Source organism: Hemicordylus capensis, chromosome 1, assembly GCF_027244095.1.
Source record: "Hemicordylus capensis ecotype Gifberg chromosome 1, rHemCap1.1.pri, whole genome shotgun sequence".
In the NCBI taxonomy this organism is placed as follows: Eukaryota; Metazoa; Chordata; class Lepidosauria; order Squamata; family Cordylidae; genus Hemicordylus; species Hemicordylus capensis.
The window spans coordinates 433,347,527-433,407,738 of NC_069657.1; the positions used below are offsets into that span (position 1 = coordinate 433,347,527).

Genomic DNA, 60,212 nt, shown 5'->3' on the forward strand with positions numbered 1-60,212 from the left:
CAAGGGCATGGGATGATCTTGTATAAGAGAAGGGCAAGGGTTGCTGACACTCCAGGACTGGCCAAGTGTCATGAGAGCTCAGAGGAAGACAGCCACTATAGGCTAAGACTACTTTGGCACAGTGGGGAAGTAAGTTGCCTAGGGAGAAAGAGGTTGCCAGTTCGAATCCCTGCTGGAATGTTTCCCAGACTATGGGAAACACCTGTATCAGGCAGCAGTGATATAGGAAGATGCTGAAAGGCATCCTCTCACGCTGTGCGGAGACGGCAATGGTAAACTCCTCCTGTATTCTACCAAAGAAAAACCACAGGGCTCTGTGGATGCCAGGGCACTTTCCAGATTAGACCCTGCAATGGGGTCACGTCGTCTCTCGGAAGTGTGCTTCCACACTTCCTGCGTTGTGACACCACAGTCTCTACGCAGACAGCAGGGTGCCGTTCACATTGCCAATGCCTTGTCTCAAATTTAATCGCTGTGATACAGAGCTAGGACGTCGTATTATATCCAGCAGAAGAAAGTTGCTGTTTTTTCAGGTTGTTAGTTTCCGCGAGAGTGCTATCCCTGCTGTTTACATTTTGGATGAGAGTTGCCTGGGTGGAGGCATTTTGCTGCTGTTGTGCAGCTAGCCTGGAAAGCGCCCAGGGGTCAACACCAACTTAACAGCACAACTTTACTTTACTTTATATTGTGGGACAAGTTCAACAAGAAATATAGGCAGTAAGCAGAGAGGGACTCCGACTCCAATGAGGATCACTACTAGCAAATTCTAGTGCTACCTACTGGCTGGACATATTAGAGCAACATTTCCACACATCGGAAGTCTCCAGCATCGGTCTTCAATTGAAAATAACCCTGGAGTCAGATTTTAGTGGCTTGATATTGTGGAAAGTATTGCAAAAAAATATTGGAGAAAATATCGCTTCAGTCAGAGTTGGCAACTTTAAGACGAAACGCTGGTCTATCCAATCCCGAACAAAACCCCGACAGCTACAGCTACCTTTGCGGTTTGAGCGTGTACTGCAACCGATGCAAAAAATTTATATACATCTACTGCATCTGGGGTCAGGGGCAGAAAGCTTGACTTAAGGAGAGGTTTACTGAGCACATTCTAGGAGCGGAAAACACTCACTGCTGCGCCTGATGTGGATGGACGACTGATGTTGGTTTCTAGCAGCCAGGAGGGAGCCCAGAAGACGCCTACTACTTTTAACAGCCAGCAAGACTTTGTTCAATATGTTGAAGCAGCAACGTGTACTTCTTTTCAATAGCTGCAATTCCTGCCTTAAAATCACGCCGTTAATGTCCAGTAGACGCAACATGCTTATCTCTGATCCCGAGGGGAGGGGGGGACTACCTAATTTATGATTTTCTTTTATTGTTGCCTATACATCCATATTTGTTTTGTGAAAATTACTCAGCACACTATTTATAATGTAATAATTTTAAAAATAGCACAGGGCACCGAAGAGATTGGGAAGGGCTGGGTAGAGCAGTCCGCCCCCCGCATTCTGTATTATGCTCCTGCCCCGCATATGGCGGCACTCAAATGGAAACCGGAAATGATCGTCAGACTTCTCTTTGTACTCTACCTCTATGTCTTTCGCTCCATGGACCGAAGGTTTACGTTATCCTTCGCTCTAATTGGCTCTGCTTCCGGGAGGCCAGCCAATCCCGAAGAGGACAGGACAGCTATGAGGCTGCGCGGGGCGATTTGAATTTTTCGGTGCTTTCGACTGTGATGATGGCGGACGCGATCGCCTCCGCTGCTGCGTTGGGTGCGCTCCCGGCAGAGACAGCCATGGAGCTCCACGCGCGCGCTCAGTGAGTAAGGGGCAGGCCATCCAAGATGCTTTCACCTTCCGCGGATTTCTGGGGGCGGGGGCGGGTTTATTTTCTGGCCGGCTCTTAAAGAGCTCTTAAACCAGCCTAGAAGCGCTTTCTTGTTTTTGAGCATCCTTAGAGGCTAGGGCGAAAGGCTCTCTTCATGTGCTCAGAGGCTACAACAGTGAGGGAGTGTGGGGGCGTGGCGCTCTTAATCCTGGACTTCAAGGCTGAAGTCCGGGGCCTCCTTACACACCCCACCCACCTCCCATCCGTCCTGGGTGGTGTGGTCGCTGCTGGCCCACATTGAGCTGGGCAGCCCAGTGTGATTGTGACCTGTGCCAGCTTTAGAGACAGAGCGGGGAGAGTGGGGAAAGAAATATGTGGGATGGGAATATGTTGAGTGTTGAAATGTTTCTGCTACTGCATAGTTGCATACATATACCTATTTTAGGTATAGGTATATTAATCTCATTAGCCAGATTCCCTCATGAGATGATATTTGTAAACATTTCCCCTTTGCTATGTTCTAAACACTACAACCAGCCTTAATATTTTGTTCTTTGAATTGCTTTCGTTATTGCTATTGTTATAGCTATTGGATTATTTCTAGCCAGAAAGTAACATTACCTTTACCTCCTGAAAAGGGAGGGAATTGATATGTTAATCAATTCCTGCATTTCAGCACCTACATACTGATTTTATCCTTCATCTTAAGGACATGTAACCCAGCTTTCTTAAGTGTAAAGTTTGCCATCGAGTCTGTGTCGACTCCTGGCAACCACAGAGCCCTGTGATTGTCTTTGGTAGAATACAGGAGGGATTTACCATTGCCATCTCCCACGCAGTATGAGATGATGCCTTTCAGCATCTTTGTATATCGCTGCTGCCCTATACAGGTGTTTCCCATAGTCTGGGAAACATACCAGTGGGGATTCGAACCGGCAACCTCTGGCTTGCTAGTCAAGTCACTTCCCCTCTGGGACTGGCTCCACCAGTTTTAATTTGTGCAAACATTTGGACTCAAGAAATGGCTGGATTTGAGACAAGGATATAGTTTCAAAATCAAAAGAATTGATTTGAAATAAGGGGGATTCAGGAAGAGAATGGTGTGATTAGATCAATTTAAAAAATGTTACTAAGCAATTTAACTACAATGAAGCATTTCTAACTTAAAGAACAATAAAGTATGTTTCTAAGTAAACCAACTACAATGAGGCGTTTTAGCTTTAAGGTCTAATTGTGTAAGTTTCTCAGGGGGGCAAGAGAAAGATGCTAAGAGAGGGGGAAGAGGAAAGTTTGAAAAAGAAGTTATAGACTGGGGTCCTGAGAGCTGGACAACTGCTATACTGTGCCTACCTCTAGGCAACAGGGCTTTGAGCAGCTGTCCTTCGGGGACAGCGCAGTGAAGAGCAGGAGGGTTGCAAGGATTAGTATACGGAGGGATGCCCATGAGAATGGCTTCTCTGTGGGTCCAGCTTCCTTTAGGTGCGAGGCAAGCTGCATGGATTGGCACGAGGACCAATCCAGATAGTGATTTCAGGCTCTTTGTAGGTTGCAAGAGGGCATATGGAATGCTCAGTGGGATCCCAGGTATAGCATAAAAGGGAGCATGAAGGTGGCTGGATGGAATCCCGAGGGGCACAAGAGAATGCTTGTTGCAATGGAGTCCCCAGTGGCAAGCCCAAAGAAGCACACTGGGTCGTGGAACTGGGGATACTTATATCTCGAAATGTGCCTGGGAGTACATTCCTATTGTCGTGCTTTGCTGTCTAGAATTGTCCTGGTGGACTTGCGCGGAATGCATTGTTACTGATGATGGTTCTTCCTGAGTGTGACAATGTGGGGATGGCCTTTTGTGTGCAGGGCTGTTGTGATGAAAATCAGAGCATGCAAGTGCACGAAAGAATATCCTTCCTGGGACAGGCTCTCCAATAATCCTATCAATCCTATCCTATCCAATAATCCTATCAATAGTTTCAGTGGGTGCACCTCTGACTCATCTCCTCTGTAATAGGGAGATGGTTATTTCACCACTGTATCTGCCTTTCTGGCTCCTTAACGGGTGTTATCTCCGACTCCTGTGAAAGGAGGGGAGTGAGGTGGTTCACTCCAAGTACATGGTATCCTTTAAAGTTAACTCTGGAGCACTTTTCCCTTTAAGGTGTGCACACGTGCACGCACTCACAAGTTTGGTGTCCGCTCAGTTAATTTTAGATCCTGCTCAGGTTGAATTAGGAAGGCCCCATTCTGAACACACATGTGCACAAACTGTCTTGATACTGCCACTCAGAACAAAACTTATTCTGCACACCGATGAAAAAGATTAGAGGGACCACTGCTCTCGAGTCTACTTATCTGGGGAGAGGGGGTGCATCTTATCCCCGTTCCAATTTGTTTGTTTGCAGCCAGATTCAGGGGCAACTATCCCACTACCAACTTAGTGCCTTGTCCCCATGTGTACCATAAACTGGGAGTTCACATTGTGGTGCAGCTCCTGGGCATATCCAAAGTGCAGTCTCCAAGCCTGGATATGCAAGCCAACAGGGAGGCTCCTGGGAGCTGAGTAGATTAAGCGTAGCTGGTAACAGTATCCTCAAGATTATGCATCTCCTTCTGGCAGAAGTCTGTTCTCTTTTTTGCTTCTTGTTTTCAGCCACCTAAGGGACTACGTCTGTTCCCTATCAGAAAGCTTTTGAATGCTTTGGGGGAACTGCTTGTTTAGGTGTTGGCTGTTCTTCTTACTGTTTATCCGTTGCACCTCTGCTTCTTATGATTGTGTTATAAAAGTGAAATTTCCCAGTTGTCTTGTACTCCCATTGGGACCAGAAAGTCCAATATGTAAGGGTTTTTAAAAGTGAGCTGTCTTGGCAGCCTGTGCATAGAAAGCCAGGGTATACGTCTTAGAAAAAGAATAGATGTGGAAGTTGGTTTGTTTGTTCATTCATCACATTTATATACCCCCCCCCAAAAAAACTTTCATCTCTGGGCGGTTAACATAAAACAATTAAAACACATATAAAAAGTTAAAACAATTCAACAATTTAAAATAAATCACAAAATTAAAACCAACAAATTTTTAAAGGCTGAGAAAGCTTGGTTAAAAAGATGGGCTTTTAGATGTTTTTTTAAAATTGCCAGAGATGGGGAGGATCGTATCTTAGTGGGGAGTGCAGTCCACAATCTTGGGGCAGCAACCGAGAATGAAGTTGTTGTTCCCTGTCATAGAAAACAGGTTCTAGATCTAAGCTGTGGAAGGTATGGAGCTCTGCTCCTGTCTATTTCTGTTTGTTTGTTTGTTTGTTTGTTTGTTTGAAAAGTTTATGTCCTGCCCGTCCAGCACACTGCTGCTTGGGGTGGCTTACAATAAAAGCATAAAATCCACGATATAAGAATAAAACTAATTGACACCAGTGTTCTCTCTAATTTTTTTCCATGTGTGCAGAATTAGTTTTGTTCTGGGCGGCAGTATCTCAGGGCAGTGTGCGTGCACATGCATTCAGAGCAAGGCCTTCCTCATTCAGCCTGAGCGGGATCAAAAATTAACTGAGACATCAAAAAGCTTGTGAGTGAGCACACCTTGCTGATTGACACTGAAGACCTACTTACAGCCAGTTTTTAGAAGCTTCTTCAAAAAGGAGGGTTTTAGTTATTTTAAAAATAGTCAAGGAGGGAGACTGATGAAGCCCTTTTGGGAGGGCATTTCAAAGGCGGGCTAATACTGGAAAAGCCCTATCCTTGGTCCTTGCCACCCAGATCTGAGTCCAGGGCTCAATTTGATGATCTGAGATTCATATGGGTGAACAACATCTGACAGATACCTCTGCTCTAAGCTGTGTGGTGCTTTAAAGTTCAAGACCAGCACTTTGAATCTATCCTGAAAGCAAACTGGCAAACCCTTCTCCTTCCCCCATTTGAGGGGCCTGTTCACTCATCTCTCCACACCGTTAAAGGGAACACATTTCCCAGCAATCGCACTTCTTCATGATGGAATGAGTTATTTTCTATAGATGGAGATGGGGGAAGCCAAGCCAATGGAGGTGCTAGCCTTTTATGGGGTTGGTGAATAAAATACTGCTGTGGGTTTTGGTGGAAGGCAGTTAGGGAAGCACCTGGCTGATCTCCCAGTCCTCAGTTTTGGGGGGCAGGTTTCATCAGTTCTGACTAGCACCAAGGGTGCCAGCATATTGGAGTCTCTCCCCCCTCCCGTCCCTGCTTCCACATCTTTAGAGGTAGTTTGATGTGCAGAAAACTAGCAGGCGAATGTTTCCTGATACAGCAACCTTAGTCTAGATCAAAACATACAAAAAGAGGCAATCTTTCTCCCAGCTTCGATCTTTTGTGCCATGAACTGATGAGGATCAAACTCCCACAAAGAACAGCAGATCTCATCCTTAAGCTTGGTAAAAATCATTCTAGAATCATCATCATCCACATGGTACTTTTCATCACCAACACAAAGGAAACCAATTCAGTCATGATTTTGTTTTGCAAGAATGTAAGGAATCACTTTTAAATATGCTTTTCAGCCTTGGTTGTGGATATGTTAATATCTGAAGGAATGAACATAATAAGTGTGCTTAGCCACCTAATGGTCCAGAGGCGAAGCAACCGGCCTAGAGAGCAGGAGGCTGTTGGTTCGAATCCCCGCTAGTGTGTTTCCCAGAATATGGGAAACTCCTATATCGGGCCGCAGTGATATATAGGAAGATGCTGAAAGGCATCATCTAATACTGTGCAACGGAGAAGGCAATGGTAAACCCCTCCTGTATCTTACCAAAGAAAACCACAGGGCTCTGTGGTCGCCAGGAGTCGACACCGACTTGATGGCATAACCTTTCCTTTTTATCTCAGAAGTAAGCCCCATGAAATCAATGGGACTTGCTTCTGGATAAGCTCAGCTGGGAGAGCATATTTTAGGAAATAACATGTAGCTAAAGCGTATTACGTGATGAGTATATGCCATCCGTACAAAGTCACTGTAGATCTCTGTTATATGCCATCAATAATTTTGATAGACAGTACACTTATATTTTGTAGACAAGTACAACTTTTTGTAGACAAGCTAATATTGTTAAAACACATTGATCAGGGCTGCTCAACTTCAGGGCTGCTCAACTTTGGCCCTCCTGCAGATGTGGGCCTACAATTCCTATAATCCCACTGTGGCTGGGGATTATGGGAACTGTAGTCCAAAAACAGATGGGGCGGGGCCTAAGTTGAGCAGGCCAGTTTTAGAGAAAGGGTACCCTTATCGTATTATTTGAAAAGCCAAGAGTTTAGATAGAAAGACACTGTTATCCTCCAACTACAACAGCAATAAATAGAGTATTTTAGGAAGGATGGTCATTCCCATTACTTTCAGTATTCATTATCATGCTATTGAACAGATCATTTAAAATCATTGGTATTTATTACACGACATTCCAAAATGTAAGGAACCGCCAGTGTTTGTCTGCAAATGAAGCCCTAACTTTAGAGATATGTTAGTACACATTAACATGGAAAATAAGGAAAAAGTGTAACTGCTTTAGATAGTAATAATGATAAAATAACTTGCGAAACTCAGAGAATATATTAACAGTTTCAACAATATAAAAGATTCTAAAAATGTATAGAAAAAAGATACATTGTTAATTGTTTACATGTTTTGTTTGGGATTGACTACATGTTCTGTAGGATTCTTTATAGCCTCTATTTGTGGTGTTTTTATGATTATATGCCATTTATTGTCTATACAGAGAAGGTTTAGGCTGAGGGTCCATATTCAGTCTAATACTACATTTATATTTCTGATTAAAGTCATTGTGAATAGATGAAGGAACAGAATATATATATGGTATAACTTTATTTGGTTTCCTCCACAGAATGTTTGAAGCTCACATCCAGAACTACAGCGGAGATGATCCACTTGATCCTTGGAACAGGTTTGTCTTTATTTCCACGACATACTCTAGTCCAGATTCTAAATTTACTGTGGATGTGCAACTGACTATCCTCCTGTTCTTAGGTACTTTCAGTGGGTAGAAGGGATTTCAGAAGCTGAAAGAAGACAGCACTACCTAGCACACTTGCTGGAGCGGCTCGTGAAAATGTTTTTGGGTGACAAGAGGTACCAGCATGACTCAAGATTCATCAACTGCTGCGTGACATTTGTATGTATACGGGGGGAAAGTACACATTTACACACTTTTAATGTGACATAGGTAAAGCTTGTGTAAGTTTTATTTTGTCATGTAATATTTGGGGGAGGATACATCACCAGGGCTTAGGAAATCTGCTAGTCTGTGATGAGTGAAAAATGATGCCTGACACAAGTGAAAAAAGTCCCAATGAGTAATATGCTAACATAGCTTGAGGAACCATCTGATGAGTAAAATATTTTGTCTGGCTGATAAACTGAGCCAACATTTCTTCACCCCTGTACATTGCTCAGTGGTAGAGCTCCTGCTCTGCATGCAGAAGGTCCCGGGTTCAATTCCTGCCATCTCTAGGTAGGGCTGGAAGAGACGCCTGCCTGAAGCATTGGAGAAGTTGCTGCCAGTCAGTGTGGACCGGTGTTTCCCAAGACCATCTTGGGTTGACAGATGTTTCTGGACTACAGCTCCCATTATCCGCAGCCACAATGCCTTTGTCCTTTTTCATTTAGCCTTTGGCCATTGTGGCTGGGGATGATGGAAGTTGTAGTCCAGCAACAACTGGGGACTCAAGATTAGGAACCCCTGATGTAGGCAAAACTGAGTTAGATGAACCAGTGCTCTGACTTGGTAAGAGATGCTTCATATTGGGGTGTCCACGGAACTGGTTTGGCTGGTTCAGTTTGAATTTGAGCTGCCCTGGTTCTGTGTCCGTCTGAACCAGGTGAGGGGAATCTGCTTGCCCATGGCTGGTGGCTCACTCCACTCTTTACTGAGCTGCCTGGCTCGCCGGTGGCTTGGTTTTCATGACCTCTGTGCACGTATGGAGGCCTTTTGCATCGTCATGCAACTTGCATGGTGACGCAAATGGCCTCTGCAAGTGCAGAGGTCACGAAAATGGCCTCCACATGTGCACAGAGGCCAGAACCGAGCTGCCACCGAGCTGGGTGGCTTGGTTAAGGAGTGGGACCTGCACCTTGAGGGTGAGCGGTGGCGCCAGCAGCCGCACTGGTCAAGGGTAAGCAGTCCAAACCAGTTCACCTGAACAGGGCCATCGAACTGGCCCTGGTTCAAGGCGAACCGGTTCAGGACGAATTGTTCGTGTACCCCTACTTCATATATTTTTATGAACAGAGTCTGACAAGAGAGGAGAGCTAGTCTTGTTGTAGCAAGCATGAATTGTCCCCTTAGCTAAGCAGGGTCTGCCCTGTTTGCATATGAAAGGGAGACTAGAAGTGTGAGCACTGAAAGATATTCCCCTCAGGGAATGGAGCCACTCTTGGAAGAGCAGAAGGTTCCAAGTTCCCTCCCTGGCTTCTCCAAGATAGGGCTGAGAGAGATTCCTGCCTGCAACCTTGGAGAAGCTGTTGCCAGTCTGTGAAGACAATACTGAGCTAGATAGACCAAACGGTCTGACTCAGTATATGGCAACTTCCTATGTTCCTAAGGTTAATGTTTAGTAGTAGCCCTTAACGGAACTGTTATATTAATCTTGTTAGCCAAGGATTTTCCCTGTTTTGTATTTGAAAGAAACACAAATGAGCTTTCAGGGTGTCGTGGGGGCAGATGATATCTGATATCTCTCAAACTTCTTAACTCGTATGGGAATAAGTCAGTGATATGTTGTTAGCCCTTCAGCCTGTGCTCAATCCCAAATATGGCCCATGCGTTTTTCCTCTTAATCGTTGCTGGCCTGAGGTGTGCCTTCCCTTGAAAGAATTTTTTTTTTTTTACATTCATGGAAGACATTTATGCAAACTGATGGTGTTCTTGCTTTCTTCTTCCTCTGATGTTATCACTGTTGAGCTGACTTCTTGCTCCTCTTCTCATTTGTGCATTTTATTCTTATTTGCTATGTCTATATACCGCCTTTCTGCTAAAGCACTTGTGTGATTTACACTTTTAAATAATGGCTTTCAATCAGACACGTGATACAAGAGGAAGAAGAAGAATGTGGCGGGGAGAGGAAAATAAGCACATTCAGGTCCCTAATATGTTGCTACATGATAACTGAGTTGCTGCAGAACATAGGAAGCTGCCTTCTACTTCATCAGGCCACCGGTCCATCAAGCTCAGTATCGTCTACTGACTGGCAGCAGCTCCTCCACGGGTTCTGGCAGGGATCTCTGGAGATGCCAGGGACTGAACTTGAGAATTTCTACGTGCAAAACAGATGCTCTGCCACTGAGCTACGGCCCCATAGGAGACAGTTCTGGGAGTCGGGAAACCAAAGTGCAGTTGGCCCCAGCCAAGCTTATGGTGGGGAGCCTTATTGCCACGTCCTCAGATGCAGCCGAATGCTGATGGAAGCTGTTCTGGGGTGGGAGGAGCCAAATGGCAGCCTGTCCCAGTAGACCGTTTCAGGGGCCCTTCCTCTTCACTAGAGAGGAGAGCTGGTCTTGTGGCAAGCATGACTTGTCCCCTTAGCTAAGCAGGGTCTGCTCTGGTTGCATATGAATGGGAGACTTGATGTGTGAGCACCGCAAGATATTCCCCTTAAGGGATGGAGCTGCTCTGGGAAGAGCAGAAGGTTCCAAGTTCATCTCCAAGATAGGGCTGAGAGAGCTTCCTGCCTACAACCATGGAGAAGCTGCTGTCAGTCTGTGTAGACAATACTGAGCTAGATGGACCTGTGGTTTGACTCAGTATATGGCAGCTTCCTTTGTTCCACCTCTCCTTGGGCTCTATTAATGTGCCTGTGTCCACATTTTTTTCTAGGCCAACTTCATTGATAACCCGAGTCAGTTCTTTGACTACATGTACAGCCAAGAAATTGGCACCCAGTCATCTGTCCTGTATGTTGCTTGGGCTCAGCATCTTGTCATACAAGGAAACATCCCTCATGCAAATGCTGTTGTTCAGAAAGGTATTCACAATGGGGCACAGCCTGTTGACAAACTACATCAGCAATACAGGTATGTTTAATTAGGAGCATTGACTGAACACTAATTTTTCTAAAGTACAACTGTAGAGCCAATGGTTATGTTACTTACAGAAGCTGGGGTGGGGGGAAGTAAACTGTATTTCTGTTTGTTTATTTGTTTATTTATTTATTTGATTTATATACCGCCCTTCCGAAATGGCTCAGGGCGGTTTACAATTAAAACAAAACTTTAAAAACAATTAAAACAGAGATACAAATATAAATACCAATTTAAAGCAACTTAAAAAACAATTAAACTATCAAAACAATTAAAACCCTGAAAACCAGGTATTAAAACAATTTAAAAAGATTAAAAACCCTGAAAGGCCATGCCAAACAGACAGGTTTGAAGGGCTCTCTTGAAGGACAGTAAAGAATCAAGATTACGAATTTCCGCTGGGAGTGCATTCCAGGAGCAGCAGAGAACGCCCGCCTCTGAGTCGTCACCAAACGAACCGGTGACAACTGGAGACGGACCTCCCCAGATGACCTTAACGTGCGGTGGGGATCATGTAAAAGAAGGCGCTCTCTAAGATATCTTGGACCCAAGCCGTTCAGGGCTTTAAAGGTAATAACCAGCACTTTGTATTTTGCCCGGAAACATATTGGCAGCCAGTGTAACTGTTTTAAAACAGGCATCATATGGACTCTCCGGGTTGCCCCAGAGACCAATCTGGCTGCCGCATTCTGAACTAACTGAAGTTTCCGGACTACGTACAAAGGCAGCCCCACGTAGAGCGCATTGCAATAGTCAAGCCGGGAGGTTACCAGCTGATGCACCACTGTTTTGAGGTCATCCTCTTCAAGGAATGGGTGCAGCTGTCGAATCAGCCAGAGCTGATAGAAAGCACTCCTGGCCATGGCCTCCACCTGAGATACCAGGGTGAGGCCTGGGTCCAGGAGTACTCCCAAGCTACGCTCCTGCTTCTTCTGGGGGAGTGTAACCCCATCCAGCACAGGAAGATCTAACTCACCCCTCAGATTCTGAGCCCCCACAATGAGCACCTCCGTCTTGCTTGGATTCAGCTTCAATTTGTTCTCCCTCATCCAGCCCATTACTGCCTGTAGGCAGGCATTTAGAGAATGAGTGCCATTTCCTGGAGATGAAAAGGAGAAGTAGATTTGGGTGTCATCAGCATACTGATAACACCCAGCACCAAACCTCCTGATGACCTCACCCAGCGGTTTCATGTAGATGTTAAAAAGCATTGGTGACAGAATGGAGCCCTGAGGGACTCCATATAACAGCTCCCGTTTTGAGAAGCAACTGCCACCAAGCTCCACCATCTGGAATCTGCCCGAGAGATAGGAACGGAACCACTGCAAAGCAGTGCCTCCTATCCCCAATTCCCCCAGGCGATCCAGAAGGATACCATGGTCAATGGTATTGAACACTGCCGAGAGATCCAGAAGAACCAGCAGAGTCACACTCCCTCTGTCGATTCCCTGGTAAAGGTCATCCATCAGGCCGACCAAGGCTGTCTTAACTCCATAGCCCGTTCTAAAGCCAGTTTGAAATGGGTCTAGATAATCAGTTTCTTCCAAGACTGCCTGGAGCTGGTCAGCCACCACCCTCTCAATCAACTTGCCCAACTAAGGGAGATTGGAGATTGGCCTGTAGCTGTCCATCGCTAAGGGGTCCAGGGAAGGCTTCTTTAAGAGTGGTCTAACCATTGCATCCTTCAGGCAGGGGGGCACCCTACCCTCCCTCAGCGATGCATTTATGATATTAATTAGGCCATCTCCAACAATCTCCCTGCTAGACAGAAGCAGCCAAGTCAGGCAAGGATCCAGAGAACAGGTGGTAGGCCGCACCGCCCCAAGCAGCCTGTCCACATCCTCGGGAGTCACAGATTGAAACTGATCCAATCTAATACTGCAAGAAGGATTGCTGGACACCACCTCCATAGACCTTGCAGAAATAGTGGAGTCCAAGTCAGCCCGAATACAGGAGATGTTATTTGCAAAGAACCCATTAAAGGCATCACAGCAGAGCAACCCCGGGGACTGATTGGAAGTAGAAGGAGCAGAAAGCAAATTCCTCACAACCCGGGATAGCTCCGCTGAGCGTGAACCTGCAGCTGCAATGCGCGCAGACCAGAATATATTTTTCGCTGCGCGCACTGCCACCGTATAAGCCTTCAAATGGGTCACGTGCTGAATCCTGTCAGATTCAAACAGAGTTCTCCTCCACTTGCGCTCTAGTCGCCTACCCAACTGCTTCAGCCCCCGCAGTTCCTCAGTATACCAAGGGGCCCTTTTTGCAGCAGGTCGGAAGGGACGCTTAGGAGCAATCGTGTCTACTGCCCTGTTGAGTTCCCTGTTCCAGGTTCCCACCAGGGCATCGACAGAATCACTGGCCACACCAACATCAAAATCCTCCAAGGCCTTTTGAAATCCCACTAGGTCCAGCAGCCTTTTCGGATGGACCATCCTAATAGGTCCACCACCCCTGCAGGGGTGGATTGCGGCTGTGAGACCAACCTTAACCAGGTAGTGGTCCGTCCATGACAATGGGGAAACCACTGGATGCTGCGCCATTAGCTGTGGTAGCGAGCATGAATTGTCCCCCTTGCTAAGCAGGGTCTGGCTTGGTTTGCATTGGGATGGGAGACTACGGGTGAGCTCAGTAAGAGAACCCCTTAGGGAACGGGGCTGTAGTTTGCAGAAGAGAAGGTCCCAGGCTCACTCCCTGGCATCTCCAAGTAGGGCTGGGAGATACTCCTTCATGGAACCTTGGAGAGCCACTGTCAGTCAGTGTAGACCAGGGGTTCCCAACCTGGGTTCCTCCAGAGGAACCCAGGTTGGGAGCCCCTGGTGAAGACAATGCTGAGCTAGATGGACCAATGATTGACTTGGTATAAGGCAGCTTCCTTTGTTCCAAGCTCCCCACTTCATAAAGTTGCTTGCAAAATGGTGGCCCAGTGAAGAAGCGTTTGAAGGGAGGGATCAGGTTGTCCAGATCAGGCACGGCTGAGAGCTCATGCCTGTTGGAAGGCCCGCTAGCCAACCCCTGAACAACCTGGGACCTGCTCCAGGGTCGGTGGTGGTACAAGTTGATCAACAGACTTGCACCACTGCTACCTTTCATCAGTACCCCACACTGACGAATGGCAGCATCTCCCAGACCCCCATGAGTTGTCATGGGGCCTCTAGAAGATAGGGACATAGGAAGCTGCCATATACTGAGTCAGACCATTGGTCTGTCTAGCTCAGTATCGTCTTCACAGACTGGTAGCGGCTTCTCCAAGGTTGCAGGCAGGAATCTCTCTCAGCCCTATCTTGGAGAAGCCAGGGAGGGAACCTGAAACCTTCTGCTCTTCCCAGAGCGGCTTCATCCCCTGAGGGGAATATCTTGCAGTGCTCACACATCAAGTCTCCCATTCCTATGCAACCAGGGCAGACCCTGCTTAGCTAAGGGGACAAGTCATGCTTGCTACCACAAGACCAGCTCTCCTCCTATTGGTCCTATTGGTTGATGGGGAGGACATGTGGACAAGGAGCTGCTACATGAGTCTTTCAGCCAAGAGATCTGTGGGGCAGCCCCTCTTTTACTTGATCTCCCCAGATCCCATTGTACAGTTGGGGGAGGGGAGGGGATGCAATGGCTCCTTTCCCTCCTACCCTACCACCAGGCATGAAAGTAAACAAGTTGGCTTTTAAGAAGACTCAATTTGGAGACGTTTACAAGGTTGGTCCTGAACTGGTTAACTTCTTGTCCTTGCATTCATGGTCTCATTTCTTATATGCTTTACTGAAACAAAAGGGGGGGGGATAAGTGTTGAATTATTTTTCTGTCAAAAATGTATTACATTCCTTGCAAGTTTTTAATAATGTTTTAAAAACTATGATTTTGACCGGCTCTTATCTGCTGCTCTTTTGATCGTGTTTAATTTTTGAGCTGTTAGTGTTTATATTGCTTTTATTGTGTTTTTTTAAATTTAGAATTTAAACCATCTTTTTATTCATTTATTTTAAGGATTTGTACCCTGACTTATGTTCAGTGTCTGTAACTGCCTCTTTCCCCCCAACCTAGATTGTTACAAAGTTCCTTATGTCATAGTCAAACTTCAAATCAAGGTGGGTCTAATTCTACCTCTAAACTTTTAACATCATTTTAAAATGTTTTAAAATTTAAATTGTTGTAATGTTTTAACTTTTACTATATCATTTATTTTGTTTTAACTACTGTTTTAAGTTTTCTGTTGTCATTTATTTTAAATAATGTTTTAACAGTTTTTGTTTGTTTTTGTAAACCACCCAGAGACATGAATTTTGGGCGGTATAGAAATATATTAAATAAATATTAGAATTTTTTTAACTTGCAATATATCTAAATATTAAAGAAACAAATGCAAGTTATTTCCTTGGAATTCATATAAATGAGCTGGAGTGGGAGGGTGGCGAAAAAGGAAACTTTGGACAACTATTTGAAGGTTTGATTCTGCTGTTGCAATACCAGTTCTCTCTGGGGAAAACACAGGTGTGGTGTGATGGCATTATTGCACTTTTCTTGAAGGTGGGAGGTGGTATTAGCTTGCTAGATGATGATTTTTTGTGTTCAGCATTTTCTACATTTCTCCCCCCCCGCCTCCCACTGCTTTCCATAAATAGTAAATTTTAGAAATAAGATTGTAATCTAAATTTGAGTGCTTTGTGAGTGTGTGTATGTTTGAACTGCTATCGAACACAAAGCATCTAAGCCTGAGTGCTGGAAACCAGCTTTTCAGTGATCATCTTTTGGTGGAGCTGGGTTTCAATGTGTCACTCACAACTCCTCTGTAATAATCAGAACACATTGTAAATGATCTAATGGTATGTCTTTCTGTAGCCAGGGCCTTGCAGCCGCATAATTCCCAGCTGTCCAATCAGGTGGTCTCCAAAAATGACACAGCCTGTGCTCATCAAAATCAGGTATCTGAAAAATAGTAGCTAGCATAAGATATGGTTTCAGTTTTTCCTTCCATTTTTTCTTCACTGAATGTGCAGACGCCATGTGCATGCTGGCATTGTATGGGGGTACTTGGGCCGAGCACCACCCCAGCAGGAAGCTGCATGGGGCGGCAGAGAGTGAGATAGCACCTGCGTTCCTCTTTCTTAAAGCTCCCCCATGCTGCTTCCAAAAGGTGCTCGAACCGTGCTTTGAACTGCAGTTCGGGCACATCTCTAAAGCTGCTGCCGATCTAAGCCACCTGATTCACCTGAAAAGCAGCTGCACAACGTTCATGTATATTGCCTATTCCCTCCTCTTCTAATCCACCTATGTCTCCAATTTGTGGTTCCCCATGTCAATCAGCTCTCTGCTTGTCTCTGGAGTGGTAGCGTTGTCACCTTTAGCAGCTAGCATAGCACCGAAGAGACTCGCTAGATGCTGTGCCTTCCAGAACCTGATAGTTTTATCCCATTCATTTCAGTTGTACTGTTTGAATGTTTTGCTTTTTTTGAGCTCCTGTTTTCTCATGAGCCAGTCTGCCGTTACCAAGTTTCCCACATAAATGATTTATTTTGCTAATTCCCTAGTCAGATTGCTTTTAGATAGTTAAATCAGTAACTTGGATTCCTAAGCAGCGTGCTGGTCTCTGAATCTGATTCTGTAGATTTGTTGTAAGAAGTCATAGCTTTTATAATTCTGTATTTTTGTGTGTGGAGTTCTGTCATAGATTGTAATAATAATAAACTTCATGGAAGCTAATGGTATTATATATTTTGATTACTTTGTAATAAATGTTAAATGTTTTGCATTGAAACCCTGCTTCCCCCATTTGTATTGCTTCTGTGCCTATGTAAAGGTTGGCCTTTGGTCCAAAAATCCTTTAGTAAGCCACGGGAGTCCAGCCCTATGTGTTGTAACATGGCCCAGCTCGAACTCTTTTGAATCGCAGTGTTCTTCTCTTACAAATACCTTTTCCCAAAATCTGAGTCTCCGTTCAGGTGGTGTGATGCCACAGATGCCCCAAACAGGTATGGCTTCCTTCTAGCCTTGAGATATTTAGTGTCTTTTTGCTGCACACACCCGCCCCGCCCCCGTGCCCCCCGATTTAGTATCTTCATTCTGAATGTATCTTGCTTTCTAGAATCCAACAAATTCTGAACCACAGCCCATGATATGTGGAGGAATGGAAAATATGTAAGTATATATACCATGCTTGCTTCTTGTCAATGCTTCAAGGTGTGTGCATAAATGGTCTGAGGTGTCCCTGGGGAAATACTTTCACCCAACTGTGGCTTCCTTGTGAAAAGAGAGCCAGCATGGTGTAGTGGTTAGAGTGCTGGACTATGACCGGGGAGACCCGAGCTCAAATCCCCATTCAGCCATGATACTTGCTGGGTGACTCTGGGCCAGTCACTTCTCTCTCAGCCTAACCTACTTCGCAGGGTTGTTGTGAAAGAGAAACTCAAGTATGTAGTACACCGCTCTGGGCTCCCTGGAGGAAGAGCAGGATATAAATGTAATAGTAATAATAATAATATAGAGGAGAAACTCTGCTCTGTGTGCCATCCTTTGTCCAAGTGAAAGCAGAGCTTTCTTCAGGAATAGAGTTTTCACTAGGGTAGCAACCGCTTTATAAAATAAACTTCCAAATTGATCTGGTCACTGTCTGTTTTATCCTGCCCTCCTTGCATGTAGCACCATACATGCTCGGCCTGCTTGCCTGTCCCCACTTCTGCCCTTGGACAACACTGTGAGATGAGTTAAGCCTATGGTTCTCAACCTGTGGTCCGCAGACCACTGGTGGTCTGCGGGGGAAATAAACATAACCTAAAGGCACAGTGGGGAAGTAACTGGCCTAGGGAACAAGAGGTTGCTGGTTCAAATCCCCGCTGATATGTTTCCCAGACTATGGGAATGTTGCCCAGACTATGGGAAACACCTATATCGGGCAGCAGCGAATATAGGAAGATTCTGAAAGGCATCATCTCCTACTGCATGGGAGGAGGCAATGGTAAACCCCTCCTACCGAAGAACACCACATGGCTCTGTGGTCTCCAGGAGTCAACACCAACTCGACGGAACTTTACCTTTAATAATAACATCCTGCTCTGGAGGGTTCCCCAACCTTTGTGGGCAGATCTTTGGGGGGCAAATTGCGCTGAAGGAAGGGGGGAGTTGGGGGAAATTGCCCCCATTTTCAGTCTTCCCATTAGGTGTTATATTTTCCCCATGGGTAGGCCTGTTGCAGGTAAATTTACTGTGAGGAGTACAATAAACTTGTGAGTAAGCAGAATACATTCTTTAAAATATATACGTTTTAAATATCTTTTGATATATGAGTTTGACTTCTATCAGCCCTAGGCTGTGTTCAAAATGTTTAAAACAGCTTGCTTATGTAGTGGTCCACAAAGGTTTTTGATGATTATGTAGTGGTCCACATAAAGAAAAAGGTTGGGAACTGCTGAGTTAAGCTGAGAGGTGTTGACAGGCTCCAGACCACTCAAAAACCTTTGGGGCAGAATAGGAATTTGAACCCGGGTCTCCCTGGCCAAAGGCTTGGCCTCCATATACAGCACCACGAGGTGGTAGAATGGACTGGACCACTCTGGGCTGCAAAGAGGGGATGCCACTGCTGAGTGTGTGGAAAAAATTCCTGTAAGCAGAAAGCTAGCAAAGTCAGCAATGGACTGACTAGAATGTTTCTGCTTGGTGTGCTAATTTTCTAGTCGCAGGATTTTGTTGTTCATTAAAAAAAAAAAAAGATTTTTAAATGCTTTTATTAGTATTAAAGGTGGAAACAGAAAAGGTTACATCTCTGAGAGTCCAGCAAAACCATACATGTTTACAAACAAGATCTCGTCCATCTTATCTAACCCATACATAAGAAAGATACAATAATAGTAAGTAAGTGTGTGTGTCTGTGTGTGTGTGTGTGTGTGTGTGTGTGTGTGTGTGTATATATATATATATATATATATATATATATATATATATATATATATAAATATTAAGATAACAAAACTCTCAACATCTAAATCTAGTCGTCTATGAAGAATATCGAACCTCTCAAGAAAAACTCCCCCTGAACCAATTGATCTCCCAACAATTAAATAGTCTAAAGAGAACCGATCCTGCCATGACAAAAGAAGTATGGGTAATATAATTAATTCAAGCACAGAATAAAACATCCGCAGTGTTCTGCAATGAGGGTTCCCATCCCAAGTCCACAAGCTCAAGAAGTGTTAACAAATATTAATGATTAGCTTCTATATTCTTTAGGGGAGCAAGATGGAGGAAAAGCAGATTTTGTTGTTCTTAACCTTGGGGGAGCATTCAAAAATGGCATCTCACAGTTGCAGCCTGAAGTAGTCCAGCCAGTTCTACCACCTCATTCTGTTCGGTAGACCAGGCCTAAGTCCAACACCCTTAGTCACTACAACAAGGATCGGCAACCTTGGCTCTACAATGATGGGATTTGCAGCCCAACAGCCAGAAAGTCAAGGTTGCCACCTCCTGCACGACTTCAACGCCCTATTCACAATGGTACATTCAATGCTGGTACAGACTATGTAATGTGTACACAGGTATAGATCTGTAAACAGGGTACAGTTATTCACATGTTATGCTAGAGCTTCCTCCGACATTTGAATTGCTGTTGCCACTTGGAGACTTTCTGATAATTGCTCTATTATCAACTGTTTGGTTGTTGGTATTTGATTTTGTCAATTGTTTGACTGGACAGAGTGTTGCTACGGTTTTTCTTTAAATGGTGTCTCTTTGTTTTGGTTTTGTTGTGCTGTGTTTTGAGTGCCCTTGGGCAGAGAATGAAGCTGGTTAGCACCATAGATTGTCGTATTTTCTTCCACAGGCCACCTTCTAAATATCTAACAACCATTTCCAAGTCGGAAGTCTTGCCAAAACCTTCTTCCAGCACTCCCCTTGAGCAGAAGGCTATGTATGACAAGAATCTTCTTTATTGTGAAGGCTCTGAATTGTGCTTTGAAGAAGTCCGAGCCAGAATGCATTTGAAAAAGGCAGAACGCCTGAAAAGGAACAAAGAATGGGGTAATTGCTATTTAGATTTCCAGCCAGCTCTACTCCTGAGGCTGAAGCTGGGCTGTGTGGCAGCTTTATTGCCCAAGTAGTAGGAATGTTCTGTGCCATTGGTTCAGCACAGCCAATCAGGGTTAGATTCTTCATTGCGATGACGTGGCTTGTAAAGCCTGACCATGGTTTCTTCTTGTAGCTTCATGTCAGCTTGCAAACTATTATTTGCAAGGAATTAGCAGACCCAAATATCAAACCATGGTTTACATTAACTGTGACTTGCTGTTGATATCTGAATTCATAAACCACAGACAAATGATGGTTATATGGCTGTTGTTCACTGGAAATGGGAGTGAATGTGTGAGGCTGAATACCGAGCAGATGGAAGACAAAAGCAGACAAGCAGCTCTAAACTATGGTGTTTCTACTGTACAATTGGAGACCCAAACCATGGTGTAGGTTCTTAGCTGTGGTTAGCAAAAACCATGGTTTGGTGTGATGTCTGAAGGGAGTCGATGAAAAAGAGTGTGAGTGTAAACAGCCCTCTATTCCTCCTAACCTTTTTACCACTACCATCAAGTAGACTTTTGGTATGGCTGGGTCCACTACAACAGCCCTCCACCTTTTATCAAAAATTACGAAAAAAAAAAAGGGAGGGGGGGACCCTCACTGTGGAAAGGCTTAGAGGCGTGGGGTGGAGACAAATCAACAAGTTTCTAATTTTTTTAATAACAAGGTTTACTTTTTGAAAAAATTCGTTCAATTAAAACATTACTTTTGCAGATTAAAATGCAAATTCAAAACAGTTATTAACAGAGCAGGTCGGGGGGGGGGACTGGAAAAATGCAATCACTACCTGGCTCTACACTGGTCTTTCCCTACTCAGATTTCTCTTGTACTTTCTTACTTCTCAGCTTCAGGCTTGCTGGGCAGACTCTTTGTTCTGATCACAGCACAGGTCTGGGGCTCAGTCCAGCCTAGCTCTTCCTTTTCTTCCAGTGATTTCAGCTCGGCTTCTCTTCTTGCTTGCTTCTCACTCTCTGCTTTCCTGGACTCACTCAAGCAGACTTCCAGATTCTCTTCCATCTTCTGCAACTTCCAGCTCTGACTTGCTCCAACAGACTCTCTTGACTTCTCAGGCCTCCGTCTCTTGGACTCCTTAGTCCTCTCTTTCTCCCCCCCCCAAAAAAACTCTCTCAATATACATATATTTTTTTGCCCCAACAATTTCTTAGCCCAGCCAATCAGAACAAACCAAAATTCCCTCCTTTAAAAAATAAAATCTATTTCCCCCTCCAAAAATCAACTGTCAAACTACACAAAAACAAGTTTGACCTTTTTGATCCTGCAAGCCTTCTCCATGCAGGTAGGGATTTGCAACCACAGAATCCTATTTACAATAATGCAGTTTGGGGGATATAATACAACTCATAATTCATAATACAAGGGCTATTTACAAAAAGTAAATATGGAAATGTTAACAGTACAGGGGCTTATTTACAGGAACCCAAGAGGTGTAGGCCTTGTTTCTCCACAGTGTGTGTGTTGTAGTGTTGGTGTGGTGTGTGTTCATGTTCTTGATCTAGAAGCCAAGCTAAGTGGTCTGTAATGAAGGGGTTCCCAACCTTCGGGTCCCAGATGTTGTTGAACTACAACTCCCATCATCCCAAGTCTGACCATTGTGGCTGGGGACGATGGGAGTTGTAATCCAACAACTTCTGGGGAACCCCTGCTGTAATGCAATATGTAGCTTAGTGGTAAAGCATTTCCTCTGCATGCAGAAGGTCCCAGGTTCAGTCCCTGGCATCTCCAGGTAGGGCCAGGAAAGACTCCTGCCCGAAACCTTGGTGCGCTGCTGCCAGTCAGTGTAGATAGTGCTGAGCTAGATGGACTACTGGTCTGACTCGGGAAGGCAGCTTCTTTTGTTTCTGTGTAAGGCAGGTTCCTATGCCCAAGGCTTATTCCTTGCCAATTTTTCATTAATTCTCAGATATGACAGTTTATGCAAATAACTCGTTCAGTGTATTTGAGTGAATATCCTCAGTCTTTGGAGATTTAACATATTTACAAGTATTTGTTGACATGCATGCCAAATCCATATCCTGGACTGCATCTGGTTTTGGGTTTTTTTAAATTGAGGGTTTTTTTTAAGTGTTGCTGAACTCCCCTTTTACCCGGGGGAGTAAAGGGGCCATGGGGAGGGAAGTACAAGACACATTCATGTATGTTCTTTTGATTTTTACAATATGCTTTTGGATACATTCAGTGGAGGAAGACAGAGAATTTATGAAGAATAAAGAAAATAATATTCTTGAGCTGCAGAAATTACAGCAGAAACTTGATCAGCTTTCCCAGGCCCCATTTTCATCATCTCAGAAAACTACGCTAGAGACCTCTGCTCACCAACCCCTGCTGAGCACCACAGTGGTAAGTTTGTGGCCCCATATAGTTCATGGTATTCAAGTGTGCATGATGAAATGCCAGCACTTCTGGATGTTTACGTTGTAATGGCCCCTGTGCTTTCTAACACTTAATTGAAAAGCAAGCTTTGATCTTGTGTACCCTAGAAATCGTTCCTCCCCCCCGCCCCTATATTACATGGTGCTCATTAAAACCAAGCAAGAATGTTCTCTTAACCAGGTGCTCCCAAACCTAAGTTGCCAGATCTTGTTGTACTTTGCCCATTTGGTTGAGGATGATGGGAGTTGTACTCCAGCAACATCTAGAGACCCAAGGATTGAAATCCCTGCTTTTAACAATGTCCATCTTGCATTTATTTCTGAAAGATCTTCCATTTATTTCTGGAAATGTTATCCTTATGGATGCATAACTGGAGCACCTGTGGGCATGAGAGAGGTATTGGCAAATGTGGAGTAATCTGTAGATATTTTGGTTTCACAAAAATCTGAGTGGGGAAAAACCAAGGGGGCAAACCCTGCCCAAAAAACTGTCCCAATGTAACTCAATGGAGTGGAATGTTTGTGGACTCAGAGGGCAGTTAACAGACAAGCAGGGGGGTGGAGCTAATAACACAGTGCTGCTGGAGGAGGGACAGCTTGAACAAAAGGAGTAGAACATCTATAAGCTTGAAGGATACTGCCTTGAACAGATGCAACCTCTAATGCGCCTGAGGGGGAAACATGCCGAATACTTTCACCATCCTTGAGCACAGGCTTGGGTAGCAAAGGGATAAGAACTACTCTGCTGGATCAGACCCAAGGCCTATCTAGTCCATCATCCTGTTGCACACAGCAGCCCACCAGATGCCTCTGAGAAGCCCATAGGCAAGAACTGAGGCCATGCCCTCTCTCCTGCTGCTGCTCCCCTGCAACGAGTATTTAGAGGTGTAGTGATCAGCCATCCCTCCCTTAAAGAGTTAATCGAAGTGAACCCTGTCCTGACTAACAAGCTGGTGAACTCCAGGGCTCAGCCAATCAGCACACCAGGTGGGTGGGACCTAGAGAGCCCTTGGGAAGTAGGAGAGTTTCTTTGTTAGAAGAAGCTGGGCTGGAGGTGCAGGAGAGTGGCCCTCAGACTAGTAGCCATTAATAGAGTTGTCCTCCATGAACTTATTTAAGCCCTTCTTAAAGCTATTCAGACTGATGGCTGTTACCACATCTTGTGGCATAGAATTCCATGGGTTAATTATGTGTTGTGTGAAAAAGTACTTCCATTGGTCCTTAATTTCTTGGCAACCAGATGACCCTGGTTCTAGTGTTATGCAAGAGGGAGAATTTTCTCTCTCTCTTTCTCTCTCTCTCTCTCCCCACCATACATAATTTTATAGATCTCTCTCAAGTTGCACCTCAGCCATCGTCTTTCTAAACTTAAAAGCCCCAGGTGTTGCAGCTTTACCTCGTAAGGAAGGTGCTCTGATCATCTGGTTTGCCCTCTTCCCCAGTTATATGTTTTTTCTGAGGTATGGTGACCAGAACTGTACACATTATTCCAAATGTGGCTGCACAAGAGATTTGTATAAGGGCATTATGATATTAGCAGTCTTATTTTCAGTCCCCTTCCCAATGCTTCCAAGTATGGAATGGGCCTTTTCCACAGCTGCCACACATTGTGTTGGCCCTTTCAACGAGCAAGCTGTTCACCATGACCCCAATATCCCTCTCCTGGTCAGTTACCGACAGCTCAAACCCCTCTGTATATGTGAAGTTGGGGTTGGTTCTTTTGCCCCAATATGCATCATGTTACATTTCTTAATAGTGAACCACATCTGCCATTTTGTCACCCACTCCCCCAATTTGGAGAGATCCTTTTGGAGCTCCTTACAATCTGTTTTGGATTTCACTACTCTAAATAGTTTAGTGTCATCTGCAAATTTGGCCACCTCTCTGCTTACCCCTGCTTCTAGATCATGTATGAATAAATTAAAAAGCACTGGTCCCAGTACAGATCCCCGGGGGACCCTACTTCTTACTTCCCTCCATTGTGAAAACTGTCCATTTATTCCTACCCTCTGTTTCCTCTCCTTCAACTGGTTACCAATCCTCACATGAACTTGTCCCCTTACCCCATGATTGCTAAGTTTCCTCCAGAACATTTGGTGGGGAACTTCGTTAAAAACTATTTGGGAGTCCATATACTATGTCAACCGGATCACCTTTATCTGTTGTATTGGATGTGTTGTATTAGACTTTTTGTATTGGATGTATGGTAAAATGTTGTTGTGGGTCCATATGTAATATTTGGTTTCATACATTCTTGTCCATAGGAACATAGGAAACTGCCATATACTGAGTCAGACCATTGGTCTATCTAGCTCAGTATTGTCTTCACAGACTGGCAGCGGCTTCTCCAAGGTTGCAGGCAGGAATCTCTCTCAGCCCTATCTTGGAGAAGCCAGAGAGGGAACTTGAAACCTTCTGCTCTTCCCAGAGCAGCTTCATCCCCTGAGGGGAATATCTTGCAGTGCTCACACATCAAGTCTCCCATTCAGATGCAACCAGGGCAGACCCTGCTTAGCTAAGGGGACAAGTCATGCTTGCTACCACAAGACCAGCTCTCCTCTCCTCTCTTGTTCTCAATACATAACGTTTGAACGACAAGGGCATGTATCCAGACATTATAGTTGCTGCTTCATATTATATCCCTCCAAGCCTATGAAAACTCTCCTAAATTGGTGTCAGATTCTATTTCAGGAGCTGTACAATAGCCCCCGCCCCACTGAAGCTGCTATTTAGCAAATATATAATGCTGCTTTATGCTGAATTAGACCAGTGGTCTTTGGCCACTGTGACACTTGGCCCAACAAGAGGCACCTTTTTTACGTGGTGATTCTCTTTATTTAGCAGCGGGAGAGTAACTGGCCCTATCCACCTCCAGCACAGTAGCTCCAGTGACTGTTGCTGGTGTCTATCTTGTGTTTCATTTTAGATTCTGAGCCCTTTGGGGACAGGGTTCTGTCTTATTTATTTATTATTTCTCTGTGTAAACCGTCCTGAGCCATTTTTGGAAGGGCGGTATAGAAACCAAATAAATAAATAAATATCCAGGGGGCCCACGTTTGAGAACCCCTGGCGTAAGTGGCTATCCCAAGGCAGTAGTGGCTTAAAAAAAACTGTAATGCAAGGTTTTGACTAAATGTGTTTTTCTCTGCACTTGAAAAGGGTCAACCAGATGTGAAGTTCAGTGCACCTCAGTGTTGGTCAGAATGGGCAGCACCTTCCCCAGCTGGACAGCTACAGACTTCTCTGAATTTGGGGCAAGAGTATTGGCAGTCAGTGGGAGGTGCTTCAGCCCCACTGCCTCTTGACCATCACCAACAACCATTGGGGTCAGTTTCTTTGCCGACCGCCATAAATGAAAAGGATGGATCCCAAATGAAATTTGAGCTTGGCACATGTGAAAATAGTCTGCAAAGGCTTCACATCAGCGGTGAAGATTCTGTCCAGCCACCTCAGAAACGGGCGACCATCTCTTACGGTTACCACGATGGAGAGCAGTAAGTTTAAAAACTAGCCACCTTGACCCTGTTGTTCTTTTTCAGTGACTTTGACCACTTAACTTTAATTTATTCCCAGAACCACCTGTGGATGAGAGCAGGATCACACCCTCCTCACAACCTATCCCTAGGTGCATCTTGCATAGGTCACAGTGGCTGAAATCCTGACTAATGAAGTACTTCTGTAACAAGCAAAATTGTGCTAGCGCAAGAAGATCGTGTACCTGTGCTAAAAAAAAACCCTACAGGGATTTGCGGAATTGTGCTATAGCACTCTTGCGCAAAACTTCCTCTTAAAACAAATGAGGTGTGCTGTTGCACAAGCATTCATGCAGTAGCACAACACTAGTCTGGAATGCAAGCTCCAGACTTCGTGTAAATAGCTAGCACAACATCCTTCTGCTAGTGTTTTGTAGGGATGTCAGCTAATAACTGCATGGAATCTATGGGTGGGTTCAGATGACCTCTGAAAAGTAGGGTGGAGGGAACCACCAGTTCCTAGGGAGTGTGTGCTCTCAGCGCGAGAGGTGACTTCTGGTCACTTTTGCATCGCCTGAACTCAGAAATGCTGGGTTCCCGCTGCCACTTGACATCTGCCACCATCTGTTGCCTATCCGCTGTCTAACTTCAACCCTTGCTTAAAGATGTCAGGTGCAGAGGGAACCCAACACTGGCAATCCAATCAATCAATCAATCCTTTATTACGGTCAGAGACCAGCATAAAATTGATACAGGTTAAAAATTACATGTTATGTGAAGTTGTTATGATGATATGATGGTACATAACTTGACAAATCTAAAATTAAGGATGATTGCAGTTTTAAAAGGCAAGTTAAAATACATATTAGTACATATAATCAAAAGGTTAAAACGAAGAATTACTGCTGTTTAAAAAGTAAAATAGAATATACTCGTTGAAACTAAATAAGCTAAAAACCTAAAATTACTAAAGCTAAAAGAGATAAAATAATAATATATTGATAAAGTTTCTATTATAGAAATGCCCAGAAAAAAAATTAAAAGGGGAGTATAACATTGTAAAAATCTAGATTTAAAATTATAAAAAGCAATAAAAAGAGAGGGCGGGAAAGGAAAACAATGAAATGTAGTAAAATGCAATAAAACAATAGGTATGGGGGCATGGGCAAATGCAAGGTCAATCCAGAGTCATCAAGAATTGGATTAAGGGGGCTCACAGCCTATCATCCTTCGATGGATGCTGATCTCAGCCGCACAGAACTTGGCAACGCTATGTGTAATGGCAGAATTAGAGTCAGAAAGCAACAGAAAACTGCAGAATTGTTTCCAACGTCCCGGGAACTTGCTTAGCAATGGGAGAATAAGGGCGACACGAATGTCTCTATAAAACAGGCAGTATAGGAGGATATGCTCAATAGTTTCGATCGGTTCTGAGCCAGAGGGACATAATTGCTCTGCAAGTGGGATCTTTCTGTAGTACTGCTGAGGGGGAGACCATGGCAGCGAGCCAAAGTGAACGCCCTTCTGTGGTTTGGGACCGACTGGCAGTCCAACATTTCTGGGTTCAGACAATACAGAAGTGGCCTGAAGTAGCCGGGAGTGCATGCTCTGTGGAAGCTGGCAATTCTCTCCATCTTATCTTCCACATGTCATCTGAACCTCTCCTATACCTGTAGAGACCACTGTATGCAGGCCTGTTCCCTACAGCGGTTAGTTCTAAAAACTATGCAGTGCAGACATTATGCCCTACAGGGGATGCCTGCTAGAGGGTGCGATTCCACTCTTTCACCTCACAGAGGTCATATGTTCTGAGAGGCTTGTGTGACGATGGCTTGCATCTCTTAGCAATGTGTCGCACAGTAATTGTCTGCTAGCTTCCCACTGGGTTTGGAGGGCTTAGAATGGGGTAGGGGGCAAAGCCCTACAGAGCAGGAGGCCAGTAGATAATCACTGCTTGCATCTCCTACCTTTCTTTACTCACACACAAGCAGAAAACGGGAGTGTGCAAAGTCCCGGAACTCGGGCAGGATGTTTCTCCTACCCGATTAATAATTGTGAGAACTAGCTGCCTGTGTGTGGATATTGTCTGATTCTGTTAACACATCTTCCACTCTGTCTTATAAATCACCCCCTTTATACTACACCAACCCTCTTCCCTTTCACAAATAGCGCAATCTTTAAACTCACACTTCTTACCATATAATCGAGAGTTATCTAATTGTTTCAATCTTGTTGGTGCACTACACACTACATTAGCTTTAGCTCCATGTCTCTCCAGAAGCTTCGGGATCTGCCAGATGAATTTGTTAGTAACAAATGGAAGTTTCAACACTGGCAATCCTTTTGTGAATTTCACCTTCCCACTCTTCGATATAAGGAGTGCCTATCCATTAGCCCTTATATAGTGAGCATTTGTCAGATATGCGATATAATGGGAGCCATACTAAGCCGTGGTCTATACATATAGGAACATAGGAAGCTGCCATATACTGTGTCAGACTAGTGGTCCATCTAGCTCTGTATTGTCTACATGTAAGTTTTGGGCAGTATAAAAACATGTTAGTAAATAAATAATTAAATAACGCACAGACTGGCAGCGGCTTCTCCGAGGTTGCAGGCAGGAATCTCTCTCAGCCCTATCTTAGAGATGCTGCCAGGGAGGGAACTTGGAACCTAGATGCTCTTCCCAGAGCGGCTCCATCCCCTGAGGAGAATATCTTACACTGCTCACACATCGTCTCTCATGCATATGCAACCAGGATGGACCCTGCTTAGCTAAGGGGACAAGTCATGCTTGCTACAACAAGACCGGCTCCCTTATGAAGGAGGGGCATGTTGGATGAGTGGTGGGAAGTAAGATAACTGAATTGGCAGTGGAAAGAAATGTGTAGAAGCGTAAAATAAAGGAGGCAAAGTATATAGAGAAATGAAAACCAGATATTAATGTTGAGGAGGAGATGGCTTCAGCCTATAAATTCATTAGTCTCTGAATGATAGAAGCTGAGTTAATGGTTCCTTGTTGCAGCTGTTAGGTTGTCCTCCCACTTTTCTCTTCCCTGTCTGCTGCTTACCTCATGCAAAAGGAATTTAAGAACTGCTGAGATATTTGGTTTGTGTAAGCAACTGAGGATGATGTATTGACATTGGAAACTGGTTTTGTTTTTAACCTGTAACATTTAGTGGTTGGTAACATATCTTTGCATAATAAAGAGATCTCTGTGGAAGAAGTGTTTAGAGTTAATATGTGCATAGCATCGTCAACTTATCAACGTTCTGTTAATGTTATGTAGGTGAAGGCTTTTGCAAACGCATGTTTTTAAAAGGTTGTACTGTTGATCAGATTTTAGTATCTTCTTTTGTCCTTGTCATGGAACTTCTGTCTTTTCTAAATGGAGCTAATCTAACATGTTGCCTTTTCTGTGCAGGCACTTGGACCTGTCTCATCAGAAACTGCAGCATTCCACAGAAAAGAAAGACGGTAATCATCTACTGTACTATTACAAATATTGATAAACAGATTTTCTACAAAAGTTTCCAAAGTGGTTTATATAGAGATAAATAAATAATATGGCTCACTGTCTTAAAAAGCAACATAAGATACACTCCAGCCACTGGAGGGATGCTGTCCTGGGGTTGGATAGGGCCAGTTCTCTCCTTCTGCTAAATAAGACAATCATCACTTTAAAAAGGTGCCTCTTTGCTCAATTAGCAGGAGATAGCAGTAGTCTCCCAATGCCACCTCTTGGAATTTCTCAGAGACCTAGGAGTTTGGAAAGCAATGTTCTACACTCCCATCCAGAAAGATTCCATGATCAATGGTGTCAAAAGGCACTCTTCTGCTGTTTTTGTAAGCCTTCTAATGTGCTAGGCTATAGATCAGGCCTGCTCAACTTAGGCCCCCCAGCTGTTTTTGGACTACAACTCCCATAAGCCCCAGCCACAGGGGCCAATAGCCAGGGATTATGGAAGTTTTAGGCCAACATCTGCAGGAGGGCCGAAGTTGAGCAGGCCTGCTATAGATCTTGATCAAGGATGGCCAACTTCTGCAGTCTCAGGGGCCACTCTGTTTTCTAGACAGTTGTCCTACTTCCAGTCTCCTAGTGGTATCCTCTGCCATCTTGGTGCAAAGGAACCATTTTGTGAAATAGAATCCATCTTGGAGAGATGTAATATCACAGTAGAAGCTGTGTCTGTTTCCTGACTCTCTAACATGAGCAAATGGCTCCAAAAAGAACTCAAAGCCATAACATGCAGAGATGGCTACAGAAACTGACTCTTATTATATGCCAGGGCTGCTCAACTTAGGCCCTCCTGCAGATGTTGCACTGCAACCCCCACAATCCCTGACTATTGGCCACTCTGGTTGGGGATTATGGAAGTTGTCATCCAAAAACAGCTGGGAGGCTAAAGTTGAGCAGGCCTGTAAATATGCCCATTATGTTACGTAATATCCTAATTAGAGAGTGTTTAGGTACGTAACCATGCCCCACCATCCCACTCCCTGAATATGGTCTGTTGTCTGCAAAACCAAATGCTGTACCAGGGGAAATTCCCTGTGATTTTGAACACTGATCTAGATCATGGGGAGAAATTCCCTCTAGTTGGAGCATTTGCCTCAGCAGACAGGTGCTCTGTTTATGGAGAGCCTGGGGCATGGAGGAGAGCTGGCCTTGTACTAGCAAGCATGACTTGTTTCCTTAGCTAAGCAGGGCCTGCCCTGGTTGCATATGAATGGGAGACTTGATGTGTGAGCACTGTAAGATATTCCCCTCAGGGGATGGAGCCGCTCTGGGAAGAGCAGAAGGTTTCAAGTTCCCTCCCTGGCATCTCCAAGATAGAGCAGAGAGAGATTCCTACCTGCAACCTTGGAGAAGCCGCTGCCAGTCTGTGAAGACAATACTGAGCTATATAGACCAAGGGTCTGACTCAGTATATGGCAGCTTCCAGTGTTCCTGTGGCTATGAAGCGCATGGTGTAAGGGGTGAGGCTAGCAGGTGTGCTCCTGTTCCTCCTGTTCCTGGTTATAAATGTTTTAAGACAGCCAGGTGGAATGCGATTTTTTCAAGTGGGATTTATACTACTTATTCTGAAACGACCAGGAGTGACCCGTACAGGTGGGAGGCTCTCCTCTCCCCATCCTGACAACTTCTCTGTGCCTCGTGTCACCCACCACCATGTTAGCCCCAGGCATGTGGGCTGGTTATTCGCCTGGTTCCACAACCAGGCCTGCACACCTGGGGCTCACGGGGCAGTGGGCAGAATGAGGCACAGCAAAGCAGCCGGGATGGGGAGAGGAGAGCAAGAATGAGCCCCACCTGTGCCTTTCTTTACTGCCTTCCCTGCCCCACCCATACAGACTGCTCCTGGAAATAAAACAGGGTACCTAATGGCTCAGTGAGGAAATGATTTGATTATCAAGCCAGAGGTTGACTGTTTGAATCCCTGCTGGTATGTTACCCAGACTATGGGAAACCTATATCGGGCAGCAGTGATATAGGGAGATGCTGAAAGGCATCATCTCATACTGCATGGGCAGAGGTAATGGTTAACCCCTCCTCTATTCTCCCATAGACAACTACAGGGCTCTGTGGTCGCCAGGAGTCGACACCGACTCGACGGCACACTTCACCATTACCTTTACTGGATGTTACAGTTATTGAATATTTCATCTTTTAGACTCCTTGGTCAAAAGGAGGGATTCAAACTAAAAAATAAACAATTATTGCTCATCCCAGTGCTGCAACTTCTGTGGCAACAGCAGAGCATATGTGTGTGACAAATCCAGAGCCCTGAAATGTGCATTCCACTGTCACATTTTTAAGTGGGTTTTCCTGCCATTTCTTGCCAGCATCAGGCAGTCGAAATTCTTCCATTGTCTTTGATCATCGTCAGGCTACACCGAACACATCAGCACTGATGCGAGGAACTCCTATGGTACAGCCATCCCCTACAGTCCACACAAGAGAGGCTTTGGGTATGTATGTGGAATATTTAAACAAGCAAACGCACATTATTTCTGTTTAATGAAACCCGAGATGGGTTGCAAATTGGGGACTAAAGCAGACCTTGCACTTTGGTAGCAGAGTAACTGTTCTTTTCAAATACATAGCTCCTTTTTATAGAGGCATGGACAGGAAAGGCTAATGGGTGTGTGTGTGTGTGTGTGTGTGTGTGTGTGTGTGTGTGTGTGTATGTGTATGTGTGTGTGTGATGAACAAACTGAGTAGTAGTAAGTTTATTTACAGTCCATGACTGAATTAGAACACAGAAAAAGTTAAAATTCTAATACAAATGTTAAATACAGCATAACATTATAAGACATTATGATATAAAAAGTGGGGGGAGGATAGGCACATAAATATACATATAAAAAGAGATGTTTAAAAACTAATTTGTTCATTCCTTATCTTTATAGCCACTACACAAAATCTTGCCGTGGACCCAGTGATTCCCTTATCTGACAAAAAATAGGCAACATATTACTCATCGGAATGACCTGGATATTTTCTAAGATGAGGTTCAATCCAGTTGGAGTGAATAGATTTGTAGAAAGGGCAATAGAGGAAAACATGAGCGATTGTCTCAGCATCTCCTGCGCCACAAGGGCATAGGTGATTCCTCCAGGGAAATATCTTATATCTTCCCTCCAAAACCGCAGAGGGCAGAACATTAAACTGAGCTTGCGAAAAAGGTCTCCTCTGACTTAGGACCGACAAGTGCATAAGATAAGCTACTGGTATAGGGTAATTTAAAAAATTATCACAGTTAGTTCCAAGGGAGGCTGCACTCGGGTCCCTTTGTTTCTCTAGGTCCAAAATCCTCTGTTTCAAGATCTTTTTAGCTACATCAGGACCCAGGGAACATAAAAACTGATCTGAAAATCCACAATTGCCCAAGATTTACTTTTAATTCATTTTTATTATGTGTTTTAACTTTTGTAAACCGCCTTGAGATTGTTTTTAATGAACGGTGATATATCTAACAATAAAATAAATAAGATGGCCTGGACATTCTTGGTCCAAGACGACTGAAATTCATCTTTTAAAGCCCATGGGACAAGGCCTAAGCCATCAATATGGATTTTGAGCCAATAACTAATCGTACGTAGCCAAGCCAGGGCCACAATCCTAATTAGTCCTGCCGCATTCGAGACACAGCGCGGGAGCAGGAAAATGGCTCGTAGAAATCTCGACTGTACCGCCTCAAGCGGTTGTAAATTGCCTGTCAAAAAGATTTGAATTCCATACAACATCTGGGCCCTTAAGTGCAGCAGGAATATAGTAAGCACCCTCGGTATGAATTTTTTTTTAACATTGCTGTAACCATGTTCTGTGCACTTGCGACCACATACAATGGGATCTCCATGAATTCCGATCATGAAACTCAAGACCTAGATATTTATACGTTTTGACCTGTTGGACGCTATTGCCACTAATAACCCATTTATTTATTTATTTTGTCTCTTACTAAATACCATCCCCTTTGATTTCTGGGTATTAATAGCCAGGGACTCCTCAGCTCAAAATTGCATGAGAGTTTGAACAAACTGAAAATTGTGGTTCTGTTCTAATTCGAACCAAAACACTTGTCCTAGGTTCCGTTTGACCGAACGAGTTTGACGGTTCAAGGGGTTGTACCTGTACAGGGGAATCCGGTGAGGATTCCCCTTTACAAGCAAAGGGATGGGGGAATCCTTGAAAGGCATTCTAAAAGGTGGGTGGCGAGAGAAGTAGACTAAGGTTCTTACTGGCCCAGTGCTGGCTGCCGATGCCACCACTCACCTCCCTGGTGCCGCCCAAGAGTGTAGTGCTGCCTCTGCAGCAACCTGCCTGTGTGGTGGGGGCATGGTTCTGACCCCTGTGGAGGCCGGAACCGCGCTGCCAGGTTGCTACAGAGGGAGCGCTGGGCTCTTGGGCTGTGCTGGGGAGTAGGTCCTAGCGGTTAGCGCTGGGCCGCTAAGAACCGTAATCGACTTCTCTCACCGCCCCGTGGCCACACTTTAGAACACATTTCAAGGATTCCCCCACTGCTTTGCTTGCAAAGGGGGATCCTTACCGGGTTTCCCTTTACATTGGCATAGCACCTCGATCCCTAACCAGGCTTGGTTTGGTTCCATTGTGGACTGAACTGCCTCCGGTCTGGTTTGTGGTTAAACCAGCCCAGTTCAAAGCGAACCGGTTTGGGATCAAATGGTTCATGCACACCCCTAGTATATGTGGATTAGTCTGGATAAGAGTGTCTGCTTTTTCTCATCAAAAAGCAACAACGAGGTTTGCCTTCTTCCCGGTAAGCACTGGTAAGTCTTAGTAAGAAAGAAAAGCATTGATTTTGTTGTCCCACTCAGTACCTAGTCAGCAGCCAACAGATGACTAGCTTTCAAACCTGAAAGAGGGAAAACGAAGGCCCTATTCACACATTGGCCATACTCGCATGTAACATGGAACTGGAGGTGAAGGGACCTCTGGTTTCAGAAACTCTACCTCCGATGCTGGCAACCACAGTTTCGTCAAAAAATGGACCCACGGTTTCCCTCCTCTAACTGTGTTTTGTACCTTTGGTTTGTAGCAAGGGCCGCCACCTGGACCTCTGGTTCCATGGTGCCAGTGTTATGCTGAATGTTGGCATCTTTCTCCTACTTCTGCAACTGGAATTGAGAGGAAGCTCCTCCCTCACTCTGACTGCTGTTGGCTGCCACAGCTGTCCTTCAGTAAAGAAGGAAGCCTTGTCAGCCAGTTCCTCCTCCTCTCTGCAGTCAGCAAGACTGCAGAGGGAGAGCTCTCCTGGATATCTGAATTCAGACGGAAGAGCAGGGGGAGGGGTGCACGAAACTGTGAGTTCATTGGACCTGTGGTTCTGTGTTATGTCCGAAGGCAGCCACAATATCCAATGCATGTAAAATCTGTGTAGTGTGTGTATGCAAGATTTGTATGCACATACAGTTTTTCACATGTTATATTCAACACAGTTAAAGTTGTACACTTCCTAACTATACCGTGCAGTTGAGGGACCTGTACCCCAGTACTTTTGGCCACTGCGGCTGGGGAAGCTGGGAGTTGTAGTCCAACAAGATTTGGGGGACCTAAGAACTTCTGCTCTGTAGTTCTGAGTTTAAAGTGCTAGTCCGATATAAGGAATCCCAGCTAAGAAATGGAAATAATCCCAGCTAAGAAATGGAAATATCCATTTCTGCCCTGCATGATTCTCCCTTTTCTTTCTTCCATGTACCTCCATAGTCTGTAAGCTTGCTTTCTTCTGCTTTTTCTTAGCCTGAACTCCCAGCTAACTCTGATTAGCAAAGATAATTGGTCCCACTTCCCAAACTCACCTTGAGAATGACTTACTGGCTTCCTGCATCCTAAAGGTTGCGCCAATGATCCGAACAAATAGCAGTTTCTAAAGCTTGTCTGAGACTCGTACTTATCAGCTCATTCATGCCACTCTGGCCAGAGTTGGAAGAGGCAGTCGCCATGGTGTCCATGGCCACTAGTTTTGTTAAACCCGGCCAGTGAATGTTCTTCTTTCCCACCTTTTTGTCTCACTAGGTTTCATAATGGATGCATTCCAGGTACCGTCATTCAGAGATACTACCATGCTTTCAGAAGAAGATGATGATGAACTTGAAGCCTACTGTAGAAATCAAGGTAGATATGATTAGCTGAAAGTTTGGAAAGCCCTCCTTCAGGTTCTGTCTCCTTGCAAAGTAAGAACTATGGTGATGAAAAGGACCTTTACTGTATTCACCTGAATAGAAGATGGTCCTGAATTTAAGGTGACCCTGCTTAAAAATATGGGTTAAATATAGGTTATATTGTTTACTCAAAAGGAAGCAGACCCTGAATTTAAGATGACCCCCCCAATCGAATATCAAAGAACTGGGGAGGAGGGGACCTAGTCTTGGATTCAGGTAAATATAATACATTAATTGCCTCAAAGCTTTGGAAGAGCCTCCCCCAGAGGCTTACAATTTCCGCTCTCCCTTGAGCCCTACTCAGTACTGTGTGTGTGTGTGTGTGTGTGTGTGTGTGTGCTGTACACAGTTGCAAATGCTCCATGGAGCATCATGGCAGGACCTGCCCCCCTTCAGCATGAACATGCTTTCAAGCCACCCCTACCTCCATGTTTCTGATCATGGGGAAGATCTCTCCCCACAAAGAGCACTTGCCTCTGCAGACAAACGCTGCGCCCGTAGTCACTGGGGGGAGGGCTACAGGGTACGTTGGCATGGAGGCAGGTCTTGCTGAGCTGGTGTGCCAATAGGGGGATGGTGCTGCTGTGTTCTGTGTACACTGTTATAGAGCCACAGAATATAATGTTTGTGTATATGGGTAGTTTGCTGGTATGCTGTTCCTTTTTATTTTTTGGAGCTTTGAGTTGTTTTGTTAGTTTAGGTTTTTTTGTACATCAGTTTTGAGTGCTGGAAAGGTGGCGCGAGTCTTGGTGATGATGGTTACAAAATGGCGGCTTAGAGAGACAGAACCAGTTGCAAAATAGCAGCTTGTACAAAAATTTATAAGCAAATTGACAAAATAAGTGGTTTTAACATAGAAAGCTGCCATATACTGAGTCAGATCACTAGTCTGACTAGCTCAGTATTGTCTTCAAAGACTGGCAGCAGCTTCTCCAAGGTTGCAGGCAGGAACTCTCTCTCAGCCCTGCCTTGGAGATACCATGGAGGGAACTTGGAACCTTCTGCTCTTCCCAGAGCGGCTTCATCCCCTGAGGGGAATATCTTGCAGTGCTCACACATCAAGTCTCCCATTCAGATGCAACCAGGGCAGACCCTGCTTAGCTAAGGGGACAAGTCATGCTTGCTACCACAAGACCAGCTCTTCTCTCCTACATCAAAACCCTTGAATTCCAGGACAGTTTTGATGTGGGGCAAGCAGGGAGCAAGAGAGGCTGCTTTGTGGGAGAAGAAGCTAGAGAGAACCTAATGAGAAAATTAACCCTGAGCACCAGAGAGTGAGAGATTAAAAGTGTTGTGACTCAGCCAGCAGTTTTGTGGTAGTGGCTGGAAAGGAAGGGAGGGAGACGCAAGCCCAAATACCTGGGTGGTAGCTCCCAAATAACCTAATGCCCACCCCTGCAGGAGAACAAGAAGATAACTGATTTTGTGGCAAATTAGTGAGTCTCTGTTATGTGGGACTCTACAGACAGACCAGCCGCTGTTTGTTAAACAAGCAGGAGACTTCTGGTGTGAACTAAAAGCATTTACTATTAAATTGTACTTGTGTGGTGGCTTTCTCTCTGAATTGGGAAAACTCATACTGGGGAGATAAAACAGGAGAGCTGGCCTTGTGGTAGCAAGCATGACTTGCCTCTTTAGCTAAGCAGGGTCTACCCTGGTTGCATATGAAAGGGAGACTTGATGTGTGAGGACTGTAAGATATTCCCCTTAGGGGATGGAGCTGCTCTGGGAAGAGCAGAAGGTTCCAAGTTCCCTCCCTGGCAGTATCTCCAAGATAGGGCTGAGAGAGATTCCTGCCTGCAGCCTTGGAGAAGCCGCTGCCAGTCTGGGTAGACAATACTGACCTAGATGGACCTAAGGTCTGACTCAATATATGGCAGCTTCCTATGTTCCTAAATCGGGCATTCCAGGCTGCCTACTCATTGGAGTCGTATGCCCATATCTGGACTGTACAAAATCAGACTGCAGGCGGGAGTTCCAATGTGGGGATTCTCTCCAAGAAGATGGTCTGAGACAGCCACCTTGCTGAAGCTAGGCTGCTCTAGGCCTGGGCATTGCCCAGATGGGAGGCGGCCTGATATCTCACATATGCCTCTTTAAGTCTTGTGTTGGGAAGGAGGATGGGCTAGGATCCTCTAGAGCTGGTGGTACTGCAGGGGTGGGTTACTCCTCCCACTTGCTGTGGAGGCTGGGCTATGCAGATGACTTTGTGTTTGGTCTCCTTCAAACTTCTTTCATTCTGTCAGGGCTTCAGGAATTAAAAGAAAACAGAAGTATGCATTTTTGTAAACTGTTGCTCCTTTTAAAACTTGTGTGTGTGTGTGTGTAAAATTGTTAAATTTCGACAGTGAACAGCCTTGGAACACTTTTTTTTTTGCGGGGGGTGGTGGTAGAAGGTGGTATTTTAATTGAAAGGCTGGTTGGTTGTGTTGTCGAGTTGGTGTCGATTCTTGGCAACCACAGAGCCCTGTGGTTTTCTTGATAGAATACAGGAGGGGTTTACCATTGTCTTCCTCCTGTGCGGTATGAGATGATGCCTTTTCAGCACCTTCCTATATTACTGCTGCCCAATATAGGTGTTTCCCATAGTCTGGGAAACACACCAGTGGGGATTCGAACCAACAGCCTCCTGCTCTCTAGGCAGGATGCGCCATTAGGTGGCTCTGAAAGGCAAGTTGCAAATATTTAACAATTACTGGAAGTAAACCAGTCCCGTCGGGTGAGCCCCTGCCTGCAGTCTGAAGTGGGCAATCTCAGTCAGACTTGGGTTTCCCTCCTCAGTGAGAACTAGGCCGTAGTCAGCCCCTGCTAGCCTGGGGGACCACTTCCTACTTGCCCCAGGCACCTGGTTGCTTGTGTGTGGATATTAAGGTATTGGGAAACATAGGCCTCCGTGGGGCAGATGCTGGCGGTGAGGCCCCACACATCCCATTTCTGGTCACGCAAATTCATGAAGGAACATAACAGCTGTGTGGAAGAACTGTGGTGATTACAGGAATGGAGAACTTAGGAACATGGTGTTTGGCTTGTTTTAGCTTTTTAAAAGAGGACTCAGAGCTTGGATGATCTCAGATTTGATAATCTTGGATGGGATGCTGTGGGGCAGGTTTGGGCAGTCTGTGGCATGGGTGGTAGAAGTTCCACAGGCAGTGGAAGTTTGTGGCAGCACTCCTGGATGGGAGCAGAAGGACCTGTGAGCCTGACTGTGGCTCATTCCAGTGTGGCCTTGCTGCCTGGTCCCAGGCTGAGTGCTTTAGAGGCACTCCCGCAAAGCACGGGAGGTTGTGTGTGTGCTGTGGTGAATTCCAGGGTGATCCTGGTGGGCTGAGAGTGAGGGCAGCTGGCTCAGCTTACCTCACAGGCTTGCTGTGAAGAAGAATTGAGCAGGGGAGGGGAGGGTTTCTTGTACACTGCCTTAGGAGTCTTGGAGTAATGGTAGGATAAGAAATAAACAGTTCAGAATGAACTCTGAATCCCTGGAGACAAGGGATGTGTGCAAGGTGTCTTCAGGTCCTCCCCGGGTGTCTTTGGCTCCTTCCTTGTAAGACTGCCAAAGCACGCTTTCTTCCTCTCTCTTGTCCTTTTTAGGGCCAAGTGAGGCTGCCAGCATGAAGCCCACTGTTTCTGCTGAGGCACCTCCTTTTACAATCTTTGAAGACGAGAATGATGGGTAAGTTGAAACTGCCTGCAGATTGTGCATAGGGCTTGTGCCATGGCATAGTTTTAATCATGCTCTTTGCAATCAGATTTTAACAATTTCCCATTTAGGAAGGTTATAGGAAGTGAAGTCAAGCAAATTCACATACCGCGCAACTCAAGGTGCATGTTGGCACATTGCGGGCATGCAAGTGTTGGGCAGCTATTCAAATTGTACAAACTGTGTTTACATGTGAGTAATCCCATGGCTTCCAATGGGATTACTTGCACATATATGCACTTGGCACAATTCCAGCAGCCATGCAACAGCACATTGAGCAACTGCATGCTTGCAATGTGCATGTTGGGTTGCACGGTATGTGAGCCAACATGTATGTGTGTAATCAAAATATGCTATGTTTGCTTGTACGCATGTATACAGATTGAGTATCCCTTATCTAGGCATCCAGAATGCTCCAAAATCCAGACACCGCACCATAACAAAAAACAAAATGCCTCAACTCACTCACTCGCAGATTCCCAATTTTGCTGCTTTTAAACATGCAGTCAAAACTTATATGCACATATATTTCAGAAGGCTGTTAGTGACAGGGGTTTTGTCTGTAATTCTCTCTAGTTGAGGCTCTATTTCTATTGTGAAGCTTTTAAATGTGTTTAATGTTCTCGCTTTGGCGCTAGAGGGAAAAGGGAAAGCCCCCCTCCTCCACTCCCTGCTCAGTTTGGCGCCTGCTCTGTTGGCGTCTGTTTTGGCGCTCTGGATCTCATGCCCAAGATATCTCATTATGCAAATATTCCAAAATCCGGAAAAATCCAGAACACTTCTGGTTCCAAGCAGTCTGGATAAGGGATACTCAACCTGTATTGTATATAACTCAAAAGGCTGGGTATAAATGCCTAAAATAAAATATGTGAACTTAGAATTGAAAGGCATCTGCTGTCTGATTATTTTTACTATACATATATGCACACTCTTCCCCTCTCTATATAGGTAGGTAGTAAAGGTATAGATATAGATATATAGACATATTTTAGATTTATGTATGTGTGTTCATGCTGGGCATTTACAGCCAGTCTTTGTTACTTTAAATGCCTAAAACAAAACACATAAATATGCAATTGGAAAGGAGCCTTCTTTTATTGCAGATTGTACACAGCCAGTTGTCTGACTTGCATTTCTGCAGACCGTTCTAGGCAAGCAGACACCCTTATCTCAAGATAGGTTTACAGGTACCTGCACACTTGGCTGCTCTGTTGCTTACAGTGCTGCATCTTCCAATATGAACACCTTTCCACTGGCATCATAAGAACAGCCCAACTGGATCAGGCACAAAGCCCAACTAATCCAGCATCCTGTTTCACACAGTGGTCTACCTCAGGGTTTCTTAACCTTGGGCCCCCAGATGTTGTTGGACTACAACACCCAGAATCCCCAGCCACAAAGGCCATGTCTGGGGATTCTGGGAGTTTTAGTCCAACAACATCTGGGGGCCCAAGGTTAAGAAACCCTGGTCTACCTGATGCCTCTGGGGAGCCCGCAGGCAAGAGGTGAGGGCACGCCCTCTCTCCTGCTGTTGCTCCCCTGCAACTGCTATTGAGAGGTATTATGCCTCTGGCTGGAGATGGCCCAGTGGAGTCAGAATTCAGAGAGAATGGTTGGAGAGCATTTGATGCTGCTACATTGTTAAAAATAAGCAAGTTTTAGCCAGGATAAGAGACTAAGTTGCTCAGAAGGATATAAGCAATAAAGAATTTGCAAGAAGGGGTGTTGCCATAGATGACTTGTATCCCTGTATTTCCCCTCTCCTGCCCCCCACTCTCCCCACCATTGTGCCCAGAATTTGACTTGGAGTCAGATCATTCTGACTTGGGTGTGGTCCTGACACCTCAGATAACAAAATGAATTATTCTATAGAATTCTCTGCCAATGGATCTGGTGATGGCTTTAAAATGGGCTTGGAGAGATTCATGGAGGACAGGTCTATCAGTGGCTACTAGTGATGGCTTTAGGCCACCTCCAGCCTGGATTGTTACGTGGAGATAACAATCAAATGCCACTTCTAGGGATTATCTGGAAGTTGTAGTACGGGAGACAGATAAAAAACAGGGGATTGGATTCCCTGCTCCTGAAGTTAAAAGGAACTATGGCCAGATGAGTTGCTCAACTATACTTAGTTATCCTGAAAGTATTCCTTTTTGGAAAGTATTCCTTCCTGAATTCCATTTCGCACTTTGCAGACCATGTTTCCTAAAAATGATTGCCATCTTGAGCCGATGGACCTCTCTGTAAGTTGCCTTAGATAAAGATGTGCTCTGAACTTAAGCTCTTTCCTTGTTAGGGTTCCCCAGCCACGTCCAAAGTCAACAGAAGTCAAAGTTTTCAGAGAGCGTCCCACAGTAGCCTGTGCTACCAAGTCAGAAGTAAGTGAATGTCCTTGATAAGAAAGACGTGTTAAAAAAGAGAGAGACTTCTCTTCAAGCCCATTTCAATATAACAATATTTCTCTGCTGGTGTAGGAGGTCACCCATTGTGGGTTATCTCCACCTGCTTGCTCCAGAAGGCAGGACTATGTAAATGAAGAGATCTTTAAGAGGCCCCTTGTGAGCAGATCAATTCAGTTCTTGTCCTGCCTTCTCTCTAGATAGCCACTTCTTGCCGCCTCTTTCATTGCAATCCGTGCCTTCTGGTTTTGTCAATTCTTTAACTCCTACATCTTATCTTTTCTTCAGATTCTTGTTCTCCTATTATTTTTTTTTAAAAGAGATCAATTATTTCTTGTTCTTTAGCCTTGCCTTCTTTTTTTTTTTTTAACCATCCTTTTCATGGTGTCTGGTCAGAAGAGGGTGAATGTGCTGGTCTTCAGGGCCAAGCATAGGAATAAGATGAGTTTCCCACTCAAAGCAAGCAGAGGCCTGAAAAGAACGCGCAGCCCTCTTCCTCAGCAGCTTACTCCCTAGGGGGAGTAAGGAGGACTCCACTCATCTTTACTGCGCTTCTTCTCAAGCCTCTGGTCTGGGACAGGGTCCTAGTCCTGGCTCTGGTTGCTCTAAAAGCTACCGCAGTCTGGGAGCACACAGTCGGGAATGGGCCACCACATTGTGCTCCTCTACTCTGTCAAAGCACCCAGCTTGGTCTAAACCAGGGGTGGGGAGCCTTGGCCCTCCAGCTGTTTTTTTAACTACAACTCCCAGCATCCCCAGCCATGCTGGGAGTTGTAGTTCAAAAACAGTTGTAGTTGTAGTTCAAAAACAGCTGGAGGGCCAAGGTTCCCTACCCCTGGTCTAAACAGACGCCGCACCCACCATTAGTGCTGGAGTGCTCTGAGCGCCCAGCTGGGTGAGCCGCAAGTAGACCTGTTTGCATCTCCCATAAACTCCAGGCTGCCAAAGTTTGTGTCACGTTTTCCAACAGTGCAGGCGGTAGATGCACTGTCAATTCCATGGCCACCTTTACTACTGCATTTCCTCTAATTCCACTCCTTGCAAGATGCCTAATTAGCTCCTAGTAGCTCCTTCCTGGCCCAGAAAGCCATGGTTTTCAGACATCATGTTACTTAGCAGTGCAGAGTCCACTCTTCCTCCCTCTAAGGGTGGATCTTCTATCTCTGGGGCCAATTTATCACTCAAGCCCAGATTGGCTAAAGCTTGGAGGTTGAGCATGACTTATTGATTCACCGGGGTCTCTTGCCCTCCATTATAAACACTATCCTTTCATCTCGCAGACCCTCCGTTGATTGTTTGCCAGGTTATTTAAACAGTTTCACCCCAGCAGTGATCTGCTCTCAGGCTTGTGGCCTGTATACTGCTGTGGTTTTTCATCTGTCCCCTCTGTCTTTCTCAACGTCAGTTCTATTTTCGTGTTCCTGTCTCTGCTCGATCTGTTCAATTGAACTGAAGGGATCTGCCCACAAGGGGCCTCATCAAGAGCTCTTCATTTACATGGTCCTACCTTCTGGAGCAAGTGGGTGGGGATAACGCACAATGGATGACCTCCGTTACACCAGCAAGAAGAAACCTTCACAATGAGTACTAATGTTCCAGTTTGGGAAGTTTTGAAGCGAAACTTACCAGCGTTTTGCTGGTGGTCTTCTTTAGGAAGAAAACCAGCCAGTCGAGTGCCTGACAGGGGACTGCACCGTGTGGGCTAATCACTGCAACAAAACTCTGGCTCCGAGTCCGAATAGCACCAGAGATTTTGCCACTGCTGCCCGGCTCGCTTCAACGCCCTTCAGCTCCACTTTGGGGCACACCTGCACAGTGACTCAAGGTAAAATATTACACTAGGATGATGGATCCCGGAACGAGGAGGTGCCGAATTATCTTAAACTAGCTGGGCCAAGCCAAGTGCAGAGCATCTGCACTGCCGGCCGGCCTACCCACCCACAGCTTCTGCTCCCCTCCCCCCCCCCCCGCTGGCACGCCTGGCTTTCTGGCCAACCGGCTGCTTTCCTCCCACTTCTCGCCCCCACCCCCCATGCTTTCTAGCCAGTTCCCAGGCCCTGTAAGTGCTTTAAAGAGCAACACCGTCGCTTCGAATGGCTCGGAAACAGAGCAGGAGCCAGTCAAGTTATTGAAGCACTGGCAAGATGTTCCCAGTGTAAGACGTTCAAGTTAATGTGCGACTAAGGCCCAAGGGCTGAACCCGGGTGCTTTCTCTCACAGTTTCTTTCTTCCAGACTTTTAGTTTTCAAGTGTTTATGGTGCTTGTCAATGAGAGTATCTTGTCTTACTGATCCGTGTGTCAATGACTTACCCGTTGCCTTTCTTTTGTGAAGCAATTGAGAATCCTTGGGACAACGACTTAATCCACCAGCTTCTGTCGGGGCTGCCTAAACAGATCAGTGCCTCCTCCAGTGTTTTTGAATGGGAATCGAGCCTTCCAGCTTTCAAACTGAAGACTGAACTCAAATTGGGTAAGACACACACAGCTCTGTACTGTATGATGTGGACAATGACGGTTCTGAAAATGGAGGCCAGGCTGGGTTCACTGGGTGCTTCTGGAAATAAAGCTGAGGCTCACCAGTGAACTTGACTACCTTCAAACATATTTCAGGCAATGTAACAATATTTTTTGAACGGTTTGAAGTGAATCTTGCTAGCAATTTGCTGGGGGCCTTAAGCGCATGGAATTCTTGGGGAGGGCACTGCAGAGAGGCGGAAGAGTTAACGTATGCCATGTTTTAAAATGGGGGGGGCGGGAGTGATTGCTATATTCTAAGACACATTCTTGGTGTTTCTCCTCTTTCTCGTCCACATCAGCATCCACGTCCTTCCACATCGACTGCTCACTTGGCAAAGGAGCCTTTGGGAATATATATCAAGCTTCTGTCCTTGACGCGGACAACACGAAAAATAATCGGAAAGTAATGCTGAAAGTAAGTGGTTTTGATTCTGATTTTCTGTCTAGAAGTAAGGTAAAGGTAAAGTGTGCCGTCAAGTTGATTTTGACTCCTGGAACCCACAGAGCCCTGTGGTTTTTCTTTGGTAGAATTCAGGAGGGGTTTACCATTGCTGCCTCCTGCGCAGTATGAGATGATGCCTTTCAGTATCTTCCTATATCGCTGCGGCCCAATATAGTACCAGCAGGGATTTGGCAACCTTCTGCTTGTTAGTCAAGCATTTCCCCGCTGGGCCACTTAAGGTGACTATCTAAAAGTACCTGGGGATTAAAACAAGGGTACATCTAGGGCTAGACGTGTGCCATGGACATAGAAAATTATCTGGTTCTTAGACAGCAAGCTAAACATGGACCTGAACTTCTGAAGATGTACAAACTGCTTTTTCTCACTCAAGATCAGCTGGAAAAAAAGATAACTGCCCCAAAAGTCTCAAGCTGCTAATCCTTTCTCTTTCATTTCCATTGCTTTGAAAGAGCTGAGCTTTTGATTTTCACAGCCAGCACTGAATAGCCACCAACCTTGGGCTATTTCAGGACCTTGCTGAATGTCAGTATGTTCTAGTGTTCACTGTGCTATTGCAGAGGATTCTTGGGGGATGCTTTTACTTTGTGCATGGTCTGGCCAGGTCAGAGGCAAGGGGTCTGCTGATGTATGTATGTATGTATGTATGTATGTATGTATGTATGTATGTGTTAAATTTATAAGCTGCTTTTCCTGTTTAAAAAACAAAGCTTAAAGTAGTGTACCAAAAGACAAAAATACCACAAAAAGAACCTTAAAATAACCAATTAAAAGTATAATGGTCTATACTTTTATGCATACTTTTATAAACCATTATAAAACACCAGCAGGATAAAGTCATAAATATCACAGTCATATCAGAAGTCAGCATAGCCAGGGAATGTTTGCCAAAATAAAAATATTGTTACAAGGCAGCTGGTAGTGATGGTGGTGGAGTCTGATGACTCTTTCTAGGCAGTGAGGATGTGCCCGAACTGGTTTGGCACCTCAGGATGGAAGTGCCGAACTGGTTCGGGTGGCCACACCTGAGCAGGTCTGGTGGGGCAGGGATTGGTTCCTTTAAAAAGGAGGAACGCAGGTCACCCCAACACTCATCCAGGACTGGCGTGCAAAAGCCCACACTCAGCTGCTTCCTCGTTCCCAGCAGCCTGTGCATGTTGGTCATGTGCATGCCGACGCCACACGCAGACTTCTAGGAACAAGGAAGCCGTGGTGCATGGTCTCTTGCATGCCAGCACAGGTCCTGGATGAGCAGTGGGGTGGCAGAGGAGCAGGTAAGCACCTGCATTCCTCCTTTTAGAAGGTACCGATCCCAGCCCGCAGCTGCTGAGCCAGCTCGTGCACATCCCTACTAGGCATTCCACCACTTAGGGACCACTGCAGAGAAGGCTCTGTTCTGGGTCACCTCCAAGTGTGTCTCCTGACCAAGGCAGGGCCTGGACCACTGACCTAGATGATAATCTCAAAGACTGGGCAAGTTCGTACAGGGGAAGACAGTCTGGATGGTATTCTGCCTGCAGCCTGCATAAATGAACCAATTCGGCCCTCATTTGTGCTTCTTTAAATGAAGAGTAGTGGTGAATTGGCCTAGACAAATATTCCAAGTGTGTGTTACTGTAATTATCGCAGCAATTCTATTTCTCGCGGTTGCGCTAGTAGTTTCCATTAATTAGTTTGAATCTTTCCTTCTTCTGACTTGTAGGTTCAGAAGCCTGCACACCTTTGGGAATTCTATATCAATGTTCAGCTGAATGAAAGGCTTAATCCAAGCGTGCGGCATCTGTTCATCCACCTCTTTTCTGCTCACGTCTTCAGAAATGGAAGCATTTTAGTGGGGGAGCTTTATGGTTATGGAACTTTGCTGGTAAGTGTAAAATAATTTGTGACTCTAATTTAAATGTACATTCATCTGCCACGTTTATGTGCAGTGCAGCTTTCATTCATTTCAGTGGGCTTGTGCAAGAGAATTTCCCAGTGGACTGTGCTCATGCAGCCTCACTCTCTCTATATTTAAGAGAGTTGTCATGAACCCTGCTGCCTATTGAGATTATTTGGGGAAATCTGTTTACAGTCACCACCAGCTTGTTTGGTGGTGACTCAGGTCTGGGTCTTCTCTTTGGCTTCCTCAGGCTCTGGAATGTGCCCCCTGTCAAAATAAGAGCTGCTCCATCTCAGGTTGCCTAAAAAAAAAAAAAAAAGACATGCACCTGTTTTTAGGGATGTGTGAACAGTTTGAGCGGGGAGGGGTGTTCCGTTCTGCGTTGAACTGGTTCGGTTTGATGGTTCCCGAGTAGAACGACGGTTCGGGGGGTTCACGGTTTTTTGGAGGGGGGGTTAACTTTAGCCCCTTCAGGGGGCTTCCTCTAGGCCACGAGGTGGAGGTCCGCAAAAGTTCCCCTCCTGCCGCCGGACTTCTTAATCACCACCGCGGCCCGTGTTACTGCTTTTTTTTTTTTTTTTGCCACTTTAGGCCTCTGTAGCTCGGCTCAGTGGCCATTTTGCCGAGGCCATTTGCGCATGCGTGTTGGCGGGCAAAATGGCCACCGTGCTACAGAGGCCTGATGGGGCCGGAAAAAGCAGTAACACTGCTGCGGCGGTGATTAACGAGGCCAGTGTGGGGATGGGGAACCTTTGCAACCCCCTGCCCCCGAGGAAGCCCCCCGAAAGGGCTAAAGGTAAAAATAAAATTATTTTTAACCAGTGGCAGGGAGCGTTCTAAGGTGTGCCAGACCAAACTGGTCCGGTCAGGTATTTTAAAACCATATTACAATCCTGATAGAGATAAAATGATGATTTACAGATGATTGCAAACTAATGGCTTTTAGGAAACAACTAAAGACATCTCTTCAGCCAAGCATTTTAAGTTACTTAGTAATTTTTATGGTTTAGTTATTTTGATTTGAACTAACATGTGTTAATTGTCTTAATATTTCTTGGTTGTAAACTGCCTAGAGACTTCAGTAGTGGGCAGTGTACAAATATGTTAAATAAAAATATATTTTTTAAAAATATTCACTTGCAAGTCCCACAATGTTTGGGGCTTACTCCTAGGTAAGTTTGGACAGGATTGCAGCCTTATTTCTTCATTTGGTCAGTGGTGGCTCCATGATGTCTAAGCAACTTTCCCTCAACTTTAGGACACCATAAACACATACAAAATGCTGACTGAGAAGGTGATGCCCCAAGCGCTGGTTATCTACTTCACCATACACATTCTCCACATGGTAGAAGAGCTTCACAAGTGTGGGATAATTCATGGTGATGTTAAACCCGACAACATGGTTTTTGGCGAAAGGCAAGTATTTCACAGTGTGAGAGTTTGACAGAAAGAGAGTTGATTTGTTGTATCATGGCAATAACCACCCAGCTCCTTTCCAACCCTCAGGTTTTTGGACAACGATGCCTGTGATGTAGACGATGTGTCTCATGGCTTAGCAATCATTGACTTTGGCCAAAGCATAGACATGACCCTATTTCCCAAAGGAACTGTATTCACAGGAAAGTGTGAAACATCTGGATTTCAGTGTCCTGAAATGAAGGCACAGAAACCATGGACTTACCAGGTGCGGTGGCAGGGGTGGGTGGGTTATACATTTGTGGGTGTGTTTATAGCCTATATAAAATCATATCACCTGATTCGGATTGTGGAGATTGTAATGGAAAGACTACAGTTTTGTTCTTAGATTTGTTTTAAGGGCAGGTCTTTCTGTTGGCCCTTCTTGGATGGCAAGTGCCATGCAAAAGTTCTTTTAAAAAAAATCAATTAGTAATATTCTCGGTTGATGTCTGGGAATTCTGAGATCAGGCTAGCAAGTGTGGTATTAGAATCATAGAATTTTAGCGTTGGAAGGTACATCTTGAGGTCATCTAGTCCACCACCCCATGCAGGAAACTGCTGCAGCATCCCGGACAGGTGGCTGTAAACCTCCAGTGAAGGAGACCCTACAACTGCATGTGGCAGAGTGTTTCACTGTCCAACAATCCTTGCATTTAGGAAATCCCTCCTAATGCCTAACTTGAATCATTTCAAGCCCTTACTTCTAATTCTGCCTTCAGCTCTGAAGTCCACTGATGAACTAGGACTGGGAAATGTGCATTCAGATTCCTGCTTGGCTATGTCCTTGGACTAGTTGCTGTGTGTCAGCCTAACCTATATGACAGTATTGTTGTGAATATAAAATGGGGGGATAGACAGACTTGTGCACCACCTTGAAGTCCTGGGTGGGGGGAAGGGGGGATGAAAACATCTGGATGCTGCCCACTATTTCCTACTAGTCACAACAAAACACCATTGAATCAATGAGACAATTTGGTAATGGCTGTTTAAGTCCCATTAATTTCAATGGAACTCAGTTATGCCTAACTTAGTCTGGATGTAGCCCAGTAAAAAAAATTTTTACAAGGCAGCCAGTGAGGGGATCTGATGGCTCTCCAGGGAGGAGTATTCCATGATGTAGGGAGCCCCTGCAGAGAACGCCCTGTCCTGGGTCATGTCCTGAAACCTTTGCCCAGCTATTTAGGTAGAAAGGCTTATTAGGCTTGACACTTGAAGAAGGAATATTTCTAATCTTCCCCACCAATGGTCTTTGGCTGGGAGTGCTGGGAGTTGTAGTCAATATCTGGGATTCCCTGTTACAAGGAACACTGTTTCTCACCTCTGTATAGCTATGGCAACTTCTACAGCTATGTCCCGTTTTTCTCCTTTAGACTGACTATTTTGGAATTGCTGCAACCGTGTACTGCATGCTGTTTGGCACGTACATGAAAGTGCGAAATGAGCAAGGGATCTGGAAGCCTGATGGTGTCTTCAGGAGGTGGTTTGCTTGAGTGTACATGTATCCCACTTCTCAATTGTGTCTCCAAGTGCTTGTATCACCCAGAGTATGAGACATGGGGCCCTGCCACAACTCCTCCAGCTCACAAACTTTAAAAAAAGATAAGGCCAGGGAAGGAGAGTGGAGAGGAACTGTAGAAGAGGGAGGCTGATTTGACAATGCCAATACAAAGTGAAGAGCTGTACATCAGTCCTTGCTGCTGGCTGGGGCCAAGATGCTCTTCCCTTGCTGGTGGTCCTTCTTGGAGAGACTGGTGCAACTACCTGATGGACCTTTTGTCCTTCACTTCTGCAGTCCCAGGGCAACTAGCAATGGGTGCAGAGTCCTCTCTGGTGGGTGGGGAACAAGAAAAAGAAATCTCCCTGATGATTCTCTGGCTGGTCTTCCTCTTGTCATGGTATTATTCCTGGAAGAAATGCATGTGTGTGCAGTGTAGCCTCCCAATGGCCTTGTTCCACTGGTTGGTTGCAAAGGTCAATATCCCCTTCTGCAATCCCAGGGTAACAGGTGGATCAAAACCAGCGATTTTTAAACTTTCCTGCCTTCAGGTTATGCTCTTCACATTGACTTGTCTGCTGAAGAATTGCTGAGCATGGCAGAGAATTGCGGAGCATGTTCCTAGTGATAATGGGTGACTGGTGAGGTTGACCCGTGAGTCATGCCTAGAGTATACCTCATATTATCCACCTATCTGCAGAATGCCAAGGAAGTTCAGTCAGGGTGGACTTACCATCTTTCAAGGGAGTTTGTTCACTAGTACTGATCTTCTCGTTGAGGAACCCTTGACAAGTCCCCAGGGAACATCAGACCATTCCTAGAGCAGTATTGAAACAACCCTAAAAGGGGTCAGAGGAGTACCCAGCCAGGGTAGGAGAGCCGTGATTGGCAGTTGCGTGTTTGCAGAAATCAAGTGGGGTGGCAGGGGAGGTTGATAGTGTGGGAACCGGGAGCTAGGTAGGATGGCTTTTCATCCACCCTTGATGATGGTTAGTTGGTTGGGTTGGTGGGGTGGGTGGGGTTGTTAGGTTGGTTGGTTGGTTAGTTTATATACCGCCTGACTGCAAAACCCTAGGCGGTTCACAATAATAAGTACAATAAAAACACAATAAAAGGAACTATTAAAACCGCAACGATTTAAAACAATTTAAAATATTCAAGGGTTTCTAAAAGCCTGGCTTTAAAAAACCATCTCTTGGTAGTGATAAAATGTTGGGGACAGAACGTGGGTTGGCCACCCCTGTCCCACTCAGCTGCCCCATGATCACTCGTGAGACAGGCCCTACTGCATAGCAAAGCTGGCTAAAGGTGTACTACGTTGCAGTAGGTTGTCTGAGGCCAGGAACTCCCAGCCATGGGCCTCCAGCTGATGTTGGACTGCAACTCTTATCATTCCCAACCACAGTGGCCAAAGGCTGTTGTGGCTGGGGGTGATGGCAGTTGTCGTCCAAGGGTGTTGCAGAACCCCAGGTTAGGAGCTGTAGACAGGTGTAGCGGTAACGGCACTGACTTGACTGCAGGGCAGCAGTTTTTGAATGCAGGTGTGCTTTTATTTACTTGTGGCACCTCTGTTGGTGCCTATTGTTCCTCTCCCCACTGCACTTTCTGGGGCCAGTGTTTGTCCTGTTCTGATATATACCCAAATAATTCAGATGCAAAGAGACCTTAAGACAGCATACAACCAAATGCCTATTATTAGCAAAATGACAAGTTAAAATGATGCATAAGGTATTTAACCCAACAGCCACTTGCCAAAAATACCATTGGCTGCATTTTAAGACGGAAGTACATGGAGCAGCGGGGAAATGACTTGACGAGCAAGTCAGAGGTTGCTGGTTTGAATCCCTGAACACCTATATGGGGCAGCAGCGATATAGGAAGAGACTGAAAGGCATCATCTAATACTGCACAGAAGATGGCAGTGGTAAACCCCTCCTGTATTCTACCAAAGACAACCGCAGGGCTCTGTGGGCGCCAGGAGTCGATGCTGACTCAGCAGCACACTTTACCTTTAAGTTAGCCCTATTCACACAATGTGAGCAACACGTCTATAACAAGTGTTCAACGTACACACGAACAGTTTTTCACACATGTTGAACACAACCGTGCATTCAGGAGCCTGTATCCATGTTGGCGCTGCGGGGAAATGCTTGACTAACAAGCAGAAGGTGACTGGTTTGGTATGTTTCCCAGACTATGGGAAACACCTATATGGGGAAGCAGCAATACAGGGAGATGCTGAAAGGCATCATCTCATACTGTGCGGGAAGAGACAATGGTAAACCCCCTCCTTTATTCTACCAAAAGAAAATCACTGGGCTCTGTGGTCACCAAGAGCTGAAATCATCTTGATGGCACACTTTACCTTTATCTAGGTTCATTTTTAAAATGAATGTAGATTCAGTCATTCACACAAGCACATGTATGAGTGTATAGACATTTGTACACTTGTACAGCCTATTGTTTGAATAGGTCTTTAATCTAGTACCCAGTGCGTTCTTGGTTGGGAGAGACCCAATATTGGCATCTTACACTAGTGCTTACTAGGATGCAGCAAGTTTCCAAAGAGTGCAAGTGAGCTTAATTATCCCTTAACATTCCCTTTTGGTTATCCTTCCAGGGTCCCTAATGCAGAAGTCTGGACTGATTTCTTTTACACCTTGCTCAATATACAAGACTGCAACCACCTGCCTTCATTGGGAGCCTTACGAACAAAACTGAGAGACTTTTTTCTGAGTTCGTATGCTAACAAAGTAAAAGCTCTTCGTAACAGGCTTGCAGTATTGCTGGTGGAAAATAAACGGTCACGCAAGTAAAACCTCAACAACTTGGCAAAGAAGTCTTCGGCAGAAAGTGCGGCTTAAATGGACGAGCTTCTATACGCTGGTGCAGAACAGGCTTTTCTGCTTGAGCGATACAATGACGAAATCTTGATTGTTCTTACACAAATAAAACCTGCCAGCACTGTGAAAGTGTGCTACATGAACAAATGTTTACCAGCTTTTTAGCAGAGACTGTGTATAGACCTGCAACAAAATGTTGCAGTATAGCTTGGTGTGCATATGTTACTTGAGCCTGTGGTGGTGGTGGGAAATACAAAAGTCAGCTGGAATTCCAGCTCTAATAAGGGTCTTACTTCATGTGCATATTTTACTTTTGGGGGGGGAAGGAATACTGATGCTGCTCAGTCCTGGCTCTGTTTTAATCCAGCCGCCCCGAGCAGTACTGTACTGGAGGGGCAGAGTAGAAATGTGTTAAATAAAAAGACCGGCCCTAAAGTTGCAAGAGTTAATAGCTGAGGGACTGAGTTTAATGTTTTCATTTTTTGCTGAGGTTGTAGGGAGGGAACAGGATTGTGAAATAGTTTTATATCTAATAGCAATTGTTGCTACTTCATTGTGTGATTCTGGGCGTGTGGGCAAATACAGTTGTCCCTCGCCAACTGTGAGGGTTCCATTCAGTTTCAATGGCAAACAGGATTAGGGGAATCACAGTTGTGAAGTGACTAGAAAAAAGGTAAATAATGGAAAGAATGCCCCCTGGACTCCTGAAATTGTAAAAACAAACCACCACCCCACCAGACTGCAGATACTCAGGTCGTATTTCCCAGTTGCGGATACTCTAATCCGCGATTGGGAAAACCACAATAGGCGAGGGACGACTGTACAGTGATCAGCGGATTCGTTGTGCAACTCACCCCACCGCCTTCATTCCCCAGTATGGTACACACGCACATAGAGTTTTTGTTATTTGGGTGGGGGGAGGTTAACCCCACACACCTTAACAGTTTAAATGTGTCAAGCCCCTTCCCCCGCTAAAAACAGAAAGCTGTGCCATGCCTGGTGAGAAAATGAAACTGTTTTAAACATTCTCCCTGCTCAGTAGCAGAAGGGACCAGCTTGAGGGGAGTATTCTTCAAGCAGAGACATTCCCCACTCTTGGTTCAAGCCCTTCTTCCCTTCTCTTTGCCGCTGTTTCCCATTATCTCTGCCTACCTGGTTGTCAAGTGCCCTCTGAATCTGTAAATACTCTGCTCCATTTCATTACATTGGGGTGGTTTTTGGGGTGTGTGTGTGTGTGTGTCTTACCTTCTAGATTTTTCCCTTTAGATTTTGATGAATCCAACATATCTGCAAGACACCCCAAGATGGACAGTACCTCCCTCTCACCCTTAGATGCTCCAGTTATGTGTTGATAGATCGTAATATTTCCAGCTCTTTTGGAAATAGATGGGGAGGTGGTCAGTAAAGTCTGAGAGGGACACCCAGTAATCCAAAGCTTTAGAAACTAAGAAAAGGGAGGAAACAAAGGAGTTTTGTGCATTTAAAAAACTAATACTTATTGTAGCATAAGCTTTGTGGAGTATGTAATTATCAGTAGGTAGATATGCAAACCATGATCTGAACCTAAGATTTGAAGTGGTTTATTTCAATTTTATTTATTTATTTGAATTTATATATCACTTAGTATAAAAATCTCTAGGCAGTGTACAGAATTAAAATATACAATATAATACATTTAAAATTCATTAAAAGATAAAAATTATAGAAAAAAACATGTTAAATACATTAAAATTTAATTTTTTTAATTAGAATAAACTAGAATCTGTTGGTTCACAACAGATCCTGGTTTTGTTTCTGTACATTTTGTTTTGTAATGAGTTTTAAAGGAACCCACTGGGGTTTGGGCAGTCTAACTCACCCACCCCTGCTCCAGTGCAGTGTCTGGTAGTCACTGCAACCACTCTGCTTCCTGAGAGAACTCAAGTTTGGGTCTGAACCAACCTTTGGAAGATTGCCTCTGTCTTCTGCAGCGCACGAGCTGGGCTTAGTTCACCCTTTCCCTTTAAGTAGCTCATCCAAACGGTCAGTGTGTGGGGAGCTGCAACTCCAGAGTCTGAACAATGCACACAAAAGGTGAGATTGTTCTTTCTAAAAGATTACTTTATTAATCTACAGGACCCAAGGTGGGTCGGGGAACAGGTAGGCAGTGGAGAAAATAAAGCAAAAGTCATTCCTAACGCCTGACTTTCTAAAGCAAAGCAGTTACACATCTTGATGAAGAATGGTTCAGCCCGTAGATGGAAAAGTAACTGGTTTCGAAAAGGTAATAACTTCTAAAAGAGTTTTAAGCAGAACACCTGGAAGGGTGGTGAGCTTCTTCCACCAATCAGAGATATTCCATGAGGGCTCAGGCTGATAGCTCCCCAGCCAATGAGGAAGGGGAGAGGTTCTACTGAGTAGAGGGACTGCTACCTGGCCGTAGTTCAGAGAGTTTTCAGATACCATCTCTACAGGGTAGGTGAAGTATGAAGTGTCCATTTCTCCTGTGTAGCAGGGAAGTAACTTGGATAGGGAGCAAGAGGTTGCTGGTTCAAATCCCCACTGCTATGTTTCCCAGACTATGGGAAACACCTATATTAGGCAGTAGCGATATAGGAAGATGCTGAAAGGCATCATCTCGCACTGTGCAGGAGATGGCAATGGTAAACCCCTCCTGTATTCTACCAAAGAAAACCACATGGCTCTGTGGTTGCCAGGAGTTGACACCAACTTGACAGCACAATTGTACCTTTAGACAAGATTAGAGGGATTGTTGAATGGCAGGTCAGACAGATGTGGACATGATGCTCTCGCTTCAAAGTGAAGGAGGCTAACTCCCATCATGCACATGGTTCCTTGATGTGTTTTTCAGTATCTGTAGTAGACACTCTGCTTGCTTGATAGAAACAGTTGCAGTGGTGTTTTCCTATGGCAGGGATTACTTATTCAATTTTTATACCACCTTTCATAAGGCAGCCCAAGGTGGTTTACAAAAGTTAAAATACAACATTTCATAAAGATGACATTTAAATCCTTAAAATCAGTAAAAACCACAACACAGCAAATAACAAGCATGACACAAATAAACCAAAGTAGGAAATCTGAGATATCTGGCAGCACCTGAGAGGCAAAAGCTTGAACAAATAAAAAGGTCTTTAGTAGTTTTTAAAAAGCTGCCACAGATGTCAAAGAATGGACATTCACTGGGAGAGCATTCAAGAGCCCGGGGGAAACAACAGAGAAGGCCCTGTGCCCCATGCACAGCAACTAAGCCTCAATGTCGGGACATGGAGCAAAGCGGCCCCCCCCCACTACCTTGTTGGGTGGGCATAAACCTTTGGGAGCAGGTGTTCTTTCACATATCCAGGTCCCAAACTGTTAAAGGCTTTAACACCTTGAATTGGATCTGGAAACAAATTGGCAGCCAGTGCAGCTCTTTCAAAATGTGTGTGACATGCTCTGAATGAGCAGTTTGGGAGGACCCTGGCAGCTGTATTCTGCACCAACATGTTTCTGAATATTCTTCAAGGGCAGCCCTACATAGAGCACATCACAGTAATCAGTCATGACATGACTAAGGCATGAGAAACTGACTGGGTCTGCCTTCTTGAGAGGATCACAGCTGGCACACTAGCTAAAGATGTGCAAAGGCATCCCAGCCACCACCTCCACCTGCCCATCCAAAAGCAGAGCCAGGTCCAGCACCACTCATAAGTTGCACACTTGCACTTTCAAAGGAAGTACAAACCCAATTGAAGAGCTGGTTGAATCACCCTATGCCGACCGGCTTTTCTACTGACCGGCATTAGGAATGTGCACAAAACTGTTCAGAGCCCTCTTACGGGCCTCTGAACAGGTTCGTTCGAACCCTGGCCAGCTCAAAGGTTTGACTGTGTGTGTCTGCCCACCATTAAGGGCAGGGGAAGATGCACTCCCCCCAGCACTGCGTCTCCCCCACTGGTGCACGATTTCCAAGAAGCCTGTTGGGGTGGCGGTATACCTCCCTGCCGCTGCGTTTACTGGATTTACCCTGAAGTACTACAGGTGAAACTTGGAAAATTAGAATATCGTGCAAAAGTCCATTAATTTCAGTAATGCAAATTAAAAGGTGAAACTGATATATGAGACAGACGCATTACATGCAAAGCGAGATAAGTCAAGCCTTAATTTGTTATAATTGTGATGATCATGGTGTACAGCTCATGAAAACCCCAAATCCACAATCTCAGAAAATTAGAATATTACATGGAACCAAGAAGACAAGGATTGAAGAATAGAACAATATCGGACCTCTGAAAAGTATACAGTGTACTGTGCTTGATTGGCCAGCAAACTCGCCTGACCTGACCCCATAGAGAATCTATGGGGCATTGCCAAGAGAAGGATGAGAGACATGAGACCAAACAATGCAGAATTGCTGAAGGCCGCTAATGAAGCATCCTGGTCTTCCATAATACCTCATCAGTGCCACAGGGCTGATAGCATCCATGCCACGCCACATTGAGGCAGTAATTGCTGCAAAAGGGGCCCAAACCAAGTACTGAATACATATGCATGCTTATACTTTTCAGAGGTCCGATATTGTTCTATTCTTCAATCCTTGTCTTCTTGGTTCCATGTAATATTCTAATTTTCTGAGATTGTGGATTTGGGGTTTTCATGAGCTGTACACCATGATCATCACAATTATAACAAATTAAGGCTTGACTTATCTCGCTTTGCATGTAATGCGTCTGTCTCATATCAGTTTCACCTTTTAATTTGCATCACTGAAATGAATGGACTTTTGCACGATATTCTAATTTTCTGAGTTTCACCTGTAGATGTGCCTGTGTGCATCGGGCGTGCATGTCTATCTAGAATCGGATGTCAGGGAAAGGTGGAGTTGAGTGTCATCTGCATACTGATGACACTTCAGTCCAAACCTCCTGATGACCTCACCCAGCGGTTTCATGTAGATGTTAGACAACATGGGGGACAATACTGAGCCTTGCAAGACGTCAGAGGCCAAGGAGTTGAGCAAAAGTCTCCCATCACCACCTTCTGGACCGCCCCCCCTGAAAGGATTAGAACCACTCCAATGCACCCCACCCTCAGTCCCTATACCTGAGAGATAGTCTGGAAGGATACCATGGTTGATGGTATCGAATGCTGCTGAGAGGTCCAGCACAACTAACTTCCCTTTCTAGTTCACAATGTAGGTCATCCACTAGGGCAACCAAGGCAGTTTCAGTCCCTAACCCAGGGTGAAAGCCAGATTGAAAAGGTTCTAGATAATCCATATCATCCAACACCCTTTGCAGTTGCACAGACACCGTACACTTTATCACCTTGCTTAAAAAGGGAAGATTTGAAACAGGCCAATAATTATCAAAAATTGGTGGCATCAAGGGAGGGCTTTTTAAATAGTGGTCTTAACACTGCCTGCTTGAGGCCCAATGGCATCTTGCCTTCCCTTTGATTAATTTCCGTCAAGTCGGTGTCGATTCTTAGCAACCACATAGCTAGATTCTCTCCAGGATGATCTGTCTTCAACTTGGCCTTTAAGGTCTCTCAGTGGTGCATTCATTGCTGTCGTAATCAAGTCTATCCACTTCTCTTCTCTCCTTCAACTTCCCCAGCATTATGGACTTCTCAAGGGAGCTGGGTTTTCGCATAATACGTCCAAAGTATGAGGGTTTGAGCCTGGTCATTTGTGCCTCAAATGAAAATTCTGGATTGATTTGTTCTATGATCCATTTGTTTGTTTTCCTGACTGTCCATGGTATCCTCAAAAGTCTTTTCCAGAAACAAAGCATCAATACTTTTCTATCTCACTGCTTCCTCGGCCTTTTCTGAAACCAGTTTGAACATCCACCATTTCCCTTTCCACATAGGGCTCTAATTTGCATTGGATGATCTTGAGCATTATTTTGCTAGCACGTGAAATTAAAGATATTGTACAATGGTTTGTACAATCTGTTAAGTCTCCTTTCTTTGGTATGGGTATGTAGACTGGCTTCTTCCAATCTGTTGGCCACTGTGTCGTTCTCCAAATTTGCTGGCATTGTTTGGTTAGAGCCTTGACTGATTCTTCTTCTGTTGCCTGCCATATTTCTGTAGCTATTCCATCAATTCCTGTAGCCTTCCGACTTGGTAATGCTACTAATGCTAGTGCGGATCTAACTTCATCTTCCTACATGTTTTTGCAAGTAGCCTTCCCTTAAAGAAGCATTAATAATGGAGTCCAAACACCTACCTATTCCTTCCCTGGCAGATTTTACTAGCTAAGAAGGGCAGGGATCCAGAGTACATGCTGTTGCCTGCACACTACTTAGGATCTCATTCACTTCCTCAGGCTGCACTAACTGAAAAGAATCCATCACAATCAGACCAGATGGTTGCCAAGTCATGTCTCCCATAGCTGCCAAAACCCTGGAGTAGCGATGTGCACAAACCCTTTTACGGACCTCCGAACAGGTTCGAACACTGGAGGTTGGGGTTGGGTTTGAAGTTTGAAGGCAAGGGGGGGTCTCACTTTAAGGGTGGGGGGGGTGCACTTACCCCCACTCTGCTCCCCCCACCAGCGCTCAGTATTTTTTAACGTCCTACGGGGCAGCAGCATACCTCCCTGCTGTTTGTCCTGTTTGCTGTCTGTTCCTTGGCCGGAAGTGGTGGGACTTAACTGGTGCGCGTGAGCCTGCCCAATGTGTGTGTGAGTGCGAGGGGCACGTGCATGCACCCAGTGGAGGCATGCACACCAGCTACTTCTGGCCAAGGAACAAACGGGGCAGCAGGGAATTACACTGCTATCCCATAGGATGTTACCCTGGAATCCAAATTGGCATAGATGTAAATGACGTTATCTGAGAAGTGATATGCAAACTGGTCACAATGGGCTGCTGATGGTTCTTCCCCACATCACATATGGGCCTGTGGGAAGCAGTGACTTTGCCACATGCAACAGCTCTGTTGGCTACACTGGGCAGATGCAATGGAAGTGGTGAAAAAAGTTTCTTCACCACCCCCATTGTCACAGAGTAGTCCCTAAAATGGGCTCTAGCCCATGTTCGGTCATTCATGATGAGTCTTCCTCCAGCGTTGCTCTAGCCATCTGAGTTGTTTCATTGCTTTAAGCTCAAGGGAGAGCCAAGGAGTGGAATGGGCTCCACCAAGCCAGAGAGGGCATTTAGGAGCGACTGTCAATAGCCCAGGTTGTCTCCACATTCCAGAGGTTCACCAGGGCCTCAAAGACACAAGCTCTGGACCCTGGAATTTCCCCAAGGCTGTCTGAAAACTGAGTGGATCCATAAGCCTTTGGAGAAGCCTGCTCTAATTGGTCCACCATCCCTGCAGAGGTTGGTCAGAGCAGTCAAACTAAATCCCACCAGATGATGATCTGCCCATAGTCTGTACAAAGGTTATATCAAACTCACCCCACCTGCAGATCATTCATGTCCTGATTGGCAAAATCCAGGTCTAGCGTATGTCCGGCCATGTGAATAGGTCCTGATAGTAGTTGAGATAGGCCCATGGTTGCCATGGCAGCCATGAAGTCTTGAGTCTTGGATGGGGGACAGTCTTCACCTTGGTTACTAAATGGGTGCTACTCTTTGCTTCTGTGTTATGGAAGGGACTCAAGCATCAAGGAATAGTTTCAACATTTCACAGTGGCAAGCCAGTCCAATCCCGACCAGACTCACCTTTAGACATGCAAGTCAAGAGCCATTCAGGAGAAGGGACCGTAAGCTGGGAGGGGAATACCAGAGTGGCCTGGGAGCAGCATTACTTCAGAGATAAACCAGCTCTTCACATTTGATCCAAGAGCTGTCTATCTCTAGAAAAGCAAGGATGCCTTTCACCTTTAATTATATAAATACAGGGCCACGAGCCTAAATCTTGTGTCACCACTGGGGGAAAAAACCCTGATGGGTCAGGCTAAAAGGCCCATCAGGTCCCACATTCTGCTAGAGCAGGGATGCCAGCAAGTCTGGAAGAGAGGGCAGTCACCCTTGCTGTTGATG

General features: G+C 45.2%; 1 protein-coding gene across 2 annotated transcripts; it reads left to right on the plus strand.

Annotated features, from left to right (window-relative positions):
* The first annotated feature begins 1,672 nt into the window (after positions 1–1,672).
* On the plus strand, positions 1,673–52,684 carry BUB1 (BUB1 mitotic checkpoint serine/threonine kinase). 2 transcript variants are annotated; one of them, XM_053313645.1, is made up of 23 exons: positions 1,673–1,821; positions 7,689–7,748; positions 7,832–7,976; positions 10,677–10,873; positions 14,918–14,961; positions 15,713–15,795; positions 16,956–17,008; positions 19,683–19,879; positions 22,128–22,288; positions 25,480–25,814; positions 29,219–29,271; positions 31,642–31,767; positions 35,336–35,434; positions 39,070–39,151; positions 41,475–41,556; positions 43,231–43,402; positions 43,911–44,048; positions 44,395–44,510; positions 46,258–46,419; positions 47,693–47,850; positions 47,941–48,118; positions 49,263–49,369; positions 52,008–52,684. In XM_053313645.1, exons 1-23 carry the CDS (start codon positions 1,739–1,741, stop codon positions 52,201–52,203), a joined length of 3,027 nt encoding a protein of 1,008 aa, XP_053169620.1. In that variant the 5' UTR covers positions 1,673–1,738; the 3' UTR covers positions 52,204–52,684. The 2 variants fall into 2 exon arrangements, with proteins under 2 accessions (XP_053169620.1, XP_053169627.1); XM_053313652.1 differs by having other exon boundaries at positions 31,648–31,767.
* The last annotated feature ends 7,528 nt before the right edge of the window (positions 52,685–60,212 follow it).

Excerpts from the sequence above, each read along its gene's own strand:
- BUB1 (XM_053313645.1), top strand. The coding sequence starts at position 1,739 with ATGATGGCGGACGCGATCGCCTCCGCTGCTGCGTTGGGTGCGCTCCCG. Across the intron at positions 25,815-29,218 it reads GGTTACCACGATGGAGAGCA|GCACTTGGACCTGTCTCATC; the intron begins GTAAGTTTAAAA and ends TTTTCTGTGCAG. Across the intron at positions 46,420-47,692 it reads ATGGTTATGGAACTTTGCTG|GACACCATAAACACATACAA; the intron begins GTAAGTGTAAAA and ends CCTCAACTTTAG.